This window comes from Dermacentor variabilis, chromosome 11 (genome assembly GCF_050947875.1).
Source record: "Dermacentor variabilis isolate Ectoservices chromosome 11, ASM5094787v1, whole genome shotgun sequence".
Taxonomy (NCBI): domain Eukaryota; kingdom Metazoa; phylum Arthropoda; class Arachnida; order Ixodida; family Ixodidae; genus Dermacentor; species Dermacentor variabilis.
The window spans coordinates 37954238-38015185 of record NC_134578.1 but is presented as its reverse complement, the minus strand read 5'-3'; the positions used below and the strand labels follow the sequence as shown (position 1 = coordinate 38015185).

The 60948-nt window shown below is 44.4% G+C and overlaps 1 protein-coding gene across 1 annotated transcript; it reads right to left on the bottom strand.

The window, feature by feature from the left end:
* Positions 1 to 460: 460 nt before the first annotated feature.
* On the bottom strand, positions 461 to 19619 carry LOC142564164 (receptor-type tyrosine-protein phosphatase H-like). The gene is made up of 8 exons (XM_075675051.1): positions 18843 to 19619; positions 10452 to 10748; positions 4505 to 4789; positions 3578 to 3880; positions 2408 to 2668; positions 1571 to 1855; positions 1322 to 1460; positions 461 to 795 (listed from the first exon to the last, which is right to left on the bottom strand). The coding sequence occupies exons 1-8, from the start codon at positions 19117 to 19119 to the stop codon at positions 714 to 716; spliced, it is 1929 nt and encodes a 642-aa protein (XP_075531166.1). The 5' UTR covers positions 19120 to 19619; the 3' UTR covers positions 461 to 713.
* Positions 19620 to 60948: the final 41329 nt, after the last annotated feature.

Sequence of the window (60948 nt, the reverse complement as noted above, 5' to 3'; positions counted from 1 at the left end):
AAACCCATTGTGTACGGGTTTGTGAGGAATTGCTAAGTCCGTTTCTATTACCGGACGCAGAAAAAACTACGGAAGGTTGGTGATTTACAGCCTTCTCTGTAATATAATGAGAGCTTGGTGGCGCAACTCACTGCCCCATTACAAAGGGGACTTTCATAGAATCCATCCATCGAAGCACGAGAGAGTAGTCTAGATGCAAATATGACTCATGCGTGAGGTGTTTGGGCGGTTGCGATACGGCGTGTCGCTTTAATGCTTCTACGCTAATCACGTTAACGCCGAGATCCATCGTGAGATTGGTTCCGCCGGAATGTTTCATCGCTTGATGTGTTCGGCCATGAGTCAGCAGGTAATTAAACACGGAAATATGTACGCGCCGGCGCACTCGGGATATGTACAAATTACTAGGCTTCAGCTTCTGCTGGGTTGCCATAAGCGGTCATTGATAGATATTCATAGATAAAAGATAGCACATCCTCTTTATTACCCTATTTATAAAGATAAGTGACCTAGGAGAGCTGGCACATGCATAAATACTGGATTCTGTGTGATCTTTCAGGCGCATACCTGGCGAGAAAGTCTTTTCAATAATAAACACAGTATGTTACGCTGTGTTTGCAGCTCCTTGCACAGATAAATGCTTGGGATCGCTAATGTAGTCGCCCTGATCCCTTGCTCTTTTCTACCTCTCTCTCTCTTTCTCTAGGCAGGACTCATAGGCTCGAAGAAAAGCAGTTTGAAATGTACTTTCTCGGTGATTGTGATGTTTCTTCGGACACCAGTGGGTGGCAGTCACTGAAAGAGAAAATCGATCGTAACTAATTAGATTTCATTTATTATTGCACATGTTCATATCTGGCACACTAACCTAATAAAGTTCAGGTAATACCATTTAGACTAAGCTGCTTACTGGTACATTGTTTGCAGTACAACGACTGGCCTAGCGTACAGCCCCTGATGACTGAATATTTTAACCGATATTGAAAGTATCAACAAAAAAGTATCATTAGCATATGAACAGTATCGAGTAGTTCGTGAGCAATGAAGGCCTGATTGTATTAAACATCATAGCATTCAAGTCTGCAGCGTAATCACATCTCTACCTTTTGTCATTACATAGATAATGAACGTAGCATCGTCAAAGAAAAATAATTTCTTTGAATTTCCAATAAGTAGAAAAGGAAGCTAAGTTTCGTTGACTAAATTAGGTCTTTGTTTATATCAGTGGGCGCCAAAAGTGGTGAAAGCAGCTCAGGAAATTAATAAGGCAAGGCAATAAATTCTTTAGAGCGATGAGCATTTCTGACCGTAACCAACTTACAACTCCTCCACAGATCGTGCCAGCTTTCTTTGTCTTCTTTTTTGAAGTGTGATGTAAAGTGTTGCGACAAGTGTCACCACAAACAATATTGTGACTACAGTCGCTATTGTGGAGGTCGATGTACCTTCGAGTGGTATTCCTGCAAAAGATAAATGGCGCTGCATTACTGAATGTTGCAGCTGTCTGTTATAAGCCACGATAGGGAACGCACTGATGAAAGAAAAATTTCGGTGTGAGGTGGCAACTTACGCTCTGAATCGGTAGACACGTTCAGAAGTGATGCGGGGCCACGCTTTCTTCGCAGACGCCCATCGTTAAATGCACAGACAGATATAGTGTAGAGGCTCCCTGGTTTCAAGCTTGTCACGTTGAACATGGTTTCATTAGTCGTGGCCGTAATGTCTTGCTCTCCATGGCTGCATGTAATGATGTATCCGCTAATGGGACCACTTGGGGTTTCAGGATTTTGCCATTTCATTTCAATCCAAGATGTTCCCAATGACTCGATCGTTAAGGTTCTGGGAAGAGACGGAACTATAACAAGAAACAAAATATATTATTGATCGGCCACAGCACTATCCTTCACATAAGTCTTTTGGACATTTATGAGTTGTCATATGTCAAACAAGACCTCGTGTTTTTCAATGGTCACATGTGCTTCTCATATGCCAAATGAAACCTCGTGATTCCTGATGGACACATTAAATAATTTTTGTATGACGTAAGCCGTTGGGGACAGACCACTGAACTATCCTACATGCACATTCTTTGGGAGCTCTTAGGCAGCTATTTAGCCGCCCAAAATGTGCAGTTAAGAGTTGAAGCAGAACGCTTCCCATCAGGTTGCATATAAAAATTATCCACTAAAACAAAAGCGGTCGCTTTTAAAAATTATCCACTAAAACAAAAGCGGTCGTTTTGTTGCGAGCATTTTACTGTTGCTTTAATTTACCCTAACGAAGAGACAATGTGTCGTAGAGGTGGGGGGGGGGGTATAGCTGCACATCTAGTGCGAAAAACTTAGTCTGTGCCGAATAGAGAAGAACTTCCGTACCTTTTTGCAAATTATTGGATGGTCATACTTACCTCCAACATCAGTGATGAAGTCGACGGAGCGTGCCTCCCCGCAGCTCATGCTGTTACAAGAAGACACATTAACAGTGTATTTTTGATATGGCAGCAATTCGTCTAGAGCATAGCGATTGTCTGAAGTAAAAGAACACTTGGTTCCCTTAGCGCAGACGCAGAACTGAGTTATGTTGTATCTTGGGTCATGGGGCGTTTCCCAGAACAGCGTGGCTTGACGTTCCTCGACGGTTTCAACTTCAGGAAGGGGAGGAAACGGGCCTGCATCAGAAATTGTTGAGGAGCACGTGCTACACTTAGAGACCAAACGCACAAGTGCAAAATGTAAATAAGACAATCTTTCTTTCGCTGATCAAAGTCATATGAGCGTATTAGTTTTCATTGCATTTTGGCACTATCTCGAAGCTTCCCAGTATTAGAAACATAAAATGAAAATTTACAGCAAAGAGGAAAACGTTTAAGAATGTGTAGGAACATACAGATTCTTTTGAGTAATTTTGGTTAGCTTTACATTATCGCTATAACGGACATAGTCATAACATAGTAGAACATTTTCTGCGAATACCTTTACGTTCCTAATCTTTAGACGTTGACATTTGTGTTGCTACGTTCTCTGGCCATCTCCACATATTCCCCTCCTCTTATTACGTCACTTTAGTCTGAGTTTTTGCCCTCTTCTACAGTAGTAATTTGTCAAATGCAATAAGAGAACGTACAAAACGCTAAACACATTATGTGTTGTTACATACTGCACCGATGAATACCAATCATGCTTTGTCCAGCTAGTCTTATGGTCAGAAAAGTTCAATCGTGCATATTTAGTATGTCATACTACAGTCTATAACAAAATTACACCCTTTGGGTCGTGTATTGCCACACTACAATAAAGCTCGTTTGTCTTGTCCGCATTTCCTTTCATGGACGCTGCGAGCCCGGTACTTCCCATTTACGAACGGCATGCGCGTTATCAGCATGACATAGCATTACCGAAAGGAAAGTAGCGGGCGCGGCGTCTTTAAGAAAGGAAACGCAAGTAAGGCAGATGCCGATTATTGTGTGGCAGATACACACCACAAAGGGTGTACTTTTGTCTTAGAGTGTCTGAACCTGTTTAAAAGCACTCGGTGACATGGCTTACCACCAGGGACAGTATAAAAAAGATAGAATTACCTTCTCCGAGAGTGACGAAGTCTATGTTGTCTGCAACTCCAAGCAGTGTCAAATTACGAGCATGATCAATATTGTATGCGGAGACGGACGCCTTGAAGTGCGTGAAATGGTTGTGTAGGTGAACGCTGAGACTCGGTGATTCCCGGTCAACTGTTAGGCTATGAGTTTCATTCGCATCCTTGTTGCATATTTCGATAGTGTACCCGTCAATCGGTCCATTTGGCTTCTGGGGTCGTGCCCAAGTCAGTAGGACGTCCGTAAAGCCTTTCAGATTGGATTGCAGCTGCCAGACAGTAGAAGGCGCTGTAAACGTAAGACAAATGCGTTGTCACATCGATTGTCTATAATTCGTAGGAATCGCTCCATAACGCCGGCCTCAGTAATATGCGCCAAATAGTAGCATGCACATTGAATTTGGGCGGAGATGGTGAGTTCACTTTGGCTGCGGAAAGCAGCCGTGAATTTGCTTTTCTAAATGTCCTCTGCTTCCTTTCTTACTGATGATTAGAATACGCGGAATACCTTTATGGGCTTTATCGTGTTTAAGCTTAGGAGACATGAAGCAATAGGATAGACAATTGATTAAATTTGCGTCTGTTCGTTTCAAGGAGTAGCGCCAAAAGACATTGACGGAAAATAATAAATAGAACGCTGATTTGGTTGTGAAGCTCAGTCCTTGAAACTAATTTTTTTGCCTTTCTGTAGATGCGCCTACGGCGATACTGTCTGAATTTTCAAGTTATCGTGAAATAATATGTTCATAATATATATATTCATAGTAAGCTTCGTGCTTAAGTACATCAATGAATCAACGACTAAAAATTTGTGAATATTGTCTTGATATCCAGCCAGAGAATAAAAACGACACGCATGCATCTACCATTCACCACGTTTGCTTATTACTCGCAGTGCTCACAAATTACTCACCATCTACATCTGTCAAGCTCCTGATGACTGTTGGCAAACCGCAGTAGTCGGCACAGTTTTGAATGGATATTTCGTATAACGTTCCTGGCGACAGACGGAACACCGTACGTTCGATGAATGTAGAGTCGGATACTTCGGAGAGCACGCCTGTGGTATGTGCAGCAGCAAAATTAGGAGACATTTCTTTGACCTGAATTCGGCACTTCCTTGCGCTGGAATCTGCCAACCATGAGTACGTGAGGCTGGTCTTTGTGGCATTCACGAGCGTGACGTCACGGGGCGCAGCTGGTCAAGAAAAAAAGCGAAATAAGCCGTAAAGCTCGTGAGACAGTTCTAACGAAAAAGACGCTGTGTACCCTGTAATAGACCACGGCTGCCCTGGAACGCGAGCGTACAATTGACACTATCGACGTTCTAGCGAGACCATCCATTCGTCTAGTGCCACAGGCAAAACTTTCTAAGGTGGCTGCATCCCCGATGTTGACCGCTGTCATCGCAATGTACCAGGAGCACTGTCGCCAATACATGCGGATGCTTCCAGTACTAAACTTAACATCTTGCCACAATAATTACATCGGTCACAGCGAACAAGACACACCGACCCTGTATCCCAAGGAATTTAAGAAACTAGCAGTTTGTTTTGCGTACAGTTCGTAATGCAGTGAGGCTTGCACAGCTGTCGCACTCGCAGAAGACGGCCAGGTTGCCGGCGTAAAGGCCGTTGGTCATCCCGACCAGTGAGGAACTATCGCTGGTGCTATCCATTGCACGCTACAGGGGCACTTATTCCCGTTATCGTATCAGCCAACGAAACATTCCGCTACACACTGCCGTCATGATTTGGTTCTGATAAATGAATACAGATCAGCGTATGCGCCATCGATGATACGCGCTGTAGCCAAAAAGTAAAAAAAATGGCTGCAGCCGAGCAACGCCATCTTCCTTTAATGAAGTTGGAAAACCAAATGTGGACACCGCAGAGTAAAAAAAAAAGGAAAAACAACAAGAAGCGGTAATTCTTTAAGCAGCACGTTTCTTATTTATCACAAAATAGAAAGCTTTATCATAAAAATAATTGGGGCAGCAACTCCTCAGTGGGGAATTGTCGCGTTGTGTGTAGAAGCGAATTATGAGTTATGAAGCTAATATTCCTGCCTTTCAAATAAGCACTCCTGTATCTTAAGAGTTAAGCAGCTCCAAAAATATCACACACACTATGACGGTTTCCACAGTAAACTCGTTTTCAGAACCGATGTTGTGCTTGCTGAATGAAAGAAACGTGCTTTTTCCAGGCATAACTTGCCCGCCGACAACCCCACTTGCGTTTTCTGTGCATACCTTGACCGTGCAAGCTCTACTCTGCGTTCTAACTGCGCGTCGGTAAAAGCCCAAACAGAAACGCGCCAAGCGCCTCAACGAGCTCGCTCGCCTCCGAAAAATGCATGCGGTTGTTCTATGCCACTTGTCCATGCATGCGTTCCTGGCGTAATCGTTTCAATAGCGGCCCACTGTACTAGCCGGCCTGTATTTGAATTCTGCCATCGGACAATGTTAATATTTAGGTGACTGTTCACGAAACAGTACTTTGTTTAAATGATGTGTTCACAAATTCACGGAGGTGCGTGAAGCCAGAAGCCGAAGCTTAGGCAAATTCATGTACTAATCATAAATTCCGTGCGGGCCGAACCATACTTTCATTACAATTACTGTAATTTAGAGTGAACTGGGGCACTAGGGTCTACGGGAGCTGCTAGGAGGGCAGTTCAGTGAGCTGAGGCATGAGAACGCTATGCTAAATCCAGTTTTAAGCGACAAGTTACTGTATATATATATATATATATATATATATATATATATATATATATAAACGAGAAGAAAGGGGGTTAACCGAGGGGCCCGATTTTTATTAGGCATATCATGAGAAGCCTACAAACACTGACACCACGGCAACATTGATGCCTTCAAGTAGCATAAGTGGGTTTATTGACAAGTTGCCTTCACCCAAAAAGGTCACCTTCTCGTCACGCCTGCGGCAAAAACGACGTTCCACGTCTGCCGCCAAGGTCTATGAGTGGTGGCGCTGGCTAACACTCCCAGGGTTTTACTAGTACACATAAATACCCAAGAAAGCGGATGGGGAAATGCCCCCGCGGTAACTCAATTGGTAGAGCATCGCACGCGAAATGCGAAGGTTGTGGGTTCGGCTCCCACCTGCGGCAAGTTGTTTTTTCATCCACTCTTAGTTCCACTATTTGGTCGTTTCTTTATTTCATTTATTCAGCACAAGTAATTTCGCCTATGTTGTCCTTGGTGTCAGTGTTTGTTGGCTTCTCTTTCATCTATTGTTTTTCATCTATACATGATCATCATCATGTGGGGTTGGGGTTCTTCATCGTCGCTTGTGGGGCTTCCTCTTAATTGTGTGAACCGTGCTGTGGGCGTGGTCGGTTCGCCGCATCTCCGACACGTAATAAACGTCGTCATAACTGCTGTGTCACAACATATATATATATATATATATATATATATATATATATATATATATATATATATATATATATATACACGCGCCGTGGTTGCTCAGTGGCTATGGTGTTGGGCTGCTGACCACGGAGGTCGCGGGATCGAATCCCGGTCACGGCGGCCGCATTTCGATGGGGGCGAAATGCGAAAACACCCGTGTGCTTAGACTTAGGTGCACGTTAAAGAACCCTAGGTGGTCGAAATTCCCGGAGTCCTCCACTACGGCGTGCCTCATAATCAGAAAGTGGTTTTGGCACGTAAAACCCCATAATTTATATATATATATATATATATATATATATATATATATATATATATATATATATATATATATATATATATATATATAATATTTCGGGTTTTACGTGCCAAAACCACTTTCTGATTATGAGGCACGCCGTAGTGGAGGACTCCGGAAATTTTGACCACCTGGGGTTCTTTAACGTGCACCTAAATCTAAGCACACGGGTGTTTTCGCATTTCGCCCCCATCGAAATGCGGCCGCCGTGGCCGGGATTCGATCCCGCGACCTCGTGCTCAGCAGCCCAACACCATAGCCATTGAGCAACCACGGCGGGTATATATATATATATATATCCAGCCCTTGTGCGCTCCTTCTAGCGCTATATGGTGTAACAAGCTTTACCCTCACTCTTGTCGCTACGGGGTAGTCTAGGACTACAAGCTTATATATAGAATGTTAGCATAGTGCAAGCGAGACGCGGACACAATGTGGGAACATGAACACTAAGGCGCCCTCCAAGGAATAACCTTAGCGTTAACAAGGCGCCCACGAGAGTGTTGACCAGAAAAACGGTAGAGAGCACGCTTGGCCTGTCATGTTTCATGTATTCGTCTTGTTAACGCTGCAGTTATTACTTTAAATGATAGCTAGCCCAAGAACAAGGACGCTATAGCCCAAAGCAGTTCGAAAGTGCTTATATTTAGTCTTTGAAATTTGCTCTCTATAACAGGTCAAAAAGTTTTGGGTCACGCCTACCACTCTCTCAGAGGCTCTCGCTAATACTCCCAAGATCAAGTGTAGCGCAGATACAATATTACGCGAGAACGCATACAGCTGTCACCGTAGCTCAGTGGTAGGGCATCATAAGCGCAATGCGGGGATTGCTCGCACGGCTTCCACCCGTGGCAAGTTGTTTATTCGCCCACTTTCATTTCCATTTAGCCTGTCATTTCTACACTTCAATTCAAACAACAAATAATTTTCCCCACGATTTCGGTGGCATAACATGGTGATGATTAAAGCTCATCGAACTAGTTGCAATCTATATACAACAAATCTTTGTGTGAGTGCCTAAATAGTCGAAGCACAAGTACACCCACGCACGCACACACAAGCGCGTGCGCACGCAAGTTATACCGAGCCGTTTTCTAAGCGCAATTGCTGACTTCTAGCGGGTGCGACGAACGCTTGAATGCGTCGAGGTATCAGAGGCACCATGAGCATACGTACGTAGCATAATTCGAATAGATTGTATACGCAAGAAACGTTCACTTCCTCATTACCGTGTAGTCACGGATGCGCGAAGCCGAGCTTTCTGGTTCTCCTTCATTCATTCCCGCACGCCCGGCGCCACCGCTGCAGCGGATGCATGGAGACCAGAGCCATCTGGTGGCGTCGCGAGAAACCGAGCGGCCGTGACGACCACCTCCTGCACTGGGATTGGTTGGCCTAGTCGGCGTCAGAACAGCCACTCAGCTCCCAGGATAAGGAAACGCGGGAATATTCGCAAAGAAAAGCTTTGCTTTTAAAGATATCTGGGCCTTCGGTTTATCCTTTTCCCCCGCTCAAAGCTGACGATAGTTTCGTAGGCTGCTATGCCCTCGCTGCAGTCACGAAGCGAGCTCGTGCACAATAGTGAAATACTAGCGTAGCACAAAGACGAGCCACACGCAAGAACGCTTTTGTAAATGGATGGCGCGTCTTCCTGTCACCGTGTGCGCGTTGGAGTCGACTACTGTTGTCCACATCTCGCATGCGCCACACTATGGCGTTTCTACGTGATATCCTGACGGTGCAGTGATTATTCACAAAGAGAAAGACGGATACGATAAAGACAAAGAAAACGCGTTCACAGTTGTGCGAAGCTGCGCCTAAATGAAACAACAGAAAGTACTTGGCAGAAATGATAGTGGGCAGCGATGTCGCCAGCCCCTCGATCGAGCCGATCGAACTCGCTCATTATTCAAGTGCCTGTAAAAAAAGACAGAAGCAAACTCGGAATTTCGCACAAACGCCGTGTCGTGTAGACTAATGATGAGGCATACCATGGTATTTGGGGCGAACGTGAAATCGGATATGCGGGATTCGTCTTTATGGGAGCTGCACAAGTCCGCGACACAAAAAAGGCAAAGGGGCACCTTCGTTATGTCTTGCGCGTAGTACGAATTGTCACAACGCTCACAGAGGTGGGTTTGCATGATGAGGCGGTGCACACAATTTAGACGGCGGACGAGCGTGGCCTAGATTACTGCCGCCGAAATATTATGTCCTGCACCAGGGCGCCACAGAGACAAGTTGCTTAGAGCTATAGTGCAGACTGAACCAGCGATCCGTTTCTTCCTGCGGATCTAGCTTGCCATCGCTAAATTAAAAGTGAGCAAATGATTATCGCAAATATATGCATTTGCCAGTATTCATTTCTCTATTTCAAGATTATTTTGGTGTTTTATTTTTTTTTCATGTGCTATTAAAGCACGATCCATCGAAGATCCGCAGCTGACTTGGAAACTTAGGAAGAAAATTTTCCGTTCAGCTAGGCTGCAGTCATTTGCTCGCCGTGAGCAAGTAATGCTGGAACATCGACTTTTTTCGAACTAATGACACAAATCACTCATTTAATTAGGCAATTAGTGTTCAGTAGTTCAGCATAACGCACCAAACACTACTTCGTCTATGAGACCCGCTGTATGGGGGACTTTGAATTTTGGCCACCGGGGTCTCCTTATTGTTCGCCTAAATCTCAATACGCGAGTACATTTTTCTTTCCGCCCCCTTAAAATTTGCTCACCTCGACTTTGCAGCAGTACCGAAGACGCCGCCGCTCGAAAAGCGCACAATGCGCCGGAATGCTGTCTTGTCTTATTTTCTGTGCCTCGTCTACCGCCATGTACCGCGAAGCTATTCCTTCATCCAAATATAGCTACACTGCTAATTAGTTACGACATCTTATTGTAAGCCGTATGATTACATTATCCCGAGTCCTCATTACTGAGTGGGGCACGGAAACTTTTGTTTACAATGACTACTTGTGCGCAGTCATTCTGCGGATAGATAAGGAACTATATGGGGCAACGAAATACGGTGCGCAGTTAAGACGGGCGCATAAGTTTGGCTTATAGACTGCTGCTTCAACGAATGCAATCAGTATAAATAAAGAGATAAGAAAGTAAGATAACAAACCTATCCCGTAAGTTGCTACTTCAAACGTGGCAGGCAGGCCTTCTTGACGTCCGCTTTCTCTCGTTGCAAACGCGTTGACCGTGCAGCTGAAATTCGCCAGCTGCTCCTTCACGTCCAAGACAAAGCTCACGTTTCCGGGATGATGGTAATCAGCAGTTGTAGACTGGCCGCTGGCATGACTTTTACAAGCCATGGTGTATCCGTCAACCTCATCAGCTTCGGAAGGCTCGTCCCAGCTTGCAGATATCACCGTTACGTTGATGACCTTGTACTTCAGGTTTCGCACGGGGCCTATATCTGAGGACAAGTAAAAAGGCCCATCTTCAGCAACCAAACTTTTAAATGAACCTGTGACGACCTGCCAAACACATTTTTTCAGTTCTTTGACATTATTTTGAGTGGCTGCGATGCACGATAAATAGCTTGCGTGAATACGTCCCCCAAGACACTTCACCGGACTTCACAGCCGCGACTGCACCGCTGCCCTGGACAGCTCCAATACCATGTGCGCCTTCGCGTGATCTACATTCACCTCATTCGACTGACCGACAACCGGCCGAGCGACCGAATGTTTAAAGAAAGAATGCAGGAGATTTTTCTTCACAATAATGCTGCTATGCACTGATAAGGGAGCGTTGTCACATAATGCTTGTCCAACTAAAACTTGCTACAGAAGGTCGCGTTCCGTGTTGCCTGCGACACTGTTCACTTTAAAACTCTGTACAGCATCAGATTCATTTCATATCGAGAGTGTTTGCGTTGAAAATTGTGTGCAGGGAGCTTGATCCCGTCAAAAACAACCTTAATCTGCAAAACGTTATCTTAATATGTCTTAATATTTTTCTGCAGTATGCTAAACATCTATGCTCTACATGTCAAACTTCAAACCGCAGTTCTTTGCTAAAAGTGACTTCAGCTGCCTAAGTTAATGAGCCGTGTCTGTAGAGAGAGAGAAAGAAAAAAATTGGTATAGACAGTTTTTTCATGGGTGCCACCATGGATGGATGGATGGATGTTATGAGCGTCCCCTTTGGAACGGTGCGGTAGGTGGCGCCACCAAGCTCTTGCTATTATGCTGCCTAATGTCCTACCTAGGTTAAACAATAAAAAGGAAAAAAAAAGCACTATGAACAACTCCATCCAAATTTTCTGATCGCCTATTCCAAACTGTGCTTTTGTACGTCTCCGGTTTTTGTCGTTTCCCTACTTTTATTTCACCAATCCTCTAATCGCCTCTTACTAATGCCTATTGCGGACATGTTTACTTTTTCACTGCTCTCCCTGAACCCAATCGCTTCAAGGAGGCCAGTGGCGCCTGAATCGACAGCTGGGTACACGTCTTCACATTCTAATAAAACCTGCTCCATAGTCTCCCTAGCTTTACCGCAGCAAGCACATGCTTCTTCTTCCGTCTTATATCTCGCTTTATAGGTGCGTGTTCTAAGGCATCCCGATCTTGCTTCGAAAAGTAATGAGCTTCCCTTTGAGCTATCATAAATAGTTTCTTTCCTGATTTCGTTTTTTCCTCTTAAGTAGTTACTCATGGCAGGTTTCTTTTCCATTGCCGGCCCCCATGATATTATTTAAGCCTATCTGATTTTCCGCTGGTCCTTCTTTGTTGCTGTGTTGCCCACCCTACAGGCCGCATAGTTGCTTTTAAGCTTCCTAGTTCTTTTCCTTCACTGCGAATCAATTTTATTCTTGTGCAGATACCTGAACGCTCTCCCAGCCAATTTACTTTCTTCCACATTCCTCAGGCATTCTTCATACTTAATTTTACTGCCAGTTTCCCTCACTTCAAATCTAGTCCAGCCCATATCACCCTGCACAGCTTCATTTCTATTCTTCCCGTGAGCGCCCAATGCGAGGCGACTGACTGACCTTTGGTTTCCGTCGAGTCATAATTGTACCCCTGATTTAAAGCAAACAACCGTATTTCCAAAAGTATGTATTCCATATTGCTGCGCAGTCGCGCCATCTACGGGCAGTCGGCATACTGGCTTGGGCAAGTTCTCCGTTTTGCATGGCAGGTATGAGCTCGGCGGCGGTTTCTGGCGTTTGTTTTCGCGTGCGTGTGGTCTATTAGTACGACGTGGCGTCTTTTACATGGAAAACGGTTCTGTGAGACGTACTGAAGTGGTTCAAGTCGGTATGGCTGAACTTTCTGCTGGCGTTGAGGCAGACGGAGCACGCAGCGCGATGTGTGCGCGCATGTTTGAGCCTGCAATCAGCCTCGGAGTTCATTGTGCACTTCTGAATGTTCCATTTACTAATGTGACATCATTGCAGCGTTATCCTCTTGTTCTAACCTGCGGTTCAGGAGCCATGAAACATACGCGACGATCGTAAGTGTGAGTACCGTTCTGCTGCGATAGGAGCAGTGCTGTTATGCTTTGACAAGCGTTCAAACTGCTGGCTGCAGATTACATTGCGTTACTACTTGGTCCGGTGGATGAGGTTTTCACCCATGAATAATATAGTTTTGGTTAGTAATAACAGCATGTCTTACAGTTTTAATTAAGATTGTCCAGCATAGCGACCGTTTACGAACTGCGCGAGCGTCCTAAGCAGTCGTAGGCGCTGGATTACAGATATCTTTGTTATATATAGCGCATGGTTCAAGCATACGCCATCAACGTTTATAGATCTACAAACGCTGTTCGGCGTGACTATGCGAGGTCGCATTGGGGCGTTAGCCCGTTTTCTCTTTCCGTTTCGAGAAAGACGATAATATTCGATTTTTTTTTCGGTTATGTTCATTCCGTTCCCTACGACGCATTCACACCTATTACAGCAATTTTGCCCTCGCAAGTAGCCATCGCATTCTTTTTATGCGATCCCTCTCGGATATTACGTCTTTACAGGACAAAAAGGCAATGCCGAAGCACATAGCTTATTATGTATCACGCTGGTTCACCAACCGCAGGGATCGCTGTGTTGAGCAGCGCCATCGGCCTCATGCAGGAGGCTAGCGTAGAGATATAATAATTTCAGGCCTGATAGACCCGAAATGCGTGAGAAAAATGTCGGTGTATCACAGATACTGAAGTCGCCTGCCGCTTAGATGTTTCGTCGTTGCCTTATGTTGGCCGTACACCATCATGCGCTCTTATGTTTTAGTCCCTACGCCAGACGACCAGATTGTGAGCAGATTTACGATTTCATACCGCCAATACAGACACGCTGGTTCTCTTCGTTGAAGTAAAACCGATATACGTAATATAGTTCACAACAGATACACGCAGCACTGCTGATAATGCGCGTCGCGTGTTCGCGCCCCCAAGAGATATTTCCGCCTACTGTAGTTACTGATGCACCGAATTAAAGGCTTCCTTGACGACCTTATATGAATGGAAATTGCATAAATTTTGCAAAGTACGATGTAAAACATCTCGAAATTGTTCCGCAGCACGCGACAGAAATACTTTCAAGCAGCACCGCGCAAGATCGCACAAGCCAGAAAGGAGGAAAGACTCCCCGCGCACCATTTCCTCCTCGCCCGATGAAAAGCTTTATAGTAAAGAAAGAAAAGTTAGAATCCACAGTTATAAGAGTTTTTTTTTTCATTGATCAAGATTCAGTGAAATTCCACCCGAAAATATTCACATTAACCACTAAAAAGCCCCTGCCAGTATGTGGGCACCGAATCAATCGCATTGTCCGGCGACGCAAGCGGGAGAGATAATTGCTGATTATTCTACTTTTAAAATATTGATTTCATGGCTTCTGTTTCGCCAGAAAATTATGGATAGCATTTAGCAGAGCGAGACGAAGTTCCTTCAGGCGATCTCTTCTTTTCGGCACTCATTTGTTCATGCGGAAAAAAAATGTAGCACTAATTAAAAACGGATCCCACGCCAGTTCACTTGCATGTGTCTCGAGCGAAGCTGCAGAACGCACCCGTAGTAAGAGAATTATGCGCTGATGTTGGTGGCTGCCCACAATTATAGGGCTTATTCTTAATTGGAGCTGCCTTCTGGATTCATGTGCGTAATTGGCTTTTCGGATGCAGCAAATTCTGGAGTTCGTAGACGAGAGAACGTGTGTGTGTTCTGAGCCACAGCGCCGTTTGGTATATCGGAGCAATTACACTTCAGAGAGTTCGTCTCAAAAGCAAAAGTCTTTGAAACGAACCCTTCGGCGACCAGACTAACTGGTGAGCTACTCATGCCGAGTAGCTCTCATACAGTACAACCCTCATAGCGAATCGGCTTTTACGTAGACCCATCATTACTATCCCTAGAAATGTCCGGGGGCCGGCAATCTTCTCTTCTGAATTACGCAGTGATGCAAGAGGGAATACCTAAATATCTTTAGTGCAACGAGCATACGTAATCAGGCGCATAAAGTTCTTCAAAGTGAAGATTTTTATAATAGAACAGAAAGTCGAGCTATAGTTCATATTGATTCATTTTCGAACAGCTCTTTAAGTTTGAAACCGAGATGGACAACAAAGAAGCACACACGGACAGCGCCGTTTCTCAATCGAATGTTTATCAGACAAGGTGCGAACGCAAGAAAATACGTATGTGCAGTGCACGTGCATATACGTTGGCCTTAGCGTGGCCCTCATTGCCGTTCTTGTTTTTTTTTTGCGCTGATAAAGCTGTGTCAATATGACGCGTTCTATGCTTTTGTGTTGTGCATCTGCTTGGTGGGCTTCTTGCGGTGTAAGGTGGCCCACCTTGAAGATATTTCAACAATAAACTGCGCCTTATTCCGGGGACAGCTGTGACAGATAGGCGTGCTTCAGGGGGGTCACCTGGTGGGGTGTTTCACGTTTGTCATATAAGGGCAGGGACGAAAGCGCTATGCTGTAAAGCGTCTTCGATGAGCGTTGGATCTGCAGCACTGTTTTCCTGTTGTATAAAATATAATGATGTCATTTAATCACATGGGTCCGTGGTGCATCTACCAACCCAAAAGGTCAGGTCAATTCGTGCTATTGTAAACTCCCACAACAATCGTTCCACCTGTGCCGCCGATATTGGCTTCCCCAATTAAAAGACGCAATTAAAAGGCCGAAAGAAGCATATACAGTTCTAAAAAGCGGGCACGTCCTGTGCTACCGCGGCTTAGAGGATAGAAGAGAACTAGGAGTCGGATTCCTGATTAATAAGAATATAGCTGGTAACATACAGGAATTCTATAGCATTAACGAGAGGGTGGCAGGTCTTGTTGTGAAACTTAATAAGAGGTACAAAATGAAGATTGTACAGGTCTACGCCCCTACATCCAGTCATGATGACCAGGAAGTCGAAAGCTTCTATGAAGACGTGGAATCGGCGGTGGGGAGAGTGAAAACTAAATACACTATACTAATGGGCGACTTTAATGCCAAGGTAGGCAAGAAGCAGGCTGGAGACAAGGCAGTGGGGGAATATGGCATAGGCACTAGGAATAGCAGGGGAGAGTTATTAGTAGAGTTTGCGGAAAAGAATAATATGAGGATAATGAATACCTTCTTCCGCAAGCGGGATAGCCGAAAGTGGACGTGGAGGAGCCCGAACGGCGAGACTAGAAATGAAATAGACTTCATACTCTGCGCTAACCCTGGCATCATACAAGATGTGGACGTGCTCGGCAAGGTGCGCTGCAGTGACCACAGGATGGTAAGAACTCGAATTAGCCTAGACCTGAGGAGGGAACGGAAGAAACTGGTACATAAGAAGCCGATCAATGAGTTAGCGGTAAGAGGGAAAATAGAGGAATTCCAGATCAAGCTACAAAACAGGTATTCAGCTTTAACTCAGGAAGAGGACCTTAGTGTTGAAGCAATGAACGACAATCTTGTGGGCATCATTAAGGAGCGTGCAATGAAAGTCGGTGGTAACTCCGTTAGGCAGGATACCAGCAAACTATCGCAGGAGACGAAAGATCTGATCAAGAAACGCCAATGTATGAAAGCATCTAACCCTGCAGCTAGAATAGAACTGGCAGAACTTTCGAAGTTAATCAACAAGCGTAAGACAGCTGACATAAGGAAGTATAATATGGATAGAATTGAACATGCGCTCAGGAGCGGAGGAAGCCTAAAAACAGTGAAGAAGAAACTAGGAATTGGCAAGAATCAGATGTATGCGTTAAGAGACAAAGCCGGAAATATCATTACTAATATGGATGAGATAGTTCAAGTGGCTGAGGAGTTCTATAGAGATTTATACAGTACCAGTGGCACCCACGACGATAATGGAAGAGAAAATAGTCTAGAGGAATTCGAAATCCCGAAGGTAACGCCGGAAGAAGTAAAGAAAGCCTTAGGAGATATGCAAAGGGGGAAGGCAGCTGGGGAGGATCAGGTAACAGCAGATTTGTTGAAGGATGGTGGACAGATTGTTCTAGAGAAACTGGCCACCCTGTATACGCAATGCCTCATGACCTCGAGCGTACCGGAATCTTGGAAGAACGCTAACATAATCCTAATCCATAAGAAAGGGGACGCCAAAGACTTGAAAAATTATAGACCGATTAGCTTACTCTCCGTTGCCTACAAAGTATTTACTAAGATAATTGCAAATAGAATCAGGAACACCTTAGACTTCTGTCAACCAAAGGACCAGGCAGGATTCCGTAAAGGCTACTCAACAATAGACCATATTCACACTATCAATCAAGTGATAGAGAAATGTGCAGAATATAACCAACCCTTATATATAGCTTTCATTGATTACGAGAAAGCGTTTGATTCAGTCGAAACCTCAGCAGTCATGGAGGCATTACGGAATCAGGGTGTAGATGAGCCATATGTAAAAATACTGGAAGATATATATAGCGGCTCCACAGCCACCGTAGTCCTCCATAAAGCAAGCAACAAAATCCCAATAAAGAAAGGCGTCAGACAGGGAGATGCGATATCTCCAATGCTATTCACAGCGTGTTTACAGGAGGTATTCAGAGACCTGGATTGGGAAGAATTGGGGATAAAAGTTAATGGAGAATACCTTAGTAACTTGCGATTCGCTGATGATATTGCCTTGCTTAGTAACTCAGGGGACCAATTGCAATGCATGCTCACTGACCTGGAGAGGCAAAGCAGAAGAGTGGGTCTAAAAATTAATATGCAGAAAACTAAAGTAATGCTTAACAGTCTCGGGAGAGAACAGCAATTTACAATAGGCAGCGAGGCACTGGAAGTCGTAAGGGAATACATCTACTTAGGGCAGGTAGTGACGGCGGATCCGGATCATGAGACGGAAATAATCAGAAGAATAAGAATGGGCTGGAGTGCGTTTGGCAGGCATTCCCAAATCATGAACAGTAGGTTGCCGTTATCCCTGAAGAGAAAAGTATATAATAGCAGTGTCTTACCAGTACTCACCTACGGCGCAGAAACCTGGAGGCTTACGAAAAGGGTTCTACTCAAATTGAGGACGACGCAACGAGCTATGGAAAGAAGAATGATAGGTGTAACGTTAAGGGATAAGAAAAGAGCAGATTGGGTGAGGGAACAAACGCGAGTTAATGACATCTTAGTTGAAATCAAGAAAAAGAAATGGGCATGGGCAGGACATGTAATGAGGAGGGAAGATAACCGATGGTCATTAAGGGTTACGGACTGGATCCCAAGGGAAGGGAAGCGTAGCAGGGGGCGGCAGAAAGTTAGGTGGACGGATGAGATTAAGAAGTTTGCAGGGGCGGCATGGCCACAATTAGTACATGACCGGGGTTGTTGGAGAAGTATGGGAGAGGCCTTTGCCCTGCAGTGGGCGTAACCAGGCTGATGATGATGATGATGATGATGACATCAAATGAAAGTAAATCAAGGGTATCGAAAAGTAAAGCTTATGCATCTGAGTTTGCAAAACGTGAATTCACTTCACACATTTATCGTTTCTTTTACATGCTGTGGCAAAGTAGACTCAAATTTCCCACGTCTAATGACTGCATCAATGAAGATATGCAATATCATACAATATCTTGAAAGAACCCTTCCATAACGATCTTGGTAAAGTTGGAGCCAATCGAAAAGCTGCATCATTTTTGCTCTTCGGTGTCAGCCTTTATGAGTGCATGTATGTTGGCCATCCGCTAAAAAGAACAAAATTCGTACCGAGCCTTACGGAATGGTCTCACGCACCATTTCGTCATACACTGTTATGTTTCGTTCACAATGATTTACTAATTAAAGGCATGGGTTGGGGCAAGCTCGAACAGTATTATTGGCCTGCAGGCACTGAAAATGTTTCCGCTAAACAAAACAGAAAGTCGAACATGAACGGGTAAGTAGTAGACATAACTAAGTTTCTGGTTTTACCTCTTCATGATCATGCTCCTGCCTCGCGTCTCGTATTTCATGCACTGTAAGTATTTATTGAGCTGTATATAATTGTATTTCTCATTCGATTCGTGCCCAAGTTGGAGAAAAAAATAGCAAGAAATTTCTTAACTCACCTGAAGAAAATGTTGTCACGTCCTGTTCAAACACAGGACCGGTACAAGTCAGTCCGTAGCGAGTCACCTGGGCGTTCGTATCAACTTCGTACAGCGTGCTTTTGTTCAGTCCACTGATTGTGTAAACATGCGCCAAGCCATCGATGAAGTGCTCATTGCAACGTTTTTTCAGACCTTCCAATGGGCAGACGGAGATACGCAATTTGTACTTCCATTCCGCCATCCAAGAGATTCTGAGCGTGCTTGCAGTCACCGCACTCACAGTGACCGAGTCCATCAAGGGAACTGAAATGTGAAAGTTCACAGTATTAATTACTGCCAGCGCCACAGAGTGTCTCTACTGCAGATGACCGAACGTTGCTGCAGCCAGCATAATCTGGGAGCCGGTTCCTTAATTACGTTCGCGTGCTTGGACAGCCAGGGTTAATTGATTACCCCGCCATTTGCAGATCACTAGTACACGTAGTCACATCAAAGGCGCGCTTTGCTTGGGCTGCTGCGGTATAAAACAGGGTCGAGTAATACAGCGATTCGCAACGTTATTTTAAAGCTTCTTGTCATCCGTGTTTCCATTTTTACAGTGAAAGATGTGCTGGAAAACTGCCGCACTGCGGCACTAGGTTGGAACGTTAGCAAGCTCTTCTAATGATTATGCGAGCGAGCCAACAAAATCCGGTGGGGTCTCTACTCACTATCGCTATAACAAGGTACAAAAGAGCAACAGCATAGGAACTTCTACAGCTCTGCTTGAAGAGATCCACGAAAACCACTGCTGGTTCTCACTTTTAAATTATTGGCCCCTATTTTATTGCGCTGCCTTCACTCAACTGCAATAGAAACATATTCAAATAATGGTAATGAGGAAGTGGAAGAAAAGGTAATGAATGGCGCATAATAATTAGAATCTTAGCTAATTATTGCGCCGTTCAGCACAACTTATGAACCTGTGGCGCGTATACCTTTCCCAAAACTAAACAATGACCCTCAAACAGCGATGCTGCTGTAGAGCGGCGTCTATATATTTTAGAGGTATGTTTCGTGTTTATCATTGATGCCTTGCACTCCCAATAAATAAATTTCAGTAAGCGCTAAGAAAAACTTCAAAAACATGATGTTACTTGGTTTCAAATGTATAACATTCACATTCTTCGCTACATTTCAGAAGCAATTATTTCTTTCACGAATACCCTTCTGTGTGCATTTCTGATGAACTTGGCCGACGAACAACGCAAGACTCATGGGAAGTAAGAAAACCTAAGGAAAATACAACTTTTTCCATACGTGGTGATTACTGGCCTGTTCGAATCATTCTACTCGCGCGTCTTCATAACCAATATTGATCCGCCTTCTGGATGTTTATTGAATCGCGACCGTTAAAACACGTACAGGTACAGGTACATTCCGAAAGAGCAATTCATTGAAGTTTATGACGCATGCTTCTGTCGCAACGTTCTAACGAAATAGTGTACGAATTGAACACGTACCATACGGGAACGTTGTGACGTTGACAGTGACACGGGTGCTGTTGACAGCTTGAGTGGACGCTCCACGTGACGCCCATATTGAAAGTTCATACGTGTTCTCTGTCGACCCCACGTGGAAAGTAAACGTTCTGGTGTCCTTTCCCACATTTGATGTCTGGCAGGTTGTGATGCCTGCCATGCACATTTCAAGCCAGAATGACGTCGCAGGTTCATCAGAGTACGACCACGTGACAACCACGTGGCTGTCGCAAGTTGGCGATGCACGTACATTCGTTGGCGCTGCTGGAGTGTCAGGTCTTTGTCGGTTAGTGTTTTCATTACCTGCAAACATTGGATGATGTTGTGACTGACGACTTGTATACTTTATTTATTTTGTTACCTGCAATGTCCACGAAGACACCGGATCATCAGAAAAAAAACGCGATTGTGCGAATGAAACTAGGTTATTATGCATTTATGTTTGTGCTTGAAGACAAAGAAGCAGAAAGCATGATGATTCTCATCTTTAATTTAATAAGTGGCATTTCCGTAGCCAACAGCGTAAAATTTCACGAATTTTCTAGTCATCTGCAAGATGCAACGCTGAAGGACGGGATACGAAAACAAATCATCTATCTTGCTCGACAAGAACTGCCTGTTCAAATTGATTACGACTTTTTTATAAAGTTATTCATAAATGGGGCAAATCTAATTGCCCTGAAGACTGCAAAGATTTACGTCGCTTTAGCTTTAATCTAAGACGACGCTTCTCACGACTCGCACGCACGATCGAAGATAAGCGAGAACTTCAACGAAGCGGTCACTATTGTGCGTATATTCAAGCTTTCATGTGCACTGTGAAGCCTAATCTAATAAGGCTTGTCAGAAATAGTTTGCTGTCGGGTTAGTTAACGTAATGCTGCAACTAATAAAACAGGTCTCTGCAGAGACACTGAGCACGATATTGCATCTTCCATTTTCCTCAGACCTCTTCCATGCGCAAAGTTAATTATCTCTGCATAAGTACCCAGTTTAAGACCTTGACTTCAGTGGCTTGCTCCTTTGGGATGAATTCTAATCTAGCTCTTATGCGCTTAATTTTGGCGCAGCTAGAGGTTATCACTCAAGTTCTGAAAACGTTTTGATATTTTTCAGGCATTCCTAATTGTTGTATTAGCGGAAGAAAGGTTCTAAAATTATAGAAACAAGTAAAAGTTTCTTGCAGGGTGGAACAGAATTAAGTTTTATACATGATATCTCACGCTGTTTTCTTGCACAATCTTGATATACGATATAGGGAAATATTCGCGTTTTCTGCCACAGAATGACTTGGCGAGGACTGCGACTGGATGTAATTCAACGCTTCTGTCACTATTTTGCGCGGTGAAATTTTTGTACAGTGTGTCTTGAAGATTTTGAAAAATTGTTAACACGGAACAGAATGGAGCATGAAATAGCGCAATTCACGAAGCCTATTTTCCTTTTCTGGCCTGATATCCTTTGCCGAGGGCTGCCACTGAATATTTGTGTGCACTTCTGTGACTATCGCCTTCAAAACTTCAAAGGAATTGTGCCACCTGAAAAAAGCACTGTAATTAGTTTATTAATTCGGAGTTCGCCACATCAAGGAACTAAATGAGCATTATTTACTGCGGAAGTGATTAACAGTGGCGAAGTTGATTACCCCGACAGCCTGCTAACTTCGGACAACTCACCTTTAGCTTTAGGGTCAGCAGGAGAATAATAGAAAATAGTCCCACCGTCCTGTGAGAAGTCAATTAGAAACAACAAATTACAAACCGACGTAGTCTACTGGGCAATAAAAAAGCTGGTAGCATTTCTCACCTTACTGTAGGACTCCGTGCATGTAATTTGTCGTTCTTTGTCAAAAAATGTCAGGGCGGTGAGCAGTAGAACGACTGAATACGAGCGCATGATTGAGCCGCATCTCACTTCCGCAACAAACTGAAGTGGAAGGCCAAACCCAGGGCACATTTATAAATTTGTCATTCAGTACGCAAATGTTAGCAACATGTACGCACACCCTTTTATTAGAAGTGACACCTTGTGTTTAGTGTCCTTCTCATACAGCCAAGGCAAACACACGTACAAGCATGACAGGTATGCGTAATTGTTGTTGCCTAACCTCTTCCCTGCGCCAAAAAATGGAAATGCGTATCGTCCAAAGACGAGTACCGTCCTCGGATGCGGGCTTTCAGAGAGCTAATCATTGTTGAAAAAAGATATGGCTTCTCACTGATTAGCTTTCATGGGAGCAGCTGTTTTGCGTGCAGAGTGAGTCATGCGTCTAATTCGCACACATTTGCAATCCATCTGACCGCGAGCTCATTGTTTGTGTGTCCGCTGGAACGTATATGTATCGTAATTACACGCATTTGCATTTGAACTCCGGAGTTGCAGCGCAGCAACTCCAGCCAACGCGAGGTACCTCGACACGAGACCTTCTAAAAGCTTCAATTTCATCGGGATCGTACTTTTGCAGTTCAATATGGTAATGAGTAGTCCTTTCAGTAAGTTGTGTGGCTATACTGTTAGAATTACTAATGGAGTTACGTTAGTTTATTCCTTATTTTCGCGACTATGCTTTTTTTTCTGGCTGTCTCTTGCTTATTTCCTCGTTCTGACCTTGAAGTTCATCGCACTTCTCTGCTGCCTGTGTTGTAGCGCCTCTTGTCACCACGGCGCAGATAATGCTGGCTGCACGATGTACCCGTCTAGCTATAGAAGGAGCCAAAAAACAATAAATTATGCAGATCCAACGCACGTCATGGAATCTAGGCGAAGCGAAGCTTTTCAGAAGCGTTTAATGAAGCACTATTTAACGTCATCCTCATTCAATTCCTGTGTCTTTGGCGTAAAGGAAACTGACACGCACATTTCAGCACGCGCACCCGGGCGGCGCTATGCGACAAATGTAATATTGACTTCGCTTTCCTCGGTTTATCTTATCTAATATAAATTTTGTACAACCCCCTCTTTGCCGACTGCCATTGTTGATATCTGCTATAATATGAAAGTGATCTGAAAATTATCGGGAAGTAAGCTTAGCAGGGCTCAGTGAGGAATTATCAGGCATTGTGCGGGATATTATTCGTCTTAGTGAGGTTAGACGAACAAATAAGGCTTATACGGTACTAACGGCCCCGCCCTTTGGTACAGGGGTCTTCCAGATACCAAGGAATATTGGGTAGGATCTGTAATCGATAGTGACGCAGCGGGCAACATTGATTAATAGAACAGCGAGTAACATGAAGAGAGCATTGACGAAGCTAAATAATGGTATAGAATAAAGGTAGTACAAGCCTACGCTCCGACCTCCAGTCACGATGGTGAATAGAAGAGTTCTATGAAGATGTTCAATTAGCGATCAGAAATCTGCAAGTTCAGTATACTGTAGCCATGGACGACTTCAATGCAAAATAAAGCGAGAAGCACACTGGGGAACAATCAAATGGTAACTACCACATCGAATCTAGCAACACTAGAAGAGAGTTGTTGGTAGAATTCGCGGAAACGAATAGGCTCCGAATAATGCGAACCTTCTTCAGGAAGCGCTGTTATAGAAAGTGAAGCTGCAAAACCCCTAATGGAGAAACAATAACTAAAATACATTTCATACCTTCAGCCGATCCGAGCAGAGTGCAGGATGTAGAAGTGTTAGATGGGGTAAAATAAAGTGACTATAGGTTAGTGGTGTCTGGGATCTCTTTCAATTTAAAAAAAAGAACAAGATTAATCAAGAAGAAGCGGGCCAAGCTCGACGCAGTAAAGGTAAAAGGACACGAATTTGAACTGGTGCTTGCAAACAAATATACAGCTTTAGAACAAGAAGATGATAACATATAGGTAACGAGTGAAACCGTATCTAGATTGATTTCAGAAGTAGCAACTGAAGTCGTAGAAACCGCACCAAGGCGAAAAAGTGGTAAGCTCAACCAAGTAACAAGGGACCAAACAAAGAAACGACAGAGTATGAAACTGTTCAACCCAAAAGATCAGATGCAATTCGCTGAACTATCAAGACTGAGCAACTAGAAGAAACTAAGAGATATTCGCAATGATAACGTGGGAATTATTGAGGAAGCGGGAAAAAATGACCGCAGTATTAAATTAGTGAGACGAAAACTTCGCATGAGATGACCAAGAAAGATGCATGCACTGAAAGATAGGCAGGGTAATTTCATCAGCGATTTCGATGATATATTAAATCTAGCCTAAGAATTCTATGCTGACCTGTACCTGTACCTGACCTGGACCTGTAGCCAGAGCGTCCACGCTAACAAAATTGGAAGTAGTATGATAAGCAGAATACAGACGCTCCTTCTATAACTAAGCTAGAAGAGCCGTGCAAGGCATGGCAAGGGGAAAAGCGGCAGGAGAAAATGGAATACCAGTTGATTTAGATAAATATAGAGAATATATGCTTGAAAAGCTTGTGGCCCTTTACATGCAATGCCTCAAGACTTCAATTGCACCAGAGAGCTGAAAGAAGATCACATTATGCCAATGCATTAGAAGAGACACGTAAAGAACTGAAGAATTATAGGCCCATTAGCTCGCTTTCAGTATTGTATAAAACATGCGCCAAGCTAATCTCTAATAAAATCAGGGTAACGCTTGACTTAAGTCAACCAATATAGCAGGGTGGCTTAAGGAAAAGATACTGTGCAATGAATCACATCAATGTCATCAATCAGGTAATTGAAAAATCTGCGGAGTACAATCAACCTCTATATATGGCTTTCATAGATTACGAAAAGGCATTTCATCTACTTGAGATAATAGCAGTCATAGAGGAAGTGCGTAATAAAGGAGAGTATGGGAGGGATGCGCGAATATCTTCTGAAATATGTGCAACAATTCAAGAAGAAAGTAGAAAGTAGAAAGTTACCTATAAAGAAAGGGGTAAGGCTAGGGGACACAATCTCTACAATGTTATTCACTGCTTCCTTAGAAGCATTCAAGCTATTAGAGTACGAAGGCTTAGCAGACAAGATCAACGGCGAATATCGCAGCAATTGCCTGTTTGGAAACTTCGGTTCGTTCAGCAGCACTGGAGAGGAATTACAACAAATGATTGAGGATGCTAACCAAATAAGCGTAAGATTCGCGTTGAATATTAACATGCAGAAGACAAAAATAACGTTCGATAGCCTGACAAGGGAAGAAGAACTCGAGATGGCCAGTCAGCGTCTAGCGTCTATACAAATGTACGTTTATCTAGGTCAATTTCCCAAAGGGAACCCTAATGGTTAACCTCCCTTCCTTTCCTCTCTCTCTTTCTCTCTCTGATCATGAGTAGGAAACCTGCACAAGAATAAAAATTGGTAGGAGTACATACGGCAAGCATTAGGAAAACATGACTGCGAGCTTGCCAATGGCATTGAAAAGTGTGAAGTCATTGCATTCCACCGGTGCTGACATATGGGACAGAAACTTCGAGGTTAGCAAAGAAGCTCGCAAACAACTTAACTGGCGCTGTTTGGTTAACATTGGCCCTTTCGCCGTAAAACTCCATACATCATCACCATCATCATCAACAAGTAAACCACCACGCAAAGAGTGATGGAAGGATAAATGTTGGACGTAAGGGTAAGCGACAGTAAGAGAGTGGTGTTGATTAAGAGAGCAAAGGGTGATAGTCGGTATTCTAGTTAACATTAAAAAAGCGGAGTGGTGCAGTCCATGTAATCTGTAGAGCAGATAAGCGGTAGATCATTGGAGTTACAGAATGGGTGTCAGGGGAAACGAAGCGCAGTCGAGGATGGTAGAAAACTAGGTGGGGTGATGAAATTAAGAAATATGCAGGCGCAAGTTGGAATCAGCTAGCGCCAACACAGCCATAATTGTAAATTCCAGGGAGAGGCCTTCGTGCAGTAATCGACACCAAAATAGGGTGATGATGGTGCTTAAAATTATACTCATCATCAATACGCGGCGATCATGCGAGAGAGTTAGTTTTCGATGGCCCGATAGGTAAGGCTGGTTTTTCGGGCCATGCCCCGTTGTTGGTTTGTGTCTTTGTACCGCCTACTTCGAATTTTGATATGTGCCTTTGTATAGAAATCATCATCAGCATCCTAATTGTAAACACGCAAACCCAGTTCATGGCCTATGCCCTATTGTGGTGGTGATGAGGACGATGATCCTAAGCCTCTGTCATGGCTGCCACCCACTAAGCGCCAAGAATGGGGTGGCAGGAGGTCTCTGAATGTGCCACAGTATGGATATGATCATCACACTCAACATGCGGCGACCTTCTGAAAGAGCTAGCTGGCCTTGGCACGAGAGAAGTGCGTTTGTACCCATTGTTGATCAAGCTTATCTTTCTGCCTTTCTTTTGCGGTACTCCTTACGATAATACTTATAATATGTAGTCTTTGTTTTGTGCTTGTTGATCTGGCTATGGCTGTTTTGGTCAATGTGTACATAACTTAAGCAAGTATGGCTCCACCTATGTTTGTATTAAATACCATGAAAACAGGAACGTTCGTGGCCTAACTGTTATAGCATAGGTCTGTTGCGTTGGCGAGCATAGGTTCGAGCCCCGTCGACGGACGCGCTTTTTTTAAACAGTGATCTTGAATCTACTTCGCGAGAACCCGACCAGTGACTGACTATCCCAAAGCAAACCCAAAATATGGTAAGCAAAAAACCTCCGCATTAAAACTACGAGTGCGCGGCCGCATCGCTGGGTGATTGCGTTCGCACGCATTACAATGAAGCTCTTTTTTTTATCACAACCGCCCTGACCTCGCTTGGGCACATGGTGCTGTGATATTACGCAGTAGACTGCTAGCTTGAAGTGAATGTTGTGGTATAGACTGGGTGAACAAAATGCCTACGTGCTGCCACACAAGCGAGCGCTGAAACCATTGTTCTTCAAACTATCAACGCAATACCAACGAGTCAGTGTTAGGGAGAACTGACCCCTCTTGGTTCGAAGTTTTTTATCGACCTCTTCTGTACTTTGATGACTGGCTGCTACTGCTACTCTCTTACCGGATGGACATGTATCTCACGTGGCGTAGCACATGCGTGCCTGCCAGTTTTATTAGGTCATTGGGGAAAAAATGAACGATATGGTAGTTGTCCCTGCCTTAAGCCTCATAGTTCAATTTGTATCACCTATGTTGGCCATTCTTCCCTGGACAAACATCAGCTTCGTTTTCCTGTGAGACACTGGTGCACACATTTGCTTGAACTGCCGTTTGCGTTTCGGCTTAAATTGTGAACAGTGTGGCTCGTAAATGTGAACACTGCGTGACAGTAAGGTTGAGTCCGGTGGGGTGAATAAAAATAAAGCTTGAATAAGACTTACACGTTGCGTATGTGACAAGAGAGAAAATTATGCGCATCGCATTTAATTATGCAGCATTGAGGTGCCCGCATCCAGAACCCAGATCTTAACAGCTTCGTTGGGTCTGCTCAATTTTTATGAATATTGGCATGCCATCTGTAAACTGCAGGGCCTACGTTATAGAGCTTCATATGCTTTACGAATGTTACGATCGAAGTGCTGCTATGTGATTTCCCCAGATTTTTCGCTGCAACCATTGACAATTTTGATCTGTACCCTTGAGTATCACTTCCATTTTTTTAGGAGTCACATTGAGAAAGACATTGCAGTCCAGAACCACCACTGCGTACTTATGAAACTGAACCTAGTAGCACGGCTTAAAAGGGAGTTACAAATTCTGTTTCGTGCAGACAGCGACACCCATGACGTTTGATACTCTATATACTTTATTATAGCACAATAATTTCGCGTTCAACATTGATGGAGTGCTTTGTATTCGAAGTTCATAAAAGCCTACAACTTCAATAGGAGCAGTCTGTGTTCCTTTACTATTCATATATTGGAACACTCTTACAATCCAAAGAAATAAAGGGTCTGGGAACACAACTTTCTATACACTGTTCTCCAAGCTGCAGCACATAAAGCATTCTCCATGCAGCATTCTCGAAATGCATTCAAGAAAGCATTCTCCATGCAAAGCGAGAAATCGATTGACTGAAGATAGATCGGCATATTATAACTACCATTTTGAAGCAAATTTTGTACTACAAATTCCAGCAGCTTCTGACACTTTGACTGCACCGCCTCAAGCACCGACACCTGAACGTAAAAAAAACGTGCCTGTGCTGGTGGGTTTCTTGAACATTGACTGATGCCTATTTTTGTGACCTATCATTCACGCAGCTGTCATCTTCTGCAACTTCATACTATTTTAGCCCAGCCGTTTTTCAAGGTGATAAGTTCTAATAAAAAATTCTGCAGAATCCAACTGGCGATAACTATTGAGGATCATACGATTCGTATTCTCGAACATGCAGTTATTTAGAATCTGTGCACGACATTATCAGACTTCCATTGCTTCGGCTGTAAGCGACATGCACTGTCTCCTGCATAGGCCAGTTTTTTGTCTGGTATTCACTCGCGGAGGCCACCCATGAGAATGGAGGCACGATGAAAATTCTCAGATGACGTAGTGACAACGATGCATTGATGAAGAAGGAATGACGTCGATCGATTGACTAAGGTGGTGTAACGGCAACGACATGATGAGAACTCCATCACGACGAGTGTATGACGAAAATAGCTCAGTGACGACTCCATCAGGATCCCTGTCTGAAGACGACTGAGTCAGGGCGACGATATTACAATAACCGGACGAGGAAGCTGGAATGACGACGATGTAACAATCATGATAGCACGACAACATGGTATGACAACGAAAAAAAGACGACGACTGTCTGAAGAGGAGGCAATGTGGAGGTAAAGAAAACGGTCGCATAATAACAGTTGAATCATGACAGCGTGATTACTGTAGATTGAAGACGAAGAAATGAAGTCAACGGAATGACAACGATGGCATCACCTCCACAGGATGCCTTTCAAGTGATTACAATGGTAAGACGGCAGCTTGATGGCGATGGCATACTGACAATGGAACAGCCAAAACGGCGTGACCACGATGACATAATGAGAGTCGTATGAGCAAGTAACATGACGAATTAACAACCACAATGGTGTCACAACAACGGTACGGCAATGAAGGCGCGACGACGACTATACGTCATAAACACGCAATGACGAATATATTGAAACGGCGTGAGTATAATAAGATGAGAATGATGGCCTGACGGCGAATATATGGCTTCGATGTCGTGGCGACGACGGCATCACCAGAATCGGATGGCGAAACAGGACTGACGGTGATGGAAGGATCTTGGCGGCATCGCGACAGCGGTGTGACAACAAATGCACAACGACTGCGTTTCGACGACTGTTTGATGACGACGGCATGACAAAGCTAGAATGACGACGATGCAACCACCACGATGTCATCAAGACCACGAGCAAATGCCCAGTGGCTCAAGCTAGTCGACAACATCGCGCACTGGGTCGACATGACAGACGTAACAACAACTGCACGACGAGGCTCAACCGGCGATACTAGAATGGCGACAATGCGATGACCCTGAAGACAAGATCGAACCTAGTGGTCCGAGCTAGTAAACAACTTGGGGCACTGGGTCGGCATAAGAGGCGCAAGGACAACGATATGGCGAGAGTCCGATAACGGTGTTGGAATGTGGATGATGACGCGACCGCAACGATTTCAAGGTAACGTGGACATGCCTGGTGGCCTCAGATAGCAGACAACTTTGGTCACTGGTTTGACGTAGGAGGATAGATAGATAGATAGATAGATAGATAGATAGATAGATAGATAGATAGATAGATAGATAGATAGATAGATAGATAGATAGATAGATAGATAGATAGATAGATAGATAGATAGATAGATAGATAGATAGATAGTAGGCTCAATGTGGCCAAAGTAGCAAAGAGTGCTAATCACTATAACATGACATTTCGAGAAGCATTACTTAAACTGTTTTAAATCAGGACATCGCAAACGATCCGGTATATATCGTTAGTTTCACTTTCACTTACGTAATAGTTGTCCTGCCACGGTACACTGTAAAACATCTCCGACAGTTTCTTCTCATTAAATCCACGTGCACAACCCCAGAGAAAGAACAGTGCACCACACTATCTAGAATAAACGTCTAGATAGATAGATAGATAGATAGCTAGATAGATAGATAGATAGATAGATAGATAGATAGATAGATAGATAGATAGATAGATAGATAGATAGATAGATAGATAGATAGATAGATAGATAGATAGATAGATAGATAGATAGATAGATAGATAGATAGATAGATAGATAGATTTCTCTCAAAACAAAGTACAGAAATGAAATGAGATTCGTTAAGATTAAGCAATTCACGGACTGTCTAGCGACATTATCATACCCAAGTCCACGAGTGCCCGCTGCACAGCACCATTTGTTATTTACGACATGAGTGGGAAACGTAAAACAAACACGCTTAAAGTTAAAAAGCTCTATGTGCCCCCAAATCGGCTTGGACATCTTCCACGCATTCATAACATATCATTTCGTAACAAATCATTGTGTCCCATTGCATTTTCTATAATTACGCAGTGTCTTGGCCTGAAGAACTATAAGAGCTTCGATATATTTCTCAATGTATTTCTCCAAACCAGCCCAAAATAAATAAAAATAGTCGGAACATTTATTCTGGGTGTAATAAAATATTGGGCTGACGCCTGCAAGTTGAATATACGGTGAGATCCCCAAAGATCCAGTGTAGCTAAATTATGCACATTCGACGCGCTATAGTCCGAACATGTCTGAAGCGAAGCTTTACTCAAGCGGTTAATTAAACGCTGTAAAACTATATGTCATGCGTAAAACATTGTTTATATTAGGGCTTTGTAACGTTCATTCTAATGCAAACTTTATGTTAATCCACTAAACTATTCACAAGCTATGCGAAAATGGCGAGCGCCAGTGCAAGCAAAGTGGGAGTGTTATACGTCGACACAGCTACGAAGTTGTTAGGACGAAGGTGAGGCTTGTGAAGGAAATAGTGGGAATGAGACTTCATGACCATGGAAGTACTACACCTTTTTGTGTTGATCTGACAATGTTGTAGCAATAGTACTAGTGTCTGTATAGTACAACACTGTGATGTGTGCTTGTCCTACTAATACTGACAAGAAATTGTTAGTCGAAGCTGCAGGAATGTACTGCTTTTGATGGGATCGTACGGTCTGGAGAACGTTTGACGCGGACTCTACGTCAAGAAAAGAGAAAAGTCAGGGAATAAATTTTTCAGTCAATGTCAGAACAGTACTTCTCAAAACGACTTACCAGCGAGAGCAGGCACCTATCTTGTGAATGAACCTACGGCGAACGCGGCTTACTTCCGACATATGCAAAGCTTTCCTTGCTTAACTAATCTGGCAATGCAACGTGAGCACTGATTGCAGGTAATGAAGGCAACACAACAGCCATATCTCTCAGCGAACTTTGAACCGTCTAAGGTGGACTGGTGGGCGTTTACTTTGCTACATAGGTTGCCTAAAAATCAAGCTTGAAACTCCTTTTCATGCTTGTGGCTTTAGGTGCAGTAGGACGGATATTTCTTTAGTGATAACTCACCGCGCTGCAATGCATTCAAACAATAGTAAGGTAAAGATTCGTACAGTGGCAAGGCCTAAAAGCAGCCATGGTTCGACTGATTTTGAGACATATTGATGACATATGCCGACTGATTTAGACGTGTTAATTGTCCGAGTTGCACCGTATTTAAGCTAGTGACGTCGTTATTGTCATATTAGGGTATATAGGGAGAGGTTTATGTTTTAGTGCGGAGAGTACACACTTGGCTTAACGGCATGCCTCAGCGTACCACGAAGCAAAGTCAACTGTCGAAGCCGCCACCCTAAAGGTGAGTTTGTATGCGAGCATTCGTAGAAACATATCGCGCTGGAGAATGGAACTAAAAATACAATGCCAAAGCATATGAGCCAGCTCTGTACAGTAAAGCAGAAATGTTTGTGTGGGATCGAACTTGCCAAAATTCGAATTTTCGCAACGCCATTACGGCCTACACAATAAATGAGAAGCACCAGGCTTAAACTCATCAAAAATTACCATTCGACAGGCATGCTTTGTAGCATAAATATTTTTGGCCGGCCATTCATATTCACGACGGGAAAATTTTAACGGCTATAACGTTCGGTGAGACAGAGAGGCAAAGAATGGAAGAAAGGCACGCACATTCATCAGGATGAAAAAATTTGTATTGTGTCCAACTCTGAGGAATAAGGGGGGAAGTGAACAGAAAAATAAGATTTTCAGAAAACGCTAAGCGATCTTGCAGCCTCACTACTAAGCCGGGAAAGTTGAATATTATTTCTGTAGTCGCCATGGAAAGCATGCTCCGTAGCTAAGGCGCATACCGCATTTTGCTTCTCGCAGATCTCGTAGTGACGATGAAACCTGAAAAAAAAAATCTGGTCGGTAGGATGACTTTTATCAATCCCAAGTGAAAATTTCTCTGTCACCATTGGTCCTCGCTGATCGCTTGCTGAACTCCGACGCGCATATCGTGCGATCGTCATGAGGCTTCTCATGTCTGCCTGAGCCCCTGCTCAATGCTTGACAATTCCCTCCAGTAGTGGCTCCTTGGAGCCTGCGCTGAGCTGTCGCACTTTTCGGGATCTCATTACCTTGACCTTCGAAGCAACGTGGCACGCGTATTTTATTGATGCGATAGCAATTCTATGCGCGCTGGAAGTTCCTTTACCGCTGTCGTTCTGCCTGGCTATTGAGGCGTCATGCGTGGATCGCAAGTGCAGCGTTAGTGTGTCTCGAGAGACGCGGGTCGCGTGTGACTGCAAAGAGAAAAAGGCTAAGCGAAGCGGGTGCCCCGTCAACGCTGCTGCTTTCAGTCGGTTCGGTGACGAAACAAGGAGAGCGTTCTGCCTCCACTGCTGGCGTGGACAGTGCGTGAATGCACACTATGAAGAAGCTAGTGCATGCACTTATCTCAGCCGAACAGGCGGTAAAATGCCAAGGTAACGTTATCTCATACTTCGCCGCGTGCTCAATATGCCGAACATTTCCCGCAGGAAGTTTGTGATTATCCAGTATGTAAGAAAATGCAACAAATAAAACGAATACGACGGCTATCGCATGGTTTTTTTGCACCAGTACGAATTTTACTTCAACTGTGAAGCATTCTTTCCACGAAACCCACATGGGTTACGTATGTAGCTCAAGTGTACGTTGTCGTGGATGAAGGAGCAGAACAACGTAAACTTTATTATAAAATCAATGATATTCGATTCCGGCGTCCTTTTAGTGGGTCTGGACACCCGACACGGACGCGGTTCCGAGACCTTGTCTCGAAGTGGCTTCCTCGGCTCGTTGGACAGCCCAGATTTGTGCTGCCAGGTTCGAGCTGAGCAGTGCTGTCTTCCACCGCGAGCGGAGGCTGGCGGTGGAAGAAAATTTTGCTTTTAATGTACTTCCCTCTATAATGCTGTACTGATTTGCAGTATGCAAGCAGTGAATATTGCAAATCCATATACAAGCAACACAATATAGAAACTGAAAACACAGTGGAGATGCGTGACATGGGCAAACAGATACACCCATTAGGTCCGGAATCTCGTTTTTACAGAGGGGTTGAGGTGAAATTCACAGCTTTTGGCTGAGCTGCATATCCTTCCGAAAATTAGAACAGCCTGTTTTCAGCACTTTAAATAATTACAAATATCACGGTAAAGATAAAAGTAATTCTGATGATGAAGAATTCAATAAAATATGAACATGGCATTTGCAACTTTCCACTTTATTATTTCATTTGACATAAAAAAGTGTCCTCGACCCACATAGAAGGATGCGGGCATGTTTCAAGAGCCTCAAATGTTTTACTATAATAGCTTTTTTACGAATTAGTTTGTGCTGTTTCCCAGCAGGTGCCTGACCATATTGTCCAGTCTTCAGAACAAATTCATCTTAGCCAAAGTCAGGTGGATGCTATTGATACATTTCGCAGTGTGTCAATTTTCCGGAAAGGACTTCTGCTTCGTATTTTTTAAGGGACTGCTACCATGCCATTTTTGTACGTTTTAAATAGCTCCTTGACGTTTTGAAGACAAAAATAGAAAACTTGAAGCACGCCTCAGAGCACCCTTAATGGTTTACTGTAACAGTTTTTCCGCGAATTAGTCTTAGTTTCACTTTCAAAGAGGTGCATTGGTGATGACGCAGGTGGTGGTCACTTGAGAACAGAGCTCGTGGGGTTTTCACACTCACTCTTTCTCATCCAGTCATACTCACTCACTCATACCTCACACTCTTTTCTTCTGTGCAGCTACATCGGGCCACGCAATGAGTACTACCATAGCAGACGACTGAGAGGGCGGCTGGTGACTTTGGATTGTATGGTGCCTTTCTGCTCGCACATATTAAACGTTGTTGTGACCCGCCGTGGTTGCTCAGTGGCTATGGTGTTGGGCTGCTGAGCACGAGGTCGCGGGATCGAATCCCGGCCACGGCGGCCGCATTTCGATGGGGCCGAAATGCGAAAACACCCGTGTACTTAGATTTAAGTGCACGTTAAAGAACCCCAGGTGGCCGAAATTTCCGGAGTCCTCCACTACGGCGTGCCTCATAATCAGAAAATGGTTTTGGCACGTAAAACCCCATAATTGAATTGAATTAAACGTTGTTGCCGTTCAATTTCTTGCCTGTTCGCGTTGTGAATGTGCTTAAATTACCAAGCTGAAAAAACTAACATGATTTTGAAATAAACGTCCACATCTCTATATAAGTGCTGAACATGGTGAAGGGATCTGTTACTATGTGCCAACTTGCACCCGTCGTGTGGAAGCTGCACTGCACACTGACAAACTAGAAACGCCCCAAGCGAGAGAGTGTCGCCCCCCTTTTAACCAAGACAGTGACATTTGTTGACTCCGAGACAGCCGCAAGCAACTGTCCGTCATGCATTTCTGAGGCTGCAAAGATATTTCGCAGACACTCCAAGGATGGCGCTCGCCTCATTTTGAGTGCGACCCTGCTTAAATAGAATGACACTGACACCACAGTAACATGGGTACATAAAATGATATTAGCTACTCTACGCCTTGTCCGGTGGGCAGACATCCGCGTACAGATAGCGGTGTGGGACTGGCGAACAAACTTATTATAAGAAGCCAACAAACACTAACACGAAGGACAGCATAGGGGAAATTACTTGTGCTTAAGAAATGAAATAAAGAAACGATGAATTAATGGAAATGAAAGTGGGTGAAAAAACATCTACTTAACCATCTACTCAATACATATACGCAAAAATATGCTCATATACTACATATATATATATATATATATATATATATATATATATATATATATATATATATATATATATATATATATATATATATATATATACATATATATATATATATATATATACTACATATACATATACTCAAACTACGACGCGAAAGGCGAAGGTTGTGTTTTTGATCCCCACCTGCGGCAAGATCTTTTTTCGTCCACTTTGATTTCTATTAATTCGTCGTTTGTTTATTTCATTTATTAAGTACAAGTAATTTCACCTATGTTGTCCCTGTTTGTCAGCGTTTGATGCAGCTTTGACAAGGGACAACCACGTGGTTGTTCTGTGTCGTGTGCCTTCGTGCGACGTTTTATTTGGCGCCTTCATTGTAAATGGTTGTAACGCAACACAACATAAAAATATAAGTATGAGGCTGCTTCTTGCCACAGCATTTCCAAGTCGTGTCGTGTTACATATGCGCCTCAGCGGTCGGCGGTGGCTTTCATGTCAAAAAATATGAAAATGCAACGCACTTCATGGAATCAATGCGAAGCGACACTGATTTTTGGCAATGCCTCATTAATGCTCGATAACACTCGTTTGGTTTACTTTGGTATCGCTTAGTAAGCTTTTCGCGCGATTTATTGCACTACATGTCTATTCTGCAGGACTGGCTACGAGGAGTTCCGTATGAAGGACACGTTTTGAGTGTCTAAATCAACGCACCGCCATCGCACCTCATTTGCGAAGGGTCGCTTGGATCTTTGACCGTACGGTTAGCCAATTATTCTGTGGAACAGCTGGTGGGTCCGTGAGTAATTTAGTGAATTGGTGAATTACTCGGCGATTTCGTCGATGCGGAATAGTACAAGTGCGGCCTCCATTCTGGGCGTAATAAGGTATTCAATTCTCCAGATGGTTGCGTTGTGGGAGCTTATTGGTGGGAGTCGAACCCACGACCTTTGGCATTAATTAATACGAATTTAAGGCACATGTAATTAGGAGAAAGCTTTAGCTCGTGCCCATCTACGACGCGGCCTGTTGAAATACATGTAAAACACAAAAAACATTTTCTGAGATAACTCCTGGGGCAATTTTAAAGAAATTTGTTGCATTTGAGAGATAAAGTGACTGTTGGCAGCGAAATTTCTATTTGGGGCCTAAATTGTGTTCAAAATTTTTCGTTAAATTCGAAACCTTGAAAAAAAATAGAAGCATGAAGTTTACAAATTAATCACTCTGCGTCAAAAACATAAATCGCGGTTCTGTAAACAGCACCTATTGATCACTGTAAGCGGACAAATTATATATGTCATTTTATATCTTACATGAATTTGTTACGTTGTGTACATTGGTTCTGCGAAAGCTGTATTTCTGTATTACTAAATGTTTTGAGATTCCTGCGTAACATATCAATTTTGTCCCATTTAGATGTACTATTAGATGCAATTCACAGAATTGTGTCATGTTTCATTGCTGAGTTAGAGTTTTAAGCTTGATAGTATCGTTTTCTGAACATGTTCAATATTTGACAATTTGTAATGAAATGTTTACGACCTAAATAAAGAATTCAAAGCCAACAGTCACTAGATTTTAAGTTCTTTTAAAATGCAACACACCTCGTCAAATTTGGTGCAGTGGTTGTCGACAACAACGAATTATCCTTTTAAATGTATTTAGATAAGAGCACCTGTGCTAAAGCTTCCTCTTAAGATAGAGTTATGAGACATTCGAACCCACAACCTTTGGTGGAAATCGAACCCGCGACCTTCGTTGGGAGCCCAACCTACAGCCTTTGGTATTAATTAGGGTAAAGTAATTAGGGCATAGTGAATAAAAAAGGACGTAAAAATCACCCGAACGTATGATCGCTGTTAGAAATCGAGCCTTTGACCATAGGCGGGAGTCGAACCAACAACCTTACCTTTTGGTGTGATGCCCAGGAATCGCGCGGTGGCATAGTTAACTAAGTAGGGGCGAAGTCCTGTCTTTGAAGATCAAATCCTGGCCGTCCAGCGCGCCCGCGATCGGGCCGGCAGACTAGATCTGTCAGTCCCGTCGTGGGATTAGCCGGGTGCGCGTTTTATCGCGCTTTGCTGGACCGAATAAAAGTTTATTCACTCACTCACTCACTCACTCACCACTAAGTACCCCTTGATTTTTGTGCACCTGGTGGAGTGGCACACACAAACATGACAAAATTGGTGTGAAAGAAGTTAATTGAAGAGCGGTTGAGACCTACTGGTACTTAGCCAATTACGCAATTTGGCATCAAATATGTCTATAAAGACCCGTACAGAACGAGTAGCACATAACTGGTGCTCCAAATCTGTGTGAAATAATTTCCTTGAACAGCAGCCCCTACCCAGTCTCGCATCAACAGGGACCTAGGTTTTCCGCATATAGCTACATACATACATACATACATACATACATACATACATGCATGCATGCATGCATACATACATACATACATACATACATACATACATACATACATACATACATACATACATACATACATACATACATACATACATACATACATACATACATACATACATACATACATACATACATACATACATACATACATACATACACCTAAGGTATACGAGAAAGATGATGACGCCAGGAAATGGTCTTCAAAGTCGACGAGGAAGAAGTGAACAAAATTTTGTTGTTCCCCCCATTGTGTGAATCGATGTAAACGGAGCTTTCTCTGCTCTTTCCTTTGCTAAAAATAATTAGCGTTGATGTTCTAGCGAATATTTAACTTGTTTAACGTTCAGTCCATTACTAGAATGGCGATTTGATCTTAAGCATGCACCACTGCTGTTTTGGCTGTGTAATGCGCAGAAAACACAGGGAGACGACATTGTCGATTGAGGATATGTCGTGCGCAATTGTTCATAATATCTGAGCGTGCTAAACTTTGTCATTGCCTCACAAGTCACATTGCATCGCTTAAACTTTAACTCAAATATGGGCTTTACCTGCCAAAACTACAACCGGATTATGAGTCTTGCCGTAGTGGCGGACTGCGCATCAATTTCGACACGCTTGTCTTCGTTATAGTGCACTGCAATCTACGCGCGCGAGCATTTTTTGTATTTCCTCTCCGTCGAAATCAAGCTGCCACAGTACATATCAAACTTGCGACGTCGTGCATTGCCATAGACGTACAGCTATCATGATGGGCACAGAAGTGCTGATTTCCGAAATATCCTATATACCCTACGATGCTTTAAAGAGAGTTTCAGTCGGCGCACCTTGCGTCAGTTGTCGGCTTGATGAATTCGCACGGTTTTAATTTTTCAGAAATAGCTAGATACGTAAAGTTACTTAACTTCATTTTGGCTACAACCGTTGTGGCATAAATAGTAGTAGCATTTGCTTGCCTTCTAAAGCCACGTTTTCCCCCTCCTGTGTGAGAACTTCGAGTGACCTGTGAGAAGAATGTTATTCGCTCGCTTTGCAAGTGCATAGATTTCACCCAATCTCTGCCTCCTCTCTACCGTCCTATCTACTTTCTTCTTCACTTGGGCACAAACCAGTAGGAGGTGCGCGGTATTCTAGGCAATATATATAAACTGCTACACATTTTTGCAATGTCTATGAAGAGCTGTGGAATGCAGCCCCCTATTGTCGAAACCAGTAGTGAAAACTAAATCACAAATGTTGAAATTTCGATTCCTTCCATTCATGAGAGGGGTAGATACAAAGCTACCATTCATGCCGAAACTCCCAAACTCACTGGAATTCTCGATCAAAAATCAGTTATTGCATTCTGCAATTACTAGGCGAGTCCACCATCGACGGCTTCTGCGCCTGCGTCGTTCAGCAAGCTAGCTACCGGGTAATTTATCTGCAATGTGTGTGGTAGCTGTGGCAATATAAATAGGCGATGATTTATAACATTACTTGTAATTGCATCTCTGCCTTCCTCTCAGCGAAGAGCCGTGGCTTTCTGCATTCCTTCACTTCTGCGAAATGTTGCTAGTATACATCGCTTAGTTCTTCCAGTCTCTAAGAAATTCAGCGCAGCATCCCCAAGCCTAATGTGGAACTGTATATGCCCTCACTAAGAGCGGGCGGTGCCCTTTCACTGAACAGAAATTGCAGCGCCCACAGAGTTATTGCGCACTCTCGCTTTTTGTACCTTTTGACGAGCGCGCAGGGGCGGGAGAAAACCCTGACCAGTCAGCTCCTCCGTGAGCCTGTACCCATTGCACACGCAAATACCTCGTATTAGCGGTCAGCTAGTACTCACCATAATACGTGTGGAAGTTCTTGGAGAAATAACTCCGGGTCGCATGGCCAACCTGGGCTCCAGTTCCACCAGCAGATGGTTTTAAAATGCATCTTCAACGATGAAATAGGCACCTAACCCACTGCTTACCGAACTCTTCCCAGTTTCTTCTCCACTTGGGCACAGTTCGGTACGAGGTGCATGGTACTTTAGGCAATATATATAAACTGTTGCTCATTCTTCGAATGTCGATCAACTGCTGCGAAGTGCAGCTCTCCATTGTGAAAGCTACTAGCGTATACTGAATAACCGCCCTCGAATGTTGTGTGCCACACTCATTTCTTCAAATGCTTGATTCCTTCCATCCATGATTAAGGAAGTTATAATGCTGCCCATTATTGCTGCAACAGACAAGGTGATTCGCCTTCTCGGTCAGAATTGAGGTATTAAATTTCTCAACTTGGCGAGTCCACCAGCGATGCTTTCAAACAATCAGCCCTTCATCCAGTAGGTTAGCTACCGGGCATTTATTCTAGACGGTTTTTGCTATTTGCTGCAAAATAAATATAGGTGGATCACGGATGCCAGCATTTCCAAGTGCAAAAAAGCCTTCCTCTCTCCCAAAAGCAATGACTTTTCTCCATTCTTGCATTTTTGCGAAAGTGACCCGAATATGTGTCACTCAACAATGGGTCGCCAACGAGACACTCACTGATATCCTGAGGGTCTCCTCATCTATGCTTAACGTGTCGATCGAGTTGTTCACAGTAAAATTCAGTATGTGCACGAATCCGCCTCGAAAGCCCAATAAACTCGCTCTTGTCACGACTGTAGTTTATCCACGCGATATATGTTAGTCAGTCAGTCAAGAACTTTATTAAAGTCCTGAGGAGTTTCAATCCGTTGGAGATCCCACGCGGGGAACTCCTCCGGCAGAAACCGTAGGCGACACCCAAGTCGGGACGGGAACGTGGTGACGCTCCGCCAGTTCTTGGGCCCTCTGGACGGCCTTGAGTTGTAGCTTGAGGTCCGGGCTTTTGAGGGCTTCTTCCCATTCGGGCTCACTGGAGAGAGGGCCCTTTGGTAACGCGGTACATTGCCATAGCATGTGCGAGAGTGAGCAATAAAGTTCGGGGCAGTCTGGGCAATTTGCCGGGATTTCTGAGTTATAGTGACTTAGTAGGCCTCGTGACGGATACGAGTCCGCTTGTAGCATTCGAAACGCGGCCGCCTGCGCGCGTTCGAGTTTGGCGTGTAGGAGCGGGAATTTGGTTCTGCCTTTCCGATAGTGGGAGGTGATTTCTTGGTAAGTGAGCAGCGGGTCATTAAACTGAATGTCCAGCCCCTCGTAGGCCGTGGGACCGTCGCGGCGGGCAAGTTCTCGCGCACGGTCGTGGGCCGTTTCATTGAGGTTAGCTTTTTGCGGGTGAATGTCTTTGCCCGTGTGAGCGGGGAACCAGGAGAGGCACCATTTGCTCTCTTTTGAGCTCGCTAGTAGTATACGCGCTGCTTCTTTAGATACGTTGCCGCATTCGTAGGCCCGAATTGCGGCACGCGAGTCCGTGAAGACATAAGTAAATGTGGGGTCTGCCATGGCGATGGCTACGGCTATTTGTTCCGCTTTAGCGCTGGTGCTCGTTTTAACCGATGCGGATGATTGTAGCGTTCCGTTGCCGTCCACGACCGCTATTGCGAAAGTGGATGTGTGGTTAAGTGTTTGATCGAGATACGATTTCTTCGGTGACACAATTTTGAGTAGAACTACCTCATTAACAACCTCGAGGATCTGCAGGAGCCAATTCTTAAAGGATTTATTTGGGATTCGCAGGCATCTTCTCTCATTCTGTTTGTCACCTATCAGGATTCCCTGTGCGCTGTCCTATGCTTTAAGAGTCGCATTTTCGGGCAAATGTCCCACATACGACACATGAAAATGGTTTGTTTTTTTCATGGGCCAGAACATGGCATTTGAAAGCGGCCACCATGGCGAACTTCCTGCCGCACTCGTGGCACGTATACATGTGTTCATCAGTATGCACTTTCTGGTGTCGTTGAAGTGGTACTGCCTTACTGACGCCTTCTGGACACTTGTCGCACTTAAATGGTTTCAGTGTAATTTGAGTCCTCAAGTGTCGATCCAGGGCCAGTTGAGTTGTGTGTTCTTTCTCACAAACGTGACACCCATTGGAGTGATCGGCCTCCGGCACATCATTTACCCGATCGTTTCTGCAAAGGTCAGAAAAGAACAATGTCTGCATCATCCCCCAAGAGTACACGAATCTTTTGAAAGCGCATTTCCAAAAGAGGTCACCATTTTTAACCAGTAACAATATTGTCGTTGGAATAGTGGTTTCTAATGCATCGTTCTTGCCAGATGCCGCACAGTATTACATTGCGTGATCGCCTAGAAACCTGTCAAGACGCCGTCAAGTTGAGTGCACTACATTTTACACACGCGAATTGCTGCTATATGCTTCTTTGCACAAGACTCCTATCTTTGTGTTGTGTTCAAAGGTTCAAGCATGTTTCTAATTGTCCCCCAACATGTGAATGCCTGTCACGCATACGATAGTTTACTTCTAGGAGACACACAGGTAAATGCTTGCGTCCCCGTGCAAGGACAAACTACCGTGAAGGGACCTACAATATTCATGTACTGTTTACAGCGTTAAATCTAGAAACCTATTTTGTTCGTGCTCCTGCCACCAAACAGTTCACGCTACCTACACGAAAGTCATCGACCAGGTTCCTTGCTCTCCGTGGCGGTCATCTTGTCAGGGTCTGGAGATTACTCTTCGCGCTCGTTACCGCTTCCACGGATGGCGCCGAACGCTTTCACTTCTAAGCCGCTTGTTTGCCCGTCGCGGTTGTTGTCGGGTCCCGTCACCATGTAGGCGGGCACTGACCCTCACCAGTGCCCGCCTTGCAGGAAGCACCAAAGAATGCGCATGCACTGCCAATTTGGCGCGCCTCTTTTTCCGTCGCCGCTAGTGTCGGGCACTTTCGCCGTCCGGGAGGCGCTGCTGCCTCAGTTGAAACACCCTAAGAATGCGCATGACAGATTTTGGGCACAACAGCCTGTTATGTTGAACTTTTGAACCCGCCTACGAAGCAATGGCGAGGCAATCTGGAAACGGGTCCACGCTGTTTCTACAGAAGTCGTCGACACTGGCTCATTGGTCTCCATGACGGCCAGCTGGACAGGGCCATGAGACTGGTTTACGAGGTTACTAAAGGTAGATGCGCTGTGCCGGTAATACTGTGAAACAGGCTATGTTTGAAATAAAAATTGGTGACCAATCCACTTTGTGAAGGTTGAATGGCAGCGAAGCTGTCGTTGTGCTCTCAAATTCACCGCCAATCCATGGTGTGAACGGGGTTGTAGAGCGAAGCCTAACGAGTGCACAAAGGAAGATTGACTGGGGCGCTGTCCAATAGAGTGCACGAAACAAAACATTTTTTTGTGATTTGCGATTGAGCATATTAGTTATTAGCTTAATGAAGCTTGGAAGGACTACAGTTTTATCCTAGCAGGCAAACATGGAGCTGTCTGTTTCCCTCCCGTAGCAGCCTATATATTGACAGCAGAGAGGAATTCCACAAGATTTACGACTTCAATGTAAACTAAGCTTTAAATGTACCTGAAACTCGGTGCAATTATAAAGTCGTCCTAGGGGCCATTTGTCATATAACTTTTTTGGACAGTTTTCATAATAGTCGGCCAATCACTGACATGAGCGTTTTGTCGGTTTCGTATCGACCTATTCTTCCCGCAACTTAAGCCGATACGTGAAGTCATGCACGCGCTGCTACCACCAGCAAGTCAGGCCCAACGCTGCAAGAAGACTTCGTCAGCAACGTGATGTTTTTAAGGGTGGCCCAAGTGCGACGTAGAAATCTTTCGTTAAATAGGCTAGCTGTCAACTAAACGCGGCAGCTACGTGACTCACGGTGCATTCCGGGCCACCCGGTGGTTGGGACAAATGCCAGGCCGCTTTCTGTGTTAAAGTGTGGTTGCACTCTTGTGCCACGGACGTTTCCCTTACCGCACCGACGTCGAGCTAGCGGTCTACTCTCAACGTGGTACGCGGCACGAGTGTTTGCGGTAGCGCGCGTCCGAGGTCTTTTCATTTTCTCGAATGTCTTTTCCCAGAGATCCATCAGCGCTGCTGCGTGCGCGACACTTCAAACAGGTTTCCGGACTAGTCCGCTAGGGCAGGGCGCATGCACTGTCACGCCTGGATATAGGCGGATTCCCGTTAACGTGCCATGACCGCGATATAGACGTAAGCCCCGCAGAGTACCTCTTCCTCTTTCCCCAATGTGGAAAGCAGGGTGGAGGGAAGGTGAATGCGGGGGTTAGAAGTAAACAGCTTCGGTGTAATGAAAATTTCCACATCCAAGTTGCTCGTGTTTAAGTGCCAGTTTGAATACAACGCCTTACCATTCTTTATCAATGCCTCATGTGGTCTTTTTGGAGCACACAAAAAAACATTTAGAATACCCCAGCTGCTTTTCCCTACGCCTGGGAATACTAGCAAAATTTCTTTAGTAGGAGCAAACCTTAAGTCCCGGCTGCTGTGAGCAGAGTTCGTTTGGTTCCATTTCGTAGCGTAGGGCAGCTTTATTTTTCATTTGCACACAGTTCGTTCCACAAGTAGGCTATTTAAAATTCTGATGAATACATGAGCTTTATCAGCAAACAGTGGCTATTTATTTTGAGCTAACTAGTTCAAGACTGATGTACCATATGTTAAATATATGTATAGAGAAACATATTTATATACATGTTACTTTTACATAAATATAATTCCAGTGCCTAATTAAGTGTTTAGGTTGGGAAGCGGTCAAGTTAAGTATTGACTTTTTTTGTCTTGACTGCAAATATAGGTGGTCCACCACAGTAGGTTTCACAAGATGATTACCTGCACAGCTTCTACCTAAATACGTAGGACAGAGGAATGTATTCCTGCATTTAGATTGCCGCAGTTCAAGAGTCTGCTGAACAGAAAACAAAATGTCTAGTGTAGTGCGCATGCTGTATATAAACCATATATCTTTGGTTTTGAAGCAATCGAAAATAAAAAAAACATATATTAGCACGCAACCATGTTAGTGAGCAATTGAAGTTGATGTTACTATCTGTACAGTGCATTCGCTTGGAGTAATAAAGCGGGAACAATGGACGAAATACGCATGGGTAAAAATTATAGCTAAATTTTTGTACCAATCGTTTTTCGGAGCCCACGCATACATTGCTAGAAACTGTTGGTTAGCTGCTGATATTCATGTGTTGAAGCTTTTTCACCTCAGATGCCCTGACAGATGCAGTTTTGAGAACTGTGATATCGCCTCTTGGCCGATAGTTAAAGACGTCTGAAATTGGTATCAGAATGTTATTGAGACGCGGAGACTCAGATTACGAAACAAGCTAAGGCAATAAATGGAAATTTTGCTTCCAATAGTTGGTAATATGTAGCTTTCTGCCCTAAATACAGAACGCTTCAATCAAGTTTGTGCAACGACTATAAATGAAAAGTATAGCTGTGTTTCCTGGTCCTGTTTACGTGCCGTATCACAATAATGGGGCTAATGATGACACGCTATCTAGAGAAGGACTTTCAATTGATTTAGCAGCCATGACTTTGAACATACCCACATACATGTACCCGAGCTATTTGACGTGATCAGCGTTCTTGGGCATGTCACACCATTCTCCGTTTATTACGGGAGTTTAACTATTCTCTTTCAAACCACATAATAAAGTGCGACACTAGTCAACAAAAAGACATCATTTAATGCTTCTCTGGTGCTAGGAGGAATTCAGCCCTCGTCACTCGTATACCAGAGTCACGGAAGCCCGATTCTTTAGCATCGTGAATACCAGCACGTAATGGAAGGACTGCTCTCGCCAATAGTACGCGCTTGTGGCGGGCATCTTAGAGGCCACGCGCAGGCGCCTCTAGATTTCGCGGAGGCGCCTGTAGATTGCCTAGCTTTACCAGAGAAAATCGCGAAAGAGGTTTCAGACCTCTGACACTTGAGTACATTCCGGCGTGGCGACAATGTGCTTCGCTGCATTCCTTGAGTTCTACTCAATACAACCACAGTCATTGTAAAATAAGCACCAGGCACCTTTTCTAAAAAATTATTTTCCTAAAGAAAAGTGCACCATGGCTGCTGGAAATCAGATCCGCGAACTTGTACTCAGTGACCCAGTGCCGCAGCCACTAAGAAAGTGCGGCAAGGGTATGTATCACGGGAAAGTACTAAAGCCCACACAGTGCATATATATGTATAAGCGAGGCATATTAACGCGGCGAGGAGACACAGACATAAGAAGGAGTGAGTAAACAAGCTCCGGGCGGGTGCAAAACTCCATTTAATCTTGGAGTGGAGTTCAAAGAAAGCAAGAAATGCGCATTTTTGTCAAAGATACTCAACTAGTCGACAAGTTGAACCTTTTTTTGAAGAAATATAAAAAGATGTTTTTGTAATTGGTTTTGTGTTGATTTTTTTTACATCAAAAGCCGCCAAAGACTCGTGCGCCAACGTATCACTGCGCATGCCCAGTACATTGATATAACGAAAGAGTGTCTGACACTTGTCGGCGAGGCACTACGCAAGTCAGTGCGCACTGCCTCAGAAGATAACTCATGCTCTCATGCTCGGTGATTGATACAGTGTCCAGTTTCTCCTACATAGCTGGTCCTACACGATTGCAATGTGGGAGAAAAATAAATGTATTATGTACGGTTCTTAGATATTCTCCCAATTCGTGAGTGGAAATTTTGCTAAACTCTCGTAAATATCGTAATTCTGTCAGGTAACACGTAAATTTATATATAACCTTTGTTTTCCTTTGGTTGATCTGACAGGCAGTTTCGATAACTACGATGCCATCGTTTGGTGCTGATTTACAAATTTGTAAGCTTCGTGCTTGTAATTCTTGAAACCTACAAATATTTAGCATTTTTATAGCAAAAATTCACAATATAAATCATAAAATTTCTCTCAACAGTTCTAAACTTTTGTGCTGCTCAAAACATAAATTGCAGTCGGCACCGAATTAAAGCGTCCTGTTATGTTTACTTGTACTCAGCTTGAAGGTATATCAATGTGCAGTGAAATCCACTTGAATACATAAACTACTGTTTATAAACACTCTTTCAACTTATTTCTCGTAAATATTCTTGTTGCTAAGTCTATGGAGGCCAAACGCATCTCGCATTTTGCACAATAAGCTCGGTGTTGGCACGTAAGCATGTTTCGTGATATCGCACTATCTCGCGTATAAGCCATTTTCACACGATTGTATCTCCCCAAACCTGCTGGATGAATCTACTGTGTTAAGGCTAGAAGCATTCTCAATTTGCCAATGGACTCTTCAGTATACGTTTGTGTCCACGCTGTCGAACTCCGCGGTGTCACAGAGAGCGTACGCGGGAACATGATAATGGCGTCGCCACCAGTCATTTGCTTTCGCGTCTTTTTTGCTTTCCCGAATCTCCGCCTCGCGGTTTCGGTATATCCACGAAATCCCAGTCGAGCCCAGATGCAAAGAGTGGATTTTTGCGTTTTATATAGCTTAACAAGTAAGGTTGATGTATGAAACTCCTTTAACCATCATAAACCACCCTTGGGGATGCGTCGTATATGTACCGATTTGTTATTTCCAACAGAGATGGGAAAGCGAAAAAAAAAATCGAGGCGCAGTTTGCAGTGATTTCCGCATTTGCCTTTATCCGTTTCTCAACGTCACTCATAATGGCATTCTCGATGCTCAAGGTTGTGTAGTATTACCACAGCCTGCTTCTACCAATGTTGGCCCAGAAACGGTACAGCACACTCATTAAAGAAAGCTCATAAAGAGGAGCACGAAATTAAAAAAACAAAAATAAAATTTCTGAATGCTCATTTTGCGGCGTGCTAGCAGCTTCATAAGGCTGGCAGCGAACTGGCCGGGCTTGATGTATCCAATGTTCCCTTCACTGTGAAAGTGGTGTTTTATGTTAGGATTGATCAGTTAATTGCCCCACTTTATTATACAGTAAAATTCTGTTTATCTTCGTTCGGATTTTACTGTCCTCTACTCACACTCTTGACTTCGCTTTTTTTAGCAGCAATGAAGAACTGCTTAAAACATACCGTGCTCGGTACCGAAATGTGCCATTTTACAAATATTATAAACACTGATAGTTTTCCTACTGGGCCGATGAGTGCGTTCTTTCTGGCGTCTTGACCAACTGATGCTTTAGTTAGCAGCAGCCACCGCACATGCCAAACTAAAACGCAGCCCCAAGTATCGCAATCAGCTTACAGTAATAAGTGTTACTTACTGTGCTTCCTCATCGGCCTCTTCACCTGTAACAAATGTGAATGTTTTTTAAGTAATTGATGTTCTACACAATCACCATTCGGATAACTTGCAACATAAAGACCGCTCTAATTGCGAGATCGTATAACTTAAAATTAATCTCTCTCTCTCTCTCTCTTGTTTTTATTTATTGTTTGTCACTGCCATGATGTTCGCCGCAGCGACTTTCTTTTGACACAGGGGGCTGTTACTTTTACGAAGACAAAGTTAGTCTTGCATATAAGTGAAAATCCCTGCTTGTTCTTAAAATACCTTCTTATTCCTAATGTTTCCTTACTGCTATCCTGTTTCCATGTTCTTTACTCCCACAAGCCTACTGCCCTCCGCTAGCCGCAATTCCGGTGGAAGAAGAAAAAAGCAGGAGCGATATCGTCTAATCAGGTAACCTTGTAGTAATTCCGGCCACCGACATTACCAAAACAAAAGAACATTTCTAGATCCACACGGATCTTTTGTTGGCAAACTTGACTGACGTTTTGAGATCCGTACAGATTCTATGTCGAGAATGTCAGATAGTGTCGATCATTCTTGTCTGTAGATAAAGCGTGTATATCAAAATCCTGAAGACTTTGTAGATCGATCTAGTAGATCCTAAACAAGGTATGCGAACAGATCGGCAAGAACGATTTCGCGCTTACTTTGGTCGGCGACCCGCATCGTTCGCGGCAACAAACTGTGCAGTTAGAGTGTGGCCAGCAGCAAATTCATTCTTTCAAATTGTTAAATAAGAAACTGCTTACTGCCAGTGAACCCACCTTCATCGTCATCTTCCAGCTGAAGGCGGCGGAAAGGTGGTGCCTTCTTGCAACACACCAGCAGCTCCGTGGAGCGTTCTACAGGCGCGCAGATCTGGTAGTAAACTGCTCCGGCCTCTTCCACCGCTATCAAGTTACACTTGCGCTCATTTGGGGCGCAGTTCACACAGTGGATCCACCGCGCCACTTCAATGGCGCTTACATGGCCTTGGGGTGGTGTCTCCGCGGGTACTGGCTGCACAAAAAACACAATGATTGCCTCGGTCGTTCTTCCCCTTTTCTTTTGAGTAAGCTGCTCCTGATACACGTTTGTGTCCACGCTGTCGAACTCCGCGGTGAAACAGAGAGCGTACGCGGGAACATGATAATGGCGTCGCCACCAGTACTTTGCTTTCGCGTCTTTTTTGCTTTCCCGAATCTCCGCCTCGCGGTTTCGGTATATCCACGAAATCCCAGTCGAGCCCAGATGCAAAGAGTGGATTTTTGCGTTTTATATAGCTTAACAAGTAAGGTTGATGTATGAAACTCCTTTAACCATCATAGACCACCCTTGGGGATGCGTCGTATATGTACCGATTTGTTATTTCCAACAGAGATGGGAAAGCGAAAAAAAAATCGAGGCGCAGTTTGCAGTGATTTCCGCATTTGCCTTTATCCGTTTCTCAACGTCACTCATAATGGCATTCTCGATGCTCAAGATTGTGTAGTATTACCACAGCCTGCTTCTACCAATGTTGGCCCAGAAACGGTACAGCACACTCATTAAAGAAAGCTCATAAAGAGGAGCACGAAATTAAAAAAACAAAAATAAAATTTCTGAATGCTCATTTTGCGGCGTGCTAGCAGCTTCATAAGGCTGGCAGCGAACTGGCCGGGCTTGATGTATCCAATGTTCCCTTCACTGTGAAAGTGGTGTTTTATGTTAGGATTGATCAGTTAATTGCCCCACTTTATTATACAGTAAAATTCTGTTTATCTTCGTTCGGATTCTACTGTCCTCTACTCACACTCTTGACTTCGCTTTTTTTAGCAGCAATGAAGAACTGCTTAAAACATACCGTGCTCGGTACCGAAATGTGCTATTTTACAAATATTAAACACTGATAGTTTTCCTACTGGACCGATGAGTGCGTTCTTTCTGGCGTCTTGACCAACTGATGCTTTAGTTAGCAGCAGCCACCGCACATGCCAAACTAAAACGCAGCCCCAAGTATCGCAATCAGCTTACAGTAATAAGTGTTACTTACTGTGCTTCCTCATCGGCCTCTTCACCTGTAACAAATGTGAATGTTTTTTAAGTAATTGATGTTCTACGCAATCACCATTCGGATAACTTGCAACATAAAGACCGCTCTAATTGCGAGATCGTATAACTTAAAATTAATCTCTCTCTCTCTCTCTCTCTCTCGTTTTTATTTATTGTTTGTCACTGCCATGATATTCGCCGCAGCGACTTTCTTTTGACACAGGGGGCTGTTACTTTTACGAAGACAAAGTTAGTCTTGCATATAAGTGAAAATCCCTGCTTGTTCTTAAAATACCTTCTTATTCCTAATGTTTCCTTACTGCTATCCTGTTTCCATGTTCTTTACTCTCACAAGCCTACTGCCCTCCGCTAGCCGCAATTCCGGTGGAAGAAGAAAAAAGCAGGAGCGATATCGTCTAATCAGGTAACCTTGTAGTAATTCCGGCCACCGACATTACCATAACAAAAGAACATTTCTAGATCCACACCGATCTTTTGTTGGCAAACTTGACTGACGTTTTGAGATCCGTACAGATTCTATGTCGAGAATGTCAGATAGTGTCGATCATTCTTGTCTGTAGATAAAGCGTGTATATCAAAATCCTGAAGACTTTGTAGATCGATCTAGTAGATCCTAAACAAGGTATGCGAACAGATCGGCAAGAACGATTTCGCGCTTACTTTGGTCGGCGACCCGCATCGTTCGCGGCAACAAACTGTGCAGTTAGAGTGTGGCCAGCAGCAAATTCATTCTTTCAAATTGTTAAATAAGAAACTGCTTACTGCCAGTGAACCCACCTTCATCGTCATCTTCCAGCTGAAGGCGGCGGAAAGGTGGTGCCTTCTTGCAACACACCAGCAGCTCCGTGGAGCGTTCTACAGGCGCGCAGATCTGGTAGTAAACTGCTCCGGCCTCTTCCACCGCTATCAAGTTACACTTGCGCTCATTTGGGGCGCAGTTCACACAGTGGATCCACCGCGCCACTTCAATGGCGCTTACATGGCCTTGGGGTGGTGTCTCCGCGGGTACTGGCTGCACAAAAAACACAATGATTGCCTCGGTCGTTCTTCCCCTTTTCTTTTGAGTAAGCTGCTCCTGATACACGTTTGTGTCCACGCTGTCGAACTCCGCGGTGTCACAGAGAGCGTACGCGGGAACATGATAATGGCGTCGCCACCAGTACTTTGCTTTCGCGTCTTTTTTGCTTTCCCGAATCTCCGCCTCGCGGTTTCGGTATATCCACGAAATCCCAGTCGAGCCCAGATGCAAAGAGTGGATTTTTGCGTTTTATATAGCTTAACAAGTAAGGTTGATGTATGAAACTCCTTTAACCATCATAAACCACCCTTGGGGATGCGTCGTATATGTACCGATTTGTTATTTCCAACAGAGATGGGAAAGCGAAAAAAAAATCGAGGCGCAGTTTGCAGTGATTTCCGCATTTGCCTTTATCGGTTTCTCAACGTCACTCATAATGGCATTCTCGATGCTCAAGATTGTGTAGTATTACCACAGCCTGCTTCTACCAATGTTGGCCCAGAAACGGTACAGCACACTCATTAAAGAAAGCTCATAAAGAGGAGCACGAAATTAAAAAAACAAAAATAAAATTTCTGAATGCTCATTTTGCGGCGTGCTAGCAGCTTCATAAGGCTGGCAGCGAACTGGCCGGGCTTGATGTATCCAATGTTCCCTTCACTGTGAAAGTGGTGTTTTATGTTAGGATTGATCAGTTAATTGCCCCACTTTATTATACAGTAAAATTCTGTTTATCTTCGTTCGGATTCTACTGTCCTCTACTCACACTCTTGACTTCGCTTTTTTTAGCAGCAATGAAGAACTGCTTAAAACATACCGTGCTCGGTACCGAAATGTGCTATTTTACAAATATTAAACACTGATAGTTTTCCTACTGGACCGATGAGTGCGTTCTTTCTGGCGTCTTGACCAACTGATGCTTTAGTTAGCAGCAGCCACCGCACATGCCAAACTAAAACGCAGCCCCAAGTATCGCAATCAGCTTACAGTAATAAGTGTTACTTACTGTGCTTCCTCATCGGCCTCTTCACCTGTAACAAATGTGAATGTTTTTTAAGTAATTGATGTTCTACGCAATCACCATTCGGATAACTTGCAACATAAAGACCGCTCTAATTGCGAGATCGTATAACTTAAAATTAATCTCTCTCTCTCTCTCTCTCTCTCGTTTTTATTTATTGTTTGTCACTGCCATGATATTCGCCGCAGCGACTTTCTTTTGACACAGGGGGCTGTTACTTTTACGAAGACAAAGTTAGTCTTGCATATAAGTGAAAATCCCTGCTTGTTCTTAAAATACCTTCTTATTCCTAATGTTTCCTTACTGCTATCCTGTTTCCATGTTCTTTACTCTCACAAGCCTACTGCCCTCCGCTAGCCGCAATTCCGGTGGAAGAAGAAAAAAGCAGGAGCGATATCGTCTAATCAGGTAACCTTGTAGTAATTCCGGCCACCGACATTACCATAACAAAAGAACATTTCTAGATCCACACGGATCTTTTGTTGGCAAACTTGACTGACGTTTTGAGATCCGTACAGATTCTATGTCGAGAATGTCAGATAGTGTCGATCATTCTTGTCTGTAGATAAAGCGTGTATATCAAAATCCTGAAGACTTTGTAGATCGATCTAGTAGATCCTAAACAAGGTATGCGAACAGATCGGCAAGAACGATTTCGCGCTTACTTTGGTCGGCGACCCGCTTCGTTCGCGGCAACAAGCTGTGCAGTTAGAGTGTGGCCAGCAGCAAATTCATTCTTTCAAATTGTTAAATAAGAAACTGCTTACTGCCAGTGAACCCACCTTCATCGTCATCTTCCAGCTGAAGGCGGCGGAAAGGTGGTGCCTTCTTGCAACACACCAGCAGCTCCGTGGAGCGTTCTACAGGCGCGCAGATCTGGTAGTAAACTGCTCCGGCCTCTTCAACCGCTATCAAGTTACACTTGCGCTCATTTGGGGCGCAGTTCACACAGCGGATCCACAGTGCCGCTTCAATGGCGCTTACATGGCCTTGGGGTGGTGTCTCCGCGGGTACTGGCTGCACAAAAAACACAATGATTGCCTCGGTCGTTCTCCCCCCTTTCTTTTGAGTAAGCTGCTCCTGATACAAATGAGGATCATCATCATCATCAGCCTGGTTACGCCCACTGCAGGGCAAAGGCCTCTCCCATACTTCTCCAACAACCCCGGTCATGCACTAATTGTGGCCATGCCGTCCCTGCAAACTTCTTAATCTCATCCGCCCACCTAACTTTCTGCCGCCCTCTGCTACGCTTCCCTTCCCTTGGGATCCAGTCCGTAACCCTTAATGACCATCGGTTATCTTCCCTCCTCATTACATGTCCTGCCCATGCCCATTTCTTTTTCTTAATTTCAACTAAGATGTCATTAACTCGCGTTTTTTCCCTCACCCAATCTGCTCTTTTCTTATCCCTTAACGTTACACCTATCATTCTTCTTTCCATAGCTCGTTGTGTCGTCCTCAATTTGAGTAGAACCCTTTTAGTAAGCCTCCAGGTTTCTGCCCCGTAGGTGAGTAATGGTAAGACACAGCTATTATATACTTTTCTCTTGAGGGATAATGGCAACCTGCTGTTCATGATTTGTGAATGCCTGCCAAACGCACCCCAGCCCATTCTTATTCTTCGGATTATTTCCGTCTCATGATCCGGATCCGCCGTCACTACCTGCCCTAAGTAGATGTATTCCCTTACGACTTCCAGTGCCTCGCTGCCTACTGTAAATTGCTGTTCTCTCCCGAGACTGTTAAGCATTACTTTAGTTGGACTATTCAGCTGGACTATTCAGCTGCAGAGTTTTCACTCGAACCTGCTCGCTGCTAAGGCACCTTGTACAATTTATTGCAAATGGTTCTCAGCCTATTTCAAAACTAACTCGGAAGAAATTGTGCGAAAATGTTCATCTGAATATACAAGCAGCTGCATGCTTAATTCTATAGAATTTATTTTATGGTATTTTAGTGAGATCTTCAGGGCATCGACGCTACTTCTATCAAGACGGAGGTGTGTTTTTAGCTGTAGAAAAGCAACCTTGAGGCGGCGTTTCAAGCGCAAGCGACAGTACTTCCCCGAAAGATGATCTTTAGGAATTAAAATTATGACAGGCCTCCACAGTGGTCAACCCACTGGCGTAAGTAAACTACGCGAGGTTGGAAGCATAATGTGCACTGTTAAAGCCCTCTTTGTGCACCCAGAGTTGGTATCGGACCGACAGAACGCAAGTTTTTATCGGCGAATAACACAACTGATGCCACTTTAAAATCGCGGCAATTGCTTTTGTAATCTGTTCTCACCTCACTCAATGTTACCATTGCAAGTTGTGCTGAGATAAGAAGTTACCTAAGCTGTTCATGCGTATCGTTTGCCTTTAAGCAAAAGTTTTACATTTGGTGAGAAAATGAAAAGGTGGCAAAGGATTGCAGTAAAGTCTTGGCCTTGCATTTCTTTTCATGAATGTTGTATAATACTCATTTTCCATTCCGCCGCATGGCCATTCGGGTGCGACAGCTGGAAATTGAGCCGACGACCTAGTGCTAAACGCTTCAGCCTCTCAGGTACCGCAGCAAACAACGAATTTAGTATATACATATCGAAAAACTTCGTCCGGTGAATAAATATTTTGCTGCTGCTCACGAGTGGGCAGAGGGCTAATGCGGTCAGTGTGAACGTACATATAAGCCTTCTGAAAGACAATTACACTAGATGCCATGATTCATGTTGGCATTCTTTGACTCAAAGCTTCCCAAGTGGAGTACACTCAGAATCCTTCGATGTACGTACTATATATCAAATAGAGGCGCGTTTGGTATAGCGCTTGTCAACCTGCGATAGCCTTGTTATTTCAATACGTGGAATGGTTGTCACTCTGTATGTTATTCTTATGTATCGCTCGTTTCAAGGACAATCAAATACTTTCTGCAGAGAATGCGTTACAATGGAGCACGCTAAAAGTACTTGCTCAGAGGCTTGGCGGATGGCACTGTGGTTCGCCGTGCACATGGTGTAAGGGCCGAAGCGATGTCCTTTAGCAAACGGCACCACCATGAAAATGGTGGTGCCGTTTGCAGCCCAATCCTGTTGCAGCCCAAAATGTTGCAGCCCAATCCTGGAGTGCAACACAGCGAGGCCTTGTAGCCGTATCTTGACTACGTGCTCAAGGTCACGCAGAGGCACCGGTCGCATGAGGCGTCTAGTTATTGTTGGTACTGTACCCAAGGGATTCGTCATTACTGATACTGCTTAAAACAGTAAGGCTTATCGGAGAAACCATGCGCAAGAAATAAAAAATATACGACTTTGTTTATTTGCCAACAATCTCCAGAAGCAGAGCAGTTCATGAAACATGCTAGAGTGTTCGTGCAGGGAGCGATTACGGATTGAGCTAGAGGCGACATACAGTGGCACTTGCCTACAATTCCAATGCAAGACAGAGGGCGGACAAAATGTCAAGAAAAGCAACTGCAGCCCAAGCATCTCAGTTGTGTCCAAATAATCTGCCCGTAAGTGATTACGTCTCTGACAATCGACATAAGGGTCCAGTGCATGCTGTTTGTACTCGCTTGTGTCCTGACAACGCAAATCTTGTAAGCTGAGAACCAACGAAAGTCAGAAGCGGGAACTCAAGCCGGGCTTGTACAGGTGAAGCCCGGCTTCACTTCCCGCTTCTGACAATTTGTTTAACTGTGCGGTTAAGACTCCTTGTAGCAATGTGAACATATTCATTAAATTCGTTTGTTTACAATAACAGAGAGCACACAAAATGAGCCAAATGAATTTGATAAACGGAAGTTACGATTCCTTACCCCTTCGGGAAGAAAAGAAAATTCATGGGCCGGGCAATTAGACGACCGTGGCAATGAACAGCCATCGTGTCCTGCGAAACGAATTTAAAGGCAGAAGACATCAACAACACCAGAAAAGATAGGCCTTAAGATAAAGTTATAGTGACGTTTAACTTCGGCAACGTGGCTGACGCGAAAGCGTAAGGGTGCCAAGCACACACGACACTATCTGCTCTCGGTACGCCTTGTTGCATCACCAAGCCTATTCATGATAGGGCTCATCGGCTGCGTAGGATTAGCCGGGTGCGCGTTATGTCGCGCTTTGCTGGAGCAAATAAAAGTTTATTCACTCACTCACTCACTCACTCACTCACTCACTCATGCGGCCGCGAAATATGCAGCAGTTGCCGGCGTAGAACTCACCGTCGTAAACATTCACTTACTGTAAACGATGTGCTTCCTTCGCGGCGGTTCATGATACACGCTTTGTCAAGTCCCGTATAACGTCCAGTACATATGTGGTATATTTTCCCTCCAGCGGAAAAGTACTGCATATAAACAGACTTTCAAATGATCGTATCCAGCTTTTCTGGACACGAGAGTTTAGTTCGCGTGAGTGCCAGCACGTGGCGTACTGACATTAAATTTTCAAACTTCCCTGGGTGACACGTGATGACATCGAAAAAATTGAATAATTAAAATCTATAGCTGCGTATTGAACTTCGCCACAATGCTTGTCCTGCCGGCGCTATCAGTATTCTTGATGAAGCGTAGCCGCTCGTCGCCTGGAAATTACTTGTCATCCCAAGAGCGTTTAATCGCGACGACATGATTGATTCTGGGCTTTTGATGAGACTCTTTTCTTTCCTTTTTCTTTTCTTTCTTTCCTTTTTCTGATGCGACGGAGTATACAAGCTAGTGTAACCATCAGAAGGACCCCGTGGCAGCCTTTCTTCAGTCGGCACATATTCTTGACATCCGAACATGACACAGCGTCTACAAGAGACGCCGTCGTGGACGGCTTTTGATTTTGACCTATCGATGTCCTTAAGATGCCCCCAATTATTTCCCCAGCGACATTGTTATACGCACTCATGGGCTAATGCAGCAGCTGCAAATCGATATGTGCCTAGGTATAAAAACATACACGTGGATATGTTGGTTTTGCACAGTGACGTAAAATTCACGACAAAAGAATTGAGCGAACTGTCTCTGTGTAGTAGTCCATCAGATTGCTATGGCCGAAGCCGGTCGCAGTATTACGTCACATTTACTGGCCACTACGCAAGGTACATGTTCGGGTATGACATATAGAGTGCTTGCAGTTAGTTCCCAAAGTAATCTCCTTTCACGGTTATCCACGTGCGTGAAAGAAGACCACTATATAAAATTATTGTGCTGTAAAATATGCGGGATTTGCCTGTTCTCCATATTCCCTACCATGTCACCGTTCCGGATTTATAATATAGCCGCAATGTAGAGAATCAAGTATTGGTTGCCATAAATTCTATACTCACATACTCAAATACCTCGCGCACAACTCCTGTTCACAAGTTGTGCGACTGCCAAGTACATGACTAAGGAGTGTTACGTAATTCAACCACGATCTCATTGTGAGGCAATCCGTAGTGGGGCATTCCGAAATAATTTGGACCACTTGGGATTCATTACCGTGCGCCTAACCTGAAGTACACAGGTGTTTTGGCATTTCGCACCCATCGAAAAACGGCTGCAGTCGCTGTGATTCGATCACACGACCTCGTTATTTGCACCCGAACCCAATAAAAACTAAGCAACTACGGAGGGGAAGGAATGTATGCAGTTCGAGGAAGGTGACAGTCTGCATGTGAGACAATTTGTTCCCATCCCATTGCGCGAGAATTGGTACGAGCCGTCGAAGCATGACCTCGTAGAGTGCACTGTGTTTAATGCGATGGAGTGCGCATTCAATGTTTCAGACCCGAATCCCCCTGTAACGACTGACGACCAGCCATCTCGCTTATGCGTGCAGTGACCAGACAGCTGCCGAGCCCTGGCATCGCCCAGAGGACCTACGTACATGACTTCTCTTCAACACTTGCCGACATTCTCGCCTTATTTCGCTCCATCACGTTTCAGCTGAAGTGCTTCAACAGCCAAGTTATTTGCGGCAAAATTTGGCCACCCTGTCAACGTAATGATTTATTATTGTTAGGTTATCTTCTATATTTAGGCCAATGCTGTCCTGAGCTTTGCAGCCGTTTCACCTTTCCTAAAATGCCCGCATTTTTGTCGGCCTCTCTTCATACTTGGAGGATCTTTAGTAGACGTTGAAACTATAGCACGGCCCCCTGACCACACTGCTCAAAAGTCATTTTATTTCCCTGAGATCTTCTCCAAGCTTCTACCTTCGTGCCGTTCATCAACCTCCTGATTTCCCTCTCACTTTTGTCACACTTTGACGACTACAATCGCACGAAAGTTGGCAATGATATAGACCTATAGCAGAAATACACCTGACATCAACCGAACTCGTAAAGTCAAATCCTTAGAGGTTGTCTCCACAACAAAGAGAAATTATGGAGGCAGAGATACAGCGCATGCTAGAGTTTGGAGTTATTGAGCCCGCTGAGTGTGACTACACGTCACCGCTAATACTTTTAGAAACCCCTTATAACGACCCTCGTCCGCGTGTTCATTACAGGAAGTTAAATGCCAACAGTAGGCATCAGATGTACCCGATACCCAACATTGAGGAACGAATCGAAAGAGTTAGCACTGCTAAATACATTTCAACTGTACATCTCGTGCGGGGATACTGGCAAGTTCCACTTTCAGAAAGTGCCAGCCGCTATGCCGCATTTATCTCAACTGTAGGCATTCGCGCTCTCGCCCTCAGCTTCGGGCTGAAGAACGCGCCGTTTAGCCACACAGAGTGAATTGATATTGTCCTAAAAGACTTGCAGGAGTTCGCCGTGCCATATCTTGATTATGTAGCAATTCTTTCGGACAGCTGGGAACAGCACGTAACGCACCTCAAACAGGTGTTCTCACGTTTGAGGGAAGCTGGCTTAACCATGAAGGCGGAAAAGTGTAGGTTCGGCTGTTCACAGGTTACTTATCTGGGCCGTGTCAGCCAGGGCACGAGACGGCCGGCCGAGCTAAAAATAGCTACGATTGGAGGATTTTCACCACCGCGCACGAAAAAAAACATTCGTTCATTTTTGGGACTTGTGGGGTACTACCAATGGTACATTCCGAATTATTCGCAAATAGCGAGAGCGTTAATGGATGCCCTCCGATAGGGAGCACCCAGTAGCGTGCACTGGGATAAGGACAAAGAGAACGCTTTCCAAGGTTTGGAAACGCCATTGGTTCCTCGTCCTGTGCTTCGCGTGCCAGACTACACAAAGAAATTCATACTTCAGTGCGACGCAAATGACAGGGGCATGGGCGTGGTAATTAGGTCGGCATCGATAATGAGGAACATCCTATCCTCTATGCCAGCCGTAAACTAACTGTAAGAGAGCAAGCCTACAGCGCTTCAGAGAAGGAATGTGCTTGTTTAGTTTGGCCAGCCCAGAAGTTGTCGTGTTACTTGTACGGAGGGAGGTTCAACTTCGAGACCGACCACGGTCCCCTGTCGTGGCTGAATCAAATGTCACAGAAAAATGGCCGCTTGCTCCGACAAAGCCTCACTCTCCAAGAGTACAACTTCTCCGTTAGATATAAGAATGGAAAGTTGCATAGCAATGCGTATGGTTTGAGCAGGCTAATTTGAATTCTGCGTTTAAGGATCCCGCCTAAATTTTGGGGTTGGTATTATTATTGTTAAGCCAAGATTAACCTCTCATTTAGCGGGACTCCATCCATGATTGCCCAACTTAGCACGAAATCGCTTCAAAAAGATTGCGTAGCGAAATGCAGCATTTGTCGTTTCTGCACTTATGTATTCTCTGAAGCCTAGCGGGACTAAAGTGAGATCCAAGATAAGTCATCTCGGCGCAGAGCCGTGTTTCGGGGTTCACATAGCAGTTGCTTGTCCTTGTTAGATGTTTTGGGGTGGTGTGTGCATTTCACAGCGGGCCGCTACAAGCCTAAGCATCCCGCCCTTGCCACCAGCCTTTCTCTTGCTGCCCAGCGGTTATCAGCACTGGCCAGTCGAGATTTTCCGCGCCATGGAGGAGCTTTTACGAACGGACTGCAAGAGTACCTGAACTTGCAGGCCATTCCCTTGGTCGGTACCAAGGTACCGACCAAGGGTACCAAGCCAGCCGCACCTGCGGGGGTGGCATTATACGGCGCACCAGACCTTGGAACCCTCCCAGCCCGCTGAGGCGACTGTAAGGACGACGAAACGCCTCGTCCCCAGCAGTAAGGTACCGCTATGACTAGACGTGGTCGGCGGACCAAGTATAGTTTGCGGATTCGCCGTGGCCGCCACGGTTTGTTTGGAGCGAGGGAACTCCTGGAAGAAGATGCTGTGCGGCGCCACGGGCCTCAGAATTCGTCAGTCAATGGACAGACGCGGCGGCCACTCTCTGCAGGTTCAACTGTGGGATCAAGAGGATCCTGTTCGGTGCAGGACACTTGTCTGCGAGAACCCTCTCACCTCGGTGTGGTCCGTGAAAGCAGTGCGGAAGTCAGTGTGTAAACCCTCCACCTCAAATACGTGTCGGCTACGACGACTTTGGACGCTCCGAATCGGTCCAAGGTTGAACGGCCGTTTCCCTCACCTAGGTATCTAGGGTGGACAGAGTGTTTATAAGCAGTTCCGCGGCTGCTGAGTGTGCATTCTCTGTCAGTCCTGCTAGACTGATGAACTGTAACCTTCTCCACCTTTCATGTAGATACTGTAAATAAATCCCATATTCCTCGTTCTCGATGAGAACAAGTATCTCCCTTCAACAGCGTCCTCAGCGTGAAT

Bases quoted from the DNA above. Each gene is read 5' to 3' on its own strand.
- LOC142564164 (XM_075675051.1), bottom strand. From the start codon at position 19,119: ATGGACTCGGTCACTGTGAGTGCGGTGACTGCAAGCACGCTCAGAATC. The intron at 1,461-1,570 runs GTAAGTTGCCAC...TATCTTTTGCAG, and splicing joins CGTGTCTACCGATTCAGAGC to GAATACCACTCGAAGGTACA. The intron at 796-1,321 runs GTAAGTTGGTTA...TTTCTCTTTCAG, and splicing joins GCACGATCTGTGGAGGAGTT to TGACTGCCACCCACTGGTGT.